At 43.8% G+C, this 72,089-nt stretch overlaps 7 protein-coding genes across 7 annotated transcripts; 1 reads left to right on the top strand and 6 right to left on the bottom strand.

Moving 5' to 3' along the window:
• Positions 1-15,392: 15,392 nt before the first annotated feature.
• On the bottom strand, positions 15,393-15,884 carry LOC306920012 (membrane-associated progesterone receptor component 2-like; the record flags this gene model as incomplete). Its single annotated transcript, XM_079496602.1, has 1 exon — positions 15,393-15,884. One exon carries the CDS (start codon positions 15,882-15,884, stop codon positions 15,393-15,395), a length of 492 nt encoding a protein of 163 aa, XP_079352728.1.
• Positions 15,885-26,539: 10,655 nt separating this feature from the next.
• Positions 26,540-26,872, bottom strand: LOC306921095 (NADH dehydrogenase [ubiquinone] 1 alpha subcomplex subunit 7-like; the record flags this gene model as incomplete). Its single annotated transcript, XM_079498208.1, has 1 exon — positions 26,540-26,872. The coding sequence occupies one exon, from the start codon at positions 26,870-26,872 to the stop codon at positions 26,540-26,542; it is 333 nt and encodes a 110-aa protein (XP_079354334.1).
• A 1,758-nt stretch (positions 26,873-28,630) lies between these two features.
• Positions 28,631-29,332, bottom strand: LOC306920002 (ubiquitin carboxyl-terminal hydrolase isozyme L3-like; the record flags this gene model as incomplete). Its single annotated transcript, XM_079496590.1, has 1 exon — positions 28,631-29,332. The coding sequence occupies one exon, from the start codon at positions 29,330-29,332 to the stop codon at positions 28,631-28,633; it is 702 nt and encodes a 233-aa protein (XP_079352716.1).
• Positions 29,333-41,876: 12,544 nt separating this feature from the next.
• Positions 41,877-42,782, bottom strand: LOC306919993 (deoxyribonuclease TATDN1-like; the record flags this gene model as incomplete). The annotated part of the gene is made up of 1 exon (XM_079496579.1): positions 41,877-42,782. One exon carries the CDS (start codon positions 42,780-42,782, stop codon positions 41,877-41,879), a length of 906 nt encoding a protein of 301 aa, XP_079352705.1.
• Positions 42,783-57,141: 14,359 nt separating this feature from the next.
• On the bottom strand, positions 57,142-57,567 carry LOC306924674 (profilin-2-like; the record flags this gene model as incomplete). The annotated part of the gene is made up of 1 exon (XM_079503261.1): positions 57,142-57,567. One exon carries the CDS (start codon positions 57,565-57,567, stop codon positions 57,142-57,144), a length of 426 nt encoding a protein of 141 aa, XP_079359387.1.
• A 4,836-nt stretch (positions 57,568-62,403) lies between these two features.
• Positions 62,404-65,190, bottom strand: LOC306919985 (neutral alpha-glucosidase AB-like; the record flags this gene model as incomplete). Its single annotated transcript, XM_079496567.1, has 1 exon — positions 62,404-65,190. One exon carries the CDS (start codon positions 65,188-65,190, stop codon positions 62,404-62,406), a length of 2,787 nt encoding a protein of 928 aa, XP_079352693.1.
• Positions 65,191-67,318: 2,128 nt separating this feature from the next.
• LOC306919973 (UBX domain-containing protein 6-like) lies at positions 67,319-68,587 on the top strand (the record flags this gene model as incomplete). Its single annotated transcript, XM_079496557.1, has 1 exon — positions 67,319-68,587. The coding sequence occupies one exon, from the start codon at positions 67,319-67,321 to the stop codon at positions 68,585-68,587; it is 1,269 nt and encodes a 422-aa protein (XP_079352683.1).
• Between the last annotated feature and the right edge of the window lie 3,502 nt (positions 68,588-72,089).

The following is a 72,089-nucleotide window of genomic DNA, read 5'->3' as shown; positions in this document are numbered from 1 at the left end:
ACGAGGGCATCCGACATATGTGGACCTATTCAAGAAAGATGCAGGAGCAAGTACATGCGAGCTGACTAGATATAGAAAACAATGAAAGTGACGATGTAGGGCTGGGCCGTGGCCTCAAGGGAATGTGTGTGTAGAGTTTCACGCACATTCCCTTTTTATAGGTAAAAATGAGAATCGGCCCGTTATAGATTTGGGGCATCCAGGGACTGTGTGCACAGTTTTCCTATGATCTCTGCTTGAGATTTAGCTGATCTCAGATGTACTGTATAGACACACGCACACACGTGTGCACGTGCATAAGGACAAACGCAAAACATAGTCTCAGCGACAAAGAAAATAGCAGATCTATATAAGGTCACAAACGTAGCACAAATACAATCTAAATCTGTCTTACACAACACATCGAAAACTCTTTTTTGCTGCATTCTTCTACGTGCCCAACATCGCTAACCCTTGGCAAATAGGTGCAAGAGGCCAACTCGCCTGGGAATCCCTTAACAATTAAGGGCAGCCCAGATACAATGAGCCACAGCATGTGTTCACCACTTTCAACCCCTCTATTCTTAGTGAAATGGACCTGAGTTACACCAGTGTTGATGAAAAATGTCTGTCAACCACCAGGCTGAACAGGCTAGCCAAAAAGTGCCGATCTACAAGCTCAGAACGTGTCGCAACGCTTGTAGATCTGCAACCTTTCAGCAAATGTTCCCCCAAGAATAGCCATGGCTGGGGTTCAAGTGGTGCAGACCAAATGAGCACAGACCTCGCACTGACTTTCACAGTACACACCAATTATCACACTGCCAGGGGGCATCTGCAAGTAGCAAAATCCTGTAGCAAGTTCAGCATTAAGTAGAATGGAGTGTCGCCAGTGTCGGGTGGAAACCTTGTATCACAAAAACCTAAGGCCAGATGCACCAACAAGGATTCAGCGTTAGCCATGGTTTAAATCGAGGTTTATCTATTAAAAACTAAGGTATGTGATTTTCTTTCCTTAAAATAAGTTTTAAGCTCTTGTCACACCCCTGTCTCAGGCGGGGTAATATGAACACCAGGAATGGCGAGGCAACGCAGTTGGGCAGAGTTTTAACAGTAGTTTATTTTTCCAAGTGCAGAATTAAGTGACAAAAATACAGAGACCAAAACATCTGTAATAGAAAATAAAAGGTATATTCAAAACCAAGTATTTCATCTTATGTAAATCAAAGCAATCATTTTAAATCATTATATAATATAAATATTTATAAATCAGGCCTTTTTAATGTAAAGCAAAACATAATATATATATATATATATATATATACATATATAGACATCATAATAAATTATCTAGATCCTTTCAACCATGCTAACAAATAATAAACAAAACATCACCTCCTCAGAGAGACAGTTCCCCAAACAGCTCCAGGCAGCATCAGACAGCAGGCCAGACTGACTGACACTGCCATCTCCCAGAGCTATATACCCCTCAGGCTCCTCCCACAACACAGGACCAAATTAAAAGGGGTTAACATGATCCACAACATGTTACAGTATAGGTCAAAAGGCAGTTATATACATTCATATTTCAATGAGCTTGTAGCTCTTCTATTTCACAAAGTCCTTAGTTCTCCCAAGTCCTCTTCCAACGTCACTTTAGACGCCAATGTCCCTCGGCGACAAGCAATCCTCCCTACCTCTAGACAGGAGTTGGTTTGGCTCAACTTGGCCCATTAGTGCTGTGCTGTCCCCTATTTAAAGTGACAGGACCCCTTAGTAACTGTTTGAGAAATTGTGGTGAAACTGTGGTGAGAGCTGTTTGTGATCTGTTTGCTTGTAGTTTTGTTTGTCCATACCCTACCTAAACAGTGCGTGCTACTGAAAGGCATGTAAAAGCAAACAGACAGTGACAGGGTGGGGTCACACTGTCACAGCTCTATATTATGATAGTTCATTGTGATACTTCAGCTCAGATTGTCATAAACCATTTATTGCAAAGCTATTGCATGTTAGTATGGCGGTGTGGCTCTGCTCATGTGATATCAGATAATCTGTGTACCGAGACACAGGTCTGATATCACATTTTATATCTCCGATATACCGAGACACAGCTCTGATATCAACGACTCCCCAGAGCAGAGCCAAAGATACAATAATTCCATGAACAACAATACACAGTAATGACACATCAACACATCATTCAACACAATGAATCAACACAATCGCGAACAATCCAATAATATCCCATAACCCCTGGACTAAGAACTACAGGGAGGAGGCCGGGGAGGTGGGGGAAGTTTTCACACAGACGCTGAACGAGCTGCTTTGACAGCTCAGCATGAAGAATCAGTAGTGAGCTGAGGCTGCTTAAGAAGGACGCCTGAATTGGGAATGAGGGCGTGGATGAAATAGCTCGTAGCGAATGAGTGTGAAGCGAGATGACCTGGAGAGGCAGCTGATTTAAAGAAGCAGAATGAATTACAAAGGGGAATGAATGAGGGGAACTATATCATATATAGTTCCCCTTATTCATTCCCCTTTCCCCCTATTATATTATAATAACCTTCTGCCTTCCGTGCCTCAATGAACTATCACTTACGCTGGATCAGTCATTGCTATAGATCGTCGCACGCAGTCCGGCCCCCGACGAGTGGCCCTGATGAGAATTTTTCATTCATTTTTCCCATAGACCTTTCAGAAAGTATATTTATTTAAAGGTCGTTAAGTCTCAGACAAAGCCAACTCGGCTGGCTGAAACCTCATGACAATAAACACAATTTATGGGGCCGAAAAAGGGCAGGTACAAGACTTTTTTTTCTCCAGTAACAGTCTCCCTGTCTCTCCAGCTCTTTATTAAATTCCCTGCCAATCACAGGTTTTGATCACAGGTTGTGTGTGTTCTTTTTGAGGGGCGCTAGCTCCTCCTATATACAGCTTTTGTCCCCACACGTCTCAATATTTTCCATTGACAATGAAATGAGAAATTAGGTCAAATGTCCGCCAAATATGACGTAAATCTTGTCCCCACACGTCTCATATTTACCATTGACAATGAAAGGAGAAATTAGGTTAAATGTCCGCCAAATATGACGTACATTTTTATGATGACAAGAGCGCCCCTCACACACGGGTGTGTTTTTTTTTTTTTACGCTCGCAGATGGCGCTCTTGACTAACCTATGAGTCACCATTTAACCCTCAGCCATATGGAGACCAGAGAATCATCCACTCCGCCGTTACAGGATCTTCTGAAATGCATTTATCTACGCACTGCGCTCCTGTAGCGTTCCACTTCCGTGCCCACCATGGCATTTTCAACAGACTTTTTTCCCCATTCAACATGAGTGAAAATGAAATACAATGTAGTACAAATACAATTTAACCATACTAAACCCCAACATAGCCCTAGGCTTAATCCATTTAGACCTGAGGCCGATTCTAAAAAAAAAGGCTTCTAAATCCTAACAGTTTTCTGAAAAACCTCTGTTTCTATGTCAGTGGTGCTCAACCTTTTTCATGTCAAGGGCCCCCAGAATGATCTGTATTTGGCCCCCATCTGAAAATATGTAGTTCCATACTGAAAGGTTTGGGAACCCATACACTAGTGACTACTTAAACAAAAAGTGCATTTTCAGGTATAGGGATACTAATTATATCCAATCAGGACACTTTAAAAATGAAGCTGATGAATCGGTATACTCTCCTGATTGGCTGAATTTTGCACCTACCTTATTTTTTCCCCCCAACAACAAATGCTGCCGCTTATTTATTTATGAATGGCCTCACCCTTGTGACTATAAGCATATGCTTTGTTCACCAAACATAAATAATGTATCCTGCTGTGTGTGTGTGTGTGTGTGTGTGTGTGTGTGTGTGTGTGTGTGTGTGTGTGTGTGTGTGTGTGTGTGCGTGCGTGCGTGCGTGCGTGCGTGCGTGCGTGCGTGCGTGTGTGTGCTCTCTGTGTGCATTGCTGCATCCACATGTCAGGTGTGTGTGTGTGTTACATATGTCCCCGGGGGGGGGGGGGGGGGGGGGGGGCATCTCTTTCATATGCCACTCATCACAGCTACACCTACCAATAATAATAATAATAATCCAGACCCATCCGACCAGTTAGTTAGTTAGTTAGTTAGACAATATATTATTCAGCAAAGAGATGCCATGAGAGACTCTAGCATCCTGGAGACTAAATTGATTTATCTGACGAGGTCCCGACTCCATTAAAATGTGAAGGAGAAAAGGCCTTTCAAATGAATCACAGGGCATGATGGATGAGACGATAATAACCGGATAATGAGTCTTCATGAATTGCCCTTTACAGGTGCCCAAATGTTGTACCTAACTGCTTGAACCACAGCGTCCATACTCTGGTGGGAACATTAGCCCACAGCGTCCATACTCTGGTGGGAACATTAGCCCACAGCGTCCATACTCTGGTGGGAACATTAGCCCACAGCGTCCATACTCTGGTGGGAACATTAGCCCACAGCGTCCATAGTCCATACTCTGGTGAACCACAGCGTCCATACTCTGGTGGGAACATTAGCCCACAGCGTCCATACTCTGGTGGGAACATTAGCCCACAGCGTCCATACTCTGGTGGGAACATTAGCCCACAGCGTCCATACTCTGGTGGGAACATTAGCCCACAGCGTCCATACTCTGGTGGGAACATTAGCCCACAGCGTCCATACTCTGGTGGGAACATTAGCCCACAGCGTCCATACTCTGGTGGGAACATTAGCCCACAGCGTCCATACTCTGGTGGGAACATTAGCCCAAAATAGTCAGTCTACATACAGTACAAGCTCACAATGCGTGAGAGCTTGTGAGCTTTTAGATCGTTATTTTGGCGAAGAGAGTGGTCAAAGTAGAGTTGTAACCATAGACTGTACATAATATCGACGAAGGGAGCCCTATTTGTTTCTACAGAACTGTTTTGAAGCCGCTCTGCAATTTCAAATCCGCCATCTTTGAACTTCCGGTCCCAAAAAAAAACAAGAAACAATTATTGCTATTGGCTTGTTGTTTTTGTTTAGTTTGTTCTTTAGGTGGTTATTAGAGAAAGTAAAAGATAAGTGTTTTTTAATTTGCTGCTTTCTTTCATTTTAGCGATTTTAGTTATTTTTGACATTCGAACAAGTGGCTGAATATGTATATATTTCAATGTATTATTTATTATTTACTATAGTCCTACTAGGCCCCAGTAAATTATATCTGGCCACAAAAGGTCACGGGAACTACACCGAATGTGAAGGGGGATACTAGGGGGATGCCATAGGCCTACTGTGTTGTAGGGTCAAGTTTGTCACCTCTCCCTTCACATTCTAACTTTCCAGGAATAGTTCTATTATAGCATGTATTTGCCATTGATGATGTCACTGATAGGCGGTTTCAGAACTCTCCACAGTTAGTCCTCTTCTTCTTCTGTGTATCATCCTCAAGTGTCCAACTCAGTATTGTGTAGCCACGCCCTTGTCTCTGGTCCCAATTGGAGGAAGCCGGCCTCCGAAGGTGGCAGGTGTTAATTATGTGTTTGGCAGAGTGCTCAGGCTCTCCCCACTCGCATGCTCCACTGGTCTGCCAAGCACCACTTCGTAGCTGGTTTGAAGCATCCGACTACAGTGTGCAGGTGGTTCAGTAGTCCATTGCCGGTGTGGTAGGTCCTCTCCTTCAACGCCATGTCCCGGGTCCCAAATGTAGCGCTGGATATGGGAGGGCCCACTCCTGCTTCTTGCCACCAGGCACTTGTGCTGCCTTGTTGTAAGGGTAGTGGGACTTGAGTCTGTTTCGAGGCTTTGTTTCCACTGTGGTGTTGTGCAGGATATGCCATGGGCTTTTCTTGCTAGCTTGTTAGCAGCCTCTCGTTGGAGGCCGGCCGGGGCAATTCCTGCAAGGACTGGCAGGTAGGAAGGACACAGGAGAGGGCTTCAGGCAGCCATGGTTTGGAGAGAGTTGTTGATTATGTCATTATACGGTATCTACCTTTTTAACATGTTGACTCCTACACCAGGCTGGGGCACAGTATCTAGTTGCAGAGAAGACTTGTGAAAGCTCCCCCTGTCGTATCAGCATAATGTCAGATAAGTGAGACCCTTGATGTCACGTTGGTCCTCACGTCTTAAAGTTGTTGATTCTATCGAAGCGTACCCGTTGTATTTTGGAACTCCAGGTGCTTATGGCAAGCAGCCGTTTTAACATTTAATCAAACCACCCTCCTATCTGTAATCTATGTTTTAGATATCCAAAACCATGTTTCTCCTAGTCAAAACTGCATTCTCACTAGCCATAAACGGCTTGCCTTATATGCTTGTTGTTAACAAACACATTTGCGCACGCACGCACGCACGCACGCACGCACGCACGCACGCACGCACGCACGCACGCACGCACGCACGCACGCACGCAGGCAGGCAGGCAGGCAGGCAGGCAGGCAGGCAGAGGTTTCAGTGCTATTTGGCATGACCCTCTACAATACTGAAAGGTTTCATAAACCTTTCAGTATGTATTGGGGGCAGAAGAAGAATTTTCATAAAACAGCAATTTTCATTGGCTCATAAAATCTTCATTTTATCCACAGAATGTACTTCCGATCTTTTGTCCGTATACTGTAGGTCCAAAGTTTCCGTGCATCCGGGAGGAGTATACATTTGAACTTTTTCATATCATTCAAAATGGTGGGTGATCTATGCCCTATGCCCGTTAAAAATGCCCGTTAAAAATGTGCATTTTCAAATAGCACCACCCTTCGCATCCATAGTTTCTTGCGAAACTCGCAAAAGTTTCGCGAGAACCGTCTGCACGGTTCAGCCAGAACTGCTATTTTTGGCGGAAGAAGGAGGAGAAAAAAACAGACAGAAACAATAATGGACCAAGATTCCCTTCGGGCTTGGTCCCTTAAGTATAAGTCAAAACATCCCATCATCAACCATCCTGCACAAACCTCAAATCCAGTCATACTGTTATGGTTGTTTATTTCATGTTTGTGATTTATTGTGAAAAATGTAAATTCATTCCCATGCCAGTTAGTGTATTTTAAGTAATACATGTCATGTGACTTAAATTACTTTATTACAAACATGTCATGGCACTTGAGCACAGCAAGGCTCCTGTTTTTCTTTATCTGCAAACATCTGCTCAAATGCTTTCTCAGTCTTAGCATTGTTGGTATGTATTGCCATCTTTTGTGCTAGTCTTTGATTGTAGTTCATTCTTTTTTGTATGGAAAGGCCTGCTATTTTGCCTACCTGCTGTAAAGTATTTATACCTGCGAATACTCAGTCAGTGCTGCAGATTTCTTTTGTTGTACAATTTACTGGCTTCCTTTCTTCCTTTCCCAGAATGGAACCGAAAAACGAATGATATTGGCTGGAAGGGCAGCGAGGGCAGGTATCAGTTGTGTATACTACTGTATATATTTTTAGGGAGCTTGATTTAGCTGGTTGCTTCTATACACTGCCCAGAGAAAAGGGGCCGTTGCTCTTTGGGTGTCAGTTTACAGAGTGTGACGAAAATACACTGCCTAACAATGATGTCACTGGTGGACGGGTTTCTGAACTGCCCACAGCCCTTCTATGAGACACAGACCGAGTAGAAAAAAGAATTGTGGTGAAGTAGTCATTTTATCAAAATTATTTTCCAAAGTTTTTATTTTCATATGCTGGCACGATACATACGCATCAAACGGGGCGCAAAGTAACCACAGCATACCGCTAATCAACTTACAAATTACATATACTGTACATTTCCTTTAATCCACCCGACACTGATCGACATATACGTCACCATCGAAAGCCGTCACTCATGCGTATGAGTAATGACTACTTGTGCTTGATATGGCAGTGGTGTCAGATTACATACATGTATACATGGGGGCATTACCTTTAATCCTCCCGACACTAAAACATATCGTCCTTACGTCACCATCGAAAACCAATTACACCCTGGCATTGGGTCCTTTAATCCACATCTTTATTACGTCATCATTGAGAGCTAGTTATACCAGTTATACCCTGACGTCATATGCTGGCACGATACATACGCATCAAAGTAACCACATCAACTTACAAATTACATATACATATACATAGAGGCATTTCCTTTATTCCACCCGACACTGATCGACATATAGTACAGGATAGTACTTGCGCGCTCAAGCAAGTAGGCACTCGACAGAGTGCAGTTCTAGTTATTATTATTATTTTTTTTTCATTAATGGGACTGAAAGCATAACGTTCACAAAAATATTTACTATGGTAATACACGGTTCAGCACCATGGACAGCTACTACAGTTCAGAATCATGGACAGCTACTACAGTTCAGAATCATGGACAGCTACTACAGTTCAGAAGCATGGATAGCTCCTACAGTTCAGCACCATAGACAGCCACTACAGTTCAGCACCATGGACAGCCACTACAGTTCAGCACCATGGACAGCTACTACAGTTCAACAGCAGCAGGCTGCAGAGGCTGAAGTGCTTTTTGTCATTTCAATAAAAGGAGAGATCACGCCAATTTTGATCAAGCCAAAATGTTTATTTAGAAAAGAAGATTATTTTGGTGATTAGACTCCATGAGCATTTAGCCTGCATAAATTATGTATAGGAGAGAGAAAAAATTAGAGAAGTCTAGACGTTGATGGTGGCAGAGCAGATGGCCCACTTTCCCTTCAGCTCCAGGATTTAGCAAGGTGGAGCTGGGGATGGAGGCGGGTTGCTTGGTCACTGGTTGAACTGAGGTTAGTGACAGAGGCATTTTAAAGAACAGAGCCCAATTGTTGATTGGCTGCTGCAGATCGTTAGTAGAATTAGTTTGGATAGCTTGCGTTTATGAATAAAAGTATTTTTGACAGTGGATAAACTGAAGTGACTCAGACTATGCCAGTGCTGTTAACCCAAATAAATGCATTACGATCTTCCTTATTGAACCTTCCATTAAAGCTACATTTGGCAGACTAAAGGCCTAATTCATATCACCAAAATCTGCAACATGAAGTCACTGAGCTGCGGTGAAGAGATAACTCCCCAGCCCTTCTTTGTTTTCAAAATGGTGGACTTGCTCCGGGCATTGTGATTGTTCTAGAAGTTAGTTGGTTTTGCAAGCTCCTGATGTAAAAACAAACAACAAACTCCTGAAACAGAGCAGCGGGAGAATGAGAGAACAAAGGGATGAAATAATAGAGACAGCGACAGAAAGAGAGAGAGAGACTGTACAGTATAGAATAGGGAAGGAACAGAGAAGGACCAGAAAGGAATAGAATAGAGGCAGATAGGCAGTAGAGCTAATGCAGAGGGGAAAAAAACAATGGACGAATTTGAGGAATTGTTAACAGGCCATGGAAGTTATAATATATGAGCACGGTCATGGACTATGAGCGCTTCGATCAAAATCACCGGACGGATGGAAGGACAATGCATAGGCGTGAGGTAACACAATCGAATGACCATTATGCTGTGTAACATCGTACTATGTCAGCGGCCACAAAAGTACACTGGCAGGACACTGTGCATAAGCATTCACTGCTGTGTTGACTACAAAGTGGACTGGAGAAGAACTATTTTCTGAATGAATCATGCCACACGATGAAAATGAACACCAACATCATCTGTTTGCCAGTGCACTCCAGCTACAGAAAAAAGTCATCACGGAACGCAAAGCACTGTAGAGAGTTGTGCGAACAGCGCAGTGCATCATGGGAGGGGAGCTTCCACCCTCCAGGAAATGTACGTACCAGCCTAAGCAACACTTCTCCTTTGCACCTATCGAACCCTGAAGTTTTTTTGCCTGGGAACAGATCAACTTGCCCCCTGTTTTGTTATTTCAGATTGGTTGATGTTGATGAAATAGATGTTGCCGCAGCTTCCAGGCCTGGCCCTCCTTATACAATTGCCCCCAGTATTTGCTATTGATTACACATTTGCCTAGTATTTGCACAGACCTAGTATTTTAAATTGAGATTGAATTGTATTGTAGTTTAGTTAATTAGCGTCGCCATAGGAAGTTTGGGTTTTTTGTAAAGTTATGGCACAGAAGCCTCTGTAAAGTGTAAAGGGAATTAAACAAGTGTACACTTTATAACCTTTTGTTAAAATGTTTCTGTGTCAGCTCTGTCTTTGGGTATAAGTGTTAAGTGTCTCCTTACCTGGTATTAAACTCAAACCTATGTAGGCTGTAAATTTAAGTACTTTTTTACAAAGGTGGCATACCGGTAGTCGACAAACTGTCTTTCTTTATTGTGTTTTACAACAGTTATTCACTTTGCACTTTAAACAGTATAATCCAAATTACTATTGTTGTGAATTCGGCAGTACCAAAGCCCATGATACACAGAGCACTTATTTCATCAACAGATAACATGAACATGAGACACAGGGCAACATGTATTTTGGTCAACAGGTATCTTTACATCTCCCATTAAGATGCATTGTTCTGGTAAAAACAAATATCCCATGCCATTTTAGAACGGTTCAAGATTCATCTTAATGCAATATCTGTGTCCATTTTTTGTCATTATAAAATTCAATAAAACTATAGCTTTCATTGCTCTAATATATTATCAAGTAAACAAGTTCATTTAAAATAATTTCAAATGATTTTAAAAGATTTGCACTGTTATGACGAAAAGAGAGTTGAGCCAGAAGGCAAAGCTCTCTGTCTACCGAGCAATCTTCGTTCCTACTCTCACCTATGGTCATGAAGTGTGGTTCATGACCGAAAGAATAAGGTTGCGAATACAAGCGGCCAAAATGAGTTTTCTTCGACAGGTGGCTGGCATCTCCCTTAGAGATATGGTGAGAAGTTCAGTCACGCGAGAGAGACTCGGAGTAGATTTGCTGCTTCTTCGCCTGGAAAGGAGCCAGCTTATGTGGTTCAGGCATATGGTTAGGATGCCTCTCAGGCGTCTCCCTAGGGAGGTCCTCGAGGCACGTTCCACTGGGAGGAGACCCTGGGGCAGACCAAGGCGCAGTTGGAGGAAACACATCGACTCACTGGCCCCAGTCACTAATGTTGCTCTGGAGAGGGAAGTCGGAGCTTTCTGGTCGAGCTGTTGCCCCCGTGATCCGACTACGCATAAGTGGTTGAAGATGGATGGATGGATGGATTTTCAAAGAGTAAGCCTAAAAAAATAGAGCTGGAGAGTGAGGGTCTTCATTTGAGGCTGGAGATATGGGAAATTATCGGAACTTCCATCTGGCTATACCGATACCACTCAAGAACAGTACATGTCTGTAAAACTTCCATTTGGAGACGTAGACATCATCTGCTCCAGCGCCTGATGTCTTGCTGCTGGTGACAGCCTTGTGTTCACGCTGAAACACTGTCCTCAGGTTCTTAACCCTAGAACACTAAACATCCGTGATTTGTTTTGTCAAACAAATCACTAAACACGGGTATATTAATATATATGTAAACTATTCAATCAAAAATACTTCTCATCGGCCCGGGCGGTTAGCTCAACCGTTAGGGCACCTAGGCTGCTGAGCCAGCCTGACGGCGTGCCGTGGGCTCGGCTCCCGATCCCGACGGCCTTTTGCCGTGTGTCTTCCCCCCCCATCTCTCTCCCCATTTCCTGTCAAAATCACCAGCAAGCTAAGAACCTAGTATCTGTCTAACAGTAGAATACTGTAAGTGCTATGTCTACATACAGTAAAATGCTCTCTAAGTTGAGCCAATTAGCATAAGCCTGTAAGGTCGTCGAGGCTAGTGCAAGTGCTACGGCAAGTGATCAGATGGAGTGCGAAGAGGTGAGTTTTCAGACTATGGCGGAAGATTTTGGAGTGAGTCTGCAGTTCTGATTGCAATGGGAAGTTCATTCCATGAGATTCTGCGACGTGTGGAGCATTGTCCCGGTTTTAACACACATACAAGGTTCAAGCTTGGTTCCATAATGACAGCGATGGAATAAAATAAATGAGGGGGAAAGGCTGTTTGTCTATCGAGGGGGGCTGATTATTTTCATGCAAATGCGTCGCAAAGGCTCATGATTGGAAATGGTTTTAAATTCCCATTTTGTGGGATGAATCTATTAAAGCAGTCTGCGATGTGGAATGAATTGAGAGGATTTCAAGGAGGAAAATCTACTCTTACATGGAAATACATGCCTTAGCCCCTAGTCCTTATTGTACTGCCCAGTTTCTACATTTACATCTTAACCACTTGAAAATATTAACAAAACATAGCTGATCTCCAAGGCAAGCTCAAAACGCTCACAACGCGTCACATTATTTGCAAAACATGCATACATGAATTCTAATTTTAAGTATTGGTACATTTGTGCACAAGGGTTTATTCTTTCATTTAAGGAGGAGAAATGTGTCGCGCCTGTCACAGATATGTGCACAGGAAACTCAGGAAACTCAATGCATGCATGCAGTTGCCGACAGCCGTTCATTGGGCTGCCTCAGCATCACGTTCTCATTCACATGATCCACTGATCCAATCACACACTCATTTCATCTTCATACCGACTATTTAAACTGGAAGTTTTGTACTGCTCATTGCTGCCTGCTGCTGCACACTGATACTGCTGTGCTGCTGTCTGCTTAAACTTTTGCTTTTCCTCCTCCAACCCAGCTACCATCAGTTGTCTTGGATCTGCTTTTAGGTAGGCCTACTCTGATAAAGCTAAACCATTGCCAAACCATAATAAATATATTGCAGATTTTACCATAATAAATATATTGCAGATTTTATATTCAATAAATATATATTCTATCCATTCATGAGTTATAGCCTACTCTGTATAAACCTTGTATGCCCAAAACCGTTACTTTTCATAGTCACAAGCTCTCGTTACTTATCACTGTTTCAATATCTATAAGATAAATACGCAGGCACGCACGCACGCATGCACGCACGCACACTAGAGGCCCGGGTCACTACGCGGCACTCACATTTTGCAACGTAGAGACTGCACATCCACGCTACGCGGTCCTCGTGTTTTTTCTCCCTCTATCTCTCTGTACCCCCTCTCTCCCACTCCCCCCCCCTTCCCTCTCTCACCCTACCTATCTCTGCCACTTATATTGGCCCATGTGGCACAAATGTTATACAAAGCCCAGCCTCCCTCTCACCGGCAATTTGGAGAAGAGCAAGAGCAAACTGATAATGATCAAGGTGTCCTCTGTGTTCGGAATGAAAGGAAGCAGTCATTGGTAACAGGCTGCACACCCTAACCACAGGTCTCACTATGTTGCTAGATGAGAGGATGGAGAGAAAGGGGAGAGGGATAGAGAGAGAGAGAGAGAGAGAGAGAGATTGTCTGAAAGTTGTGTTAGCTTGCGCTGTGATTGGCCGTGAGGGAGAGAAGGGGGAGAGAGAGGGGAGAAGGGGGGAAAGGGGAGAGAGAGAAGGGGGGAGAGAGGAGAGAGAGAAGGGGGAGGAATAAGGGAAGGTAAGAGAAAGGTTACCTCTACGCGGCCCAAACCGCTATTATACAATTGCAAAAATTGCAAAGTCTGCCAACTTGCAACATGATTGGCACTCAGAGATTGACAAAATTGCATCTGGCCTAAAAGCACCCTATATGGAACCATGCAGTCAGCTTCTGAAGACTTGCTTTATATTCAAAATGTTAATACAACTTTGACAGGGAGCCACATAAGAAACCGTGGGCAGAGTGCAGACTCATATTTTCTATTTCCTGAAACCCATCGTGTATGTGGGTCCCATGGGTTCTACACATAGATATATATAAGAAAGCTAGATGGCTCACCCGCGCTCTGGCCAATGGAGAGCGACGTTGCTACGTGGCGGCCATCTTACCTCGGGGCCACATAACATTGTGTCTCTGGGGCATGTACTTTTAAATAACCACAACTTGCTCAATTTTCAACTGATTTTCAAACGGTTTGAGTCAGAGACGTCCGCATACTTATATGCTTTTATACGACGTTCATATAAAAAAACTAAATTAAGCAGATAAGCGTCCTGAATCATAGCCATGTTGACAACGTTTGTAATAAACCAACCCGTTTGTAAATCCATAAAGATTTGAGCGAGCCATCTAGCCTTTATATATATCGTGGAACCCATGGGACCCACATACACGTGTTACCAGTTCCAACACAGACACCCACATAGTATATATCTTGTGGGACACAGAATGTGCCCAGTTCAAGCCCTCACCCATTTGGTACCCAAGCAGCCCACATTTACCACACTAAACTTTCATTATTTTCTGGCCAATTTGCGGTCTGTTTCCAGTATTCATTTAAGGGTATGTTACACCAATCAAATTCAGATGTTTGAAATGTCATGACACATTTTGGGACATTTCACACCTGTTAACTTTGAAACGCAATAGATAGATAAGCCAATTAATATTGGACATGCTTGGCTGGGAACAACAAAAACTAAATTGCAAAGGATAACAGATCCCTCTTAACATTTCCTAAAGTAACTTCAAACAAAAATAAAGGAAGAATCAACATAAACCATTGGGGTTTTAAAAATAATGGAAAAATCAACAGCCTTACACCCCATTGGCTTTGGTTAAGGCCACAGCAGTGCCTTTGTTTCTTTTTTACATCGAAGGAAGAAATAATAAAATGTTCAAAAATATCCAACAAAAATATATGACTGATAAGCTTCTCATAGCTTAAGCGGTTCATTTGTAAGATTACCCAAAAAAGGAAGAAAAAAATACAAGAAAAGAAAGTGCCTTAGCATGGCACAGACATCCTGAGGTTTCCATCTGTTAAGACCAACCTTCATTTCCAACACATTGAGTTGGCGATCATAATGCGTACTTCTCATGTACAGGGGCACATTCATCCCTGCGGCCTAGGTCGTGAAAATGTATGTCCGCTTTTTTTGTTTTTCTTTATTGTTCCCTGTTCTTACAGATCATTGTTAAATGACCCCATGATGTTTTCCAGTGTTGTTTCACTTCTCTGTTGGGGGGGGCGGGGTGCTGGGCAGATTAGAACCCCACTTTCCCTTTCAGCACACAAATCCTACACTAAGCCAGCCCATGCCTTGCTACTCAGAAACAGATAGAACACAATGGTCTTCCAAGTGGCCTTGGCCACCGCCCCTGCCCCCTCATATCCCAACACCTCACCTCACGACCCCATTCACTTCTCTCTGAAATTGGCGCTGTGCATATCTAATTCCCTTTTCAAGAAGGTGGCATACCCATTTCCTGTTCCAGGTCCATACCTCTGATTGGCTCAGTGGGAAAAATGAACCTTCATAATGTGTTTCCGGGGAGTTGGAGAGGTTTCTTGCAGCTGTTTGGGGTTTGTGCTTTCTCTCACATTTTGGTTGGGGGAACGGATTCGTCAGTCAGTCGTATTTTGAGTCTACACGAGAGTACTTTACAGCACTGATTAGTACCATTGGGGGTTCATGGCCTAATGCATATCAAACTGGGGGGGGTCTTTGGAATTCCAAAAAGATTGAGAATCTTTAACCACCTTCCTCGTCTTCAGTGTACTCTGACGGCTCTTCGCCGGGCTTCAGCAGCCTTCCGACAAAGTCATACTTTTCCTTGAACTGCATCTCCCACTCTCTCACGCTCTCCATCTGTGGACCGTTGAGGTCGGACAGGTCATCGTACTTGTCCCACAGAGCATCCTTTTCCAGGCAGAAAGTTGCCAGGCCTCTTGACGCGTCCCGGCCAGCAAAGATCCCATACGGGCCATCTCGTCCGTAGAACCGCTTGCCTGAGGTGACGTCGAAGACCTTCATGTTGACCGCCATTAGAATCCGGGGGTTTTGGACCCCGTCGTATTCACGGAGCTGCTCCAGGTTGAAATCACGTCTCCTCATCTTGGGAAGGTTGGAGTTCTCGCTCCCCTGCGTGGTGTCCCCACCACCCTGCAGACGTTTCCTTAGTTGCCGGTAGCCCACATAAAGTGCAGCCACTGCGACAACTACAATACTGATATTCAGCAACATCCTTGATTCATAATATAAGTCAATTGGGGGTTGGGATGGTATAAAAGTTTGCACAAATTTGGAGTCATACGTCACAGATAATGTAATCTAACTTGCTGCCCTCTTCAAGTACGAAAATCAATTATGTTGCTTGAAGGAAGAGCCTCAGAGAGTCTTGAAGGTCTCACAAGCAAGCCTTATGGCACCTGCATAGGCATTCAGAAACAAGTTAGTGAAGATCGAACTGAATATCATTCATAAATCGCCGTGCTTATATACGCAATGACTTGTCATCGCAATGAGGTCATCACAATGAGGTCATGATGAGTTATTCATGTCCAAATATGGACATCCACGATTTGGCGTGCGTGTGTGTATAGTGTGCGTGTGTGTGTGGGGGGGGGGATTTTATGTGAAAATCATGCTTTTCGACTGTCATGTGTGAAGTCTCGCTGTTGGACCTTATGCCGGGTAGGCACCTCACCAGAGAGAGAGACACACAGAGAGGCAGAGTAATGTGTCATTGCCTATAAGGTACAGTATAAGGTCCATTATGAATGTGTGCATATATATATATATATGTATATGTATATGTATATGTATATGTATACGTATACGTGTATATATATATATATATATATATATATATATATATATATACATATACATATGCACATATATAGGACCCTGCAGAGCTGATTGGTCCTATACGCAGACTACGCAGGCTGCATAGGGCCCCCGAATCCCAAAAAGACCCCCACACACCTTGCACAGGGCGCAACTACATTCTTTGCGCACGGTGCGCAAAGAACGGTGCGCGCAAGGCGGGCGGGGGCCTTTTACGTTCGTTGTGCAGTGAGTGTACCTGCTCAGAAGGGTGAAATCTTCCGTCAACAGCGTACCTTAGTGATCAGAATCAGAGACATGCCAACGCCAAGGTCGTTATTTCCACCACGTGGAAACACCCCCCTTTCAAAGTGTTTTTGCTTCGGTGTAATCGGTTCAAGTTCGGACGGGAGAGTTTCTTTTAAGACAACAACACACAGATCTATCAGTCATCATGAAGCGACTTTATACTTCAGGATATGAAAAAAAGAAAAGCGTCAGACTGATCTGCGGTAGCAGAAATCAGGTAAATAAACATGTCAACTTGCAGACTTTCAGTGTCCTGTGCTGTGAATGCCGGTTGTTGTGTGTTGTACAGGCTGAGTCACGCTGGTGGCTAGCGGCCAGGCTAGCAGTACTGCTGCTGCAGTTCATAATCAATAATCATCTCTCTTATCATGACATGGTGACTCACTGTAGTCTCACTCTATGTTACTGTCTGTGGCTGTGCAGTCTGATTTGTGGTCTGTTAGCTATTTCAAGATTCTACATTTTCATTGTTACATCTTGTAGGCTTCCAATACATAGTCAAATGCATAGTTTTTTGTTGGTGTTGCTCAGTATTGAAGTAGAAATAAATTAATTACAAAGGCTTATGCAAGGGCTTATTGCTGACGTTGTTGTTGTCACCAATACTTATTAAATGATAAAAGAAACGCTCTAAAACCGGACCAAATTGCTCTAGAACCGCGAAAAATCGTGGCCACACGCACGCTGGAGAATCGTCCCCTGTAGGTTGTAAGCCAGAGATACGTCACTGCAGTAGGGGTATCAAGCGATGCACCGCAGTGGGGCCTCCAGCATGGGGGGGCACACTGTTTCATTTCTGCAAGTTTCAACTTCCTGGACTGTCGGGCATGTGTTATATTGGCTGCAGCGGTGCAAATTGGTCCCGGCAATTGTGTTTTTACAGCATATTTACATTTTGGACGGATCATGAAACGTATTTGTATCCGATTTCATGTACACATTCTTATTGAAGCAAGCACTATTATTAACGTGATGTTATAGGCTATACTGTGGTGAAAGGGCCCCCACCCCCATCCTTGCAGGGGGGCTTCGGGATTTTCAGAGACGCTACTGGTTAAAGGTATTAACTAGAGCTGTGACTAAAATAGTAAATGGATGCATTGGAAAGCATGGTTATTTATGTTCTTCATGACGTTAAAAGTAGCGGTTTTGGACTTAGCAACAGCGAAGATGAGAGATATTCCGAATTAATCCAAATCTTTGTGTTTTTTAAATGAAGTGTGTGTTTGGTTTTTATTAATATTTGTATAGTAAAGCACTTTGGTACAACTTTGTTGTTATTATTTAAATGTGCTATCTATCTATAAAAGCGCCGAAAAATGTCTGTCTGTAGCCTACACTTCCTTATATTAACCTGACTCCGCCAGATGGGGCAGTACTGCTCATATTGCTGTTCATATATGCAGAACAGGTAAGGACTAGTATAAATAATAATAATAATAATAATAAACTTTATAATAAAGCACTTTTTAAAACAATGTTACAAAGTGCTTTCCAATACAGGATAAAATGCAGTGCAGTAGAATAAAACAACAAAAATAAACAAATATTAACACAAGTAAACAGGTGAACACAAAATAAAACAATTCATAATTCAAGTAAAAGCAATCGTGAACAAGTGGGTTTTTAGCTGTGATATAAAATAACTCAGTAGGGTGATGTGTCTTAGGGCCTCTGGTATGGCATTCCACAGCTTAGGTGGTATGACATGGCATGGCATGGCATATGGCGTGGCATGGCATGGTAAGGTATCATGACAGCTTTATTCACGTTATTTATTACATAAATAAACTTATTTTTTTGTTTTGTTGTGATAATCCTCCTTACTATAGAGTGTGCTGACCATATAAGGAGTTCCTCCCTGTCCCCAGTTAACCCCTGTGGTCCCTGTCCCCAGTTAACGTGTTTTACGCTGTGAGCTTATGTGGAATGGTTATTTCTAAGAGATTGGTGTGGAGGGAATAGGACGGGGTATAGGTTCATAGGAATAGACTATGTGACAACCAGGTATAGTCTGGTGACCACCGGAGAGATGGGTGACAGCCGGAATGTAGACGGAGCCACAGCACCATTGCCCTGCGGAACCATTGCCCACCACTAGACAACCCACAGAGCCTAGTCCTTCCGTGCGCCAGAAGTATACCTCCCAGCCCTGGCAGAGTAGTTCTGGAGTAGTTCCAACGGATTGTGTGGCCCTGGTTTTGCCCTAGTGGGACTGATTTAGGGTAGCTACTCGGACGTAAGTCGGGACATAGAACATGGCAAAATTCTTCCAGATTGTACATTCACGGTGAAGCTACTTGGAAAATGTAGTAAGCTACGCTACCAGTTACTCTCAATTAAATATAGCTCAACTACAACGGAAGCTATCCCCAGAGAAATGTAAGCTACTAGACTAAAAAACATTATGTCAAAGACTATAGCTAGATTGCTTGTTTTTCAGTACTCAAAAGGTTAAGAACTGAGAGGGAGGAGACCTCTCTCTCTCCTCATCTCCTCCCTTTGGTTGTGTGGGTTCATGTCCCATCAGTGCAATTGTAACTAGAACTGCACTCTGTGCCTACAGAGTGCCTACTTGCTTGTTGCATGCGCAAGCAGAGTGTGCAAGTGCTGTAGACCCCTACAAACTTTCAAATCTTAGCCTCACATATTGAATTATTAGATTTAGCTATTTGCTACATACCTTGCTTCTGGAGGAAAAAAAGTAGTATTGTTAAGTATGGTAAAATATTCTATCTCTAAAGAAAATATAGTTCCATCCTTTTAGAAGTGTCTAGGATCCACTTGTAGTTTCTAAAAGAAAATAGGTCATGGATATCACTCTATGAAATACTTTTAACATATGTTGAAGAATAATGATGGTAATTAATTATAAGTTTTTCGAGATCACACTGGAACACATCATCGTTACGTCATCATCAATTATACCCTGGCATTGGTACATATATTCATCACGTCATATGCTCATATGTCCATATATGTGTATATGTCTATATGTATGTATATGTAGTTTCTGAGTGGTTGGTGGTATAATGTGGTTACCTGGGTGGTTTGATGCGTATGTACGGGGCCAGCACATGTTATGACGTCATATGCTGGCCCCAAGCTGACCGTGCAGGTATGTTTTCCATCATGCTACGAAGCATATGTCCCATGACGTGATGAAGATATGTACCAATGTCCCTTAGAATGCACGTGATATGATGTCATACGGACATACGGAAGCTGACCGTGCAGGTATGCTTTCCGTGAATCGTCATGAAGATTATGTACCAACGCCAGGGTACAATTGGTTGACGATGGTGACGTAATGATGATATGTTTCAGTGTCAAGTACATACGCATCAAACCACCTGACTGATAACATTACTTGCACGCTCTGTTTGCGCACGTAATTAACACTTTGTAATATTAACACTGTACAGACTCACGATCCAGTAGCTTGCCACTAACTCAACATCCAGGGAGCCACTCCCCAGAGTTTATTTTTGTGTCTCCTACTGCAGTTCCATAGACTGCATGCCAATCAGAGGCAGGATAGGGCGGGCCATGTCGCTTCAACCAGGAAAGAAAATCAACACAAGGAAAATCAAAACAACAGACAACATTACATGACACGACGAGCGGATAGGGTGACCACCCGTCCCGCATCTCGCAGGACAGTCCTGAAATTGGACTATCCGTCCCACGTCCCACACAAACAGAACAATGTCCCGCAAATCAAGTCAGAAATTGCGACTGTATGAAAACCTGCATCTCCCGTCTGTCAGTTAGTCACCCTACGCCTCCATATATGGTCACGCCTCGTGACATCACACATCCATATATAGAGCACTGAAGTCCTGACATCACTCGCTCATCCCCTGGTTCTGCCTGGTTCACGGAAGTAATTTATCTATGGAGAATGACATGGGGTCATCTTAAAATCGTTTCATATAAGCATTGTGGTCCAAAAATAAACAAGGTGTTATTGTCAGGGAGGTGTCTCTGTATTGTTTGCGACAGTCAGTCAGTCATATATGATACAGTCTGTTTCTAGCAAAAAATTAACTAAGTCAGTAGCAGTAACACTAGTGTTTTCTCTCAGTTAAGTCAGTTGATTCTTCATATCCATATGAGTGAAAGGGCCGGGATGACATGTTTATTTTTCAAACACAGTTCTTATGTGAGGCGATCTAAAATCCCCCTATGGGGATTACAATGCAAATAAAAAGTACATGAACCCGTGGATTTGCATGCTCTACCGATATTGACATCAGACTTCGGTGCTCTATGGCCATCTCCATATGAAGATCACGACACTGACCTCATCTAACCCTGAATAACCATACATGGAGAGGACTGGATCATCACCTAGATCATGGAGCCGGCCATGGCAACTCTACATCTGACCTCAAACCCATATATGGAGCTGACCTGTTCCGACATTCCATAATGTTTATCCAACCCCACACGTTCTTCCTGTTCTGACATGCCATATGTTGATCTGACCTCATTTAACCCTGACACTCAAGACACGCTCCATATATGGCCAGTACAGAATTCATTCCATAATGATCTGACCCCCCATGCCAAAGCGCCAGCACTCGCCCAGCAGTCTGCCGTCACCCAGGTGGATGAATGCACTCGCCCTCAGGGCGTCTTACTGGTAATAATAATAAAAAGTATTATCAATAGCCGATACATTAAAATTCAACACTCTCTCTCTCTCTCTCTCTCTCTCTCTCTCTCTCTCTCTCTCTCTCTCTCTCGTCCCTCTGTTTTGCATAACAAACGAGGCTTCAGAATCAGAACTCTTAGATGTGATGTGCTAGTCCCCTCAGTGGGAATGGTAAATGGTCAGATTGCATGCATTCCTTCTTGCTCCGTCCTTAATTGGATTCCCCCTTCTTTTTAGGGTAGCATGTGTTTGATCTTTCTCTCTCGCTCTCTCCAACTCCTCTGTTCAGTGGAGGGAGGAAATAAGGCAGGAAGGAAAGTTTTGATCATAAAGCACAAGAACACGCACGCACGCACGCACGCACGCACGCACGCACGCACGCACGCACGCACACACACACACACACACATACACGGATGACCCGTGCTTGCAAGTAGACACATGTGTACAGAGTGCAAACGTGCGCGCAAATGTCACTCCGACATCAGTATGTGCACATGAAAACACATGCACTCTACTTGTTGTAGCACAGTATGACACGTATGTTACATCAATCAGACATTACATTGCTTCCTTTGATATGCAAATCATGAACCAATCACATTATTCGTTGAGGGTTCATTTAAAACAATGGTTCTAAATGTGATGTCCCACGGACCCCCGGTGGTCCGTCGAGAGGAGTTTGAGGGTCTATAACTCTGAGAGTGTACACTCGAGAGCTGGGATTGGGGCTGTCCGAACACGTCCCTATAGGCAGACAGCCTATAGGGACGGGTCGATACTAGCCTGGTTAATAAACCAGACCGAATCAGCCGTTGGCAAAAAAAAGTTGCCTACCAGCGGATTTCGGTCTGGCGAGGCTCAGTAGCACGCCTCTTTCCTACAATCGAGAACAGGTCGGACCAATCGGGACACGGTATGCAATATGGGCGGGCTTTGGTACAGTGACGTTCAATGCTTGAGACTTTTGACTGACAGTAGCTCTGACCAATTGCGTCAAAGAGAAAATGTTTGAACCCGCCCCCCGGGAAATGAAATCCAAGTGGAGCCAGCCCAGACTGATATACCGCGACAGTGTTGTGTGATATTAGTCTGGCTTATTAGCCAGGCTAGGTCGATACCAACTCAACCCTATTACTTTAACTGCCCAAAACGGAGATCTCCGACTTTTCAAACTCACCCGTTGTCTGGCCAGAATGGAGATCTCCGTCTTTTAATGCTTTTTTTTTTTTATATCGGCAAGCGACACACTACAGTCTATGAGCGCCTATTGCACAACTTTCAAAACCAGAAGTCGTTGGTCGATCTGCCAAATGCATCCCCAAAAATCTTCTCCTGCTGATTTCTCTGAATCTAAATCACAGATTACGATTCACTCTCTAGGTCGTCCTCAGACGAGCCTTCCATCGTCGCTTCCAGTCATCCCGGTTCTCCATACATCCGGCCAGCTCGTTGGTGCTTTGCGCTCCTGCATCTTTCTTGAGTACATCCACATAATATGTTAGTATGGGACGTCCTCGTGACGGTGCCCATGTGTTGGTTCCCACAGCACCAGTTTGCTGGCTGGGAGCTCTTGGTGCCTCTGGCAGTGTCCTGCGAGTCTCATTATCCTGGCTGCTATTTTGTCACTATATTCACAAGTAGGCCGTGCAAGGCGCAAGTTGGCACCTTGACAGAGTGCATTTCTAGTTCTCATTGTTTTCGTGAAAATTCCAACATTTTAGCAGTTTCGTGAGCAATATGGTAGAGGGCTGTGAGGACCCCTCAGGAATTGAGCTGAAGCTGGACTCTGGTTACGGGACTACAGTGTTGACAAACAACCCCTTCAGCCAATTTGAAAAAAAAAAACGTATTAACCACACAGAAATGACCAGGTTAGGGCCGGGGTATCCCATTAAACCCCACATGGGGAAGCCCATTTGTGATGACCATATTGTGATGACCATATTGTGAAGCCCATTTGTGATGACCATATTGTGATGGCCATATTGTGATGACCATATTGTGAAGCCCATTTGTGATGACCATATTGTGATGACCATATTGAAGCCCATTTGTGATGACCATATTGTGATGACCATATTGTGAAGCCCATTTGTGATGACCATATTGTGATGACCATATTGAAGCCCATTTGTGATGACCATATTGCCGAATTTCATGAAAAACGATAGCAGAACTGCCAAAACTGCTAACATTTCCACGGTAATAATCAAATAACAATAATAATAATAACTAGAAAGGTCGCAATTTTGAAAATTTGCAAAGTGTGGTTGCGGCAGTCACTTACATAGGCCCCTCCCACTAATATTGTCAGCCAATTACAATGTCACGTTTTGTTATGGACAAAAGGGCGATTAAAATTACATTTTGGACAGGTGTATTTAATACCTTTTCATACAAGGTTATTGATCCTAAGCCACTGATTGCATTGTATAGTGTAGTCCTATACAGGAGTCACCAATAACAACTCCAAATGTAGACTTTATTAATACCACAGGGTAAATTCTGTGCCATTCACAAGATATCTCGTGTTTAGAGCTTTACCACAGTGTGCCAAACACGAGAAACACGAGATTCTATTATAATTTTTTTCTTTTCATGTCTTTTTATGTCTTTATAAATGATTGTAAAACATAGATTGGTTACGTAACCAACAACAGCCAATTAGCTGCTACAAACATTATGCAAAGCTCGGCCAATCACAGCAGAAATTTGATTACTCCGGAAGAAAAATAACCCAGATTCTACACAGGTCAGCCCGAACCTGTTAATGTATGTGTGGTTGACATGACGTAGGTAGACTGGAGATGACGTCAGTTTTTAAAGCTTATTGGCTGAAGTGGTCAACGCTGTATAGTCCCGTAACCAGAGTCAGACTCCAATCGCATGTATGGAAATGCAATTTCTGTGACGTGGACAAAAAAAGGCTGAAAAATGGAATGAGCAAATCATTTAAAAAAATCACCTAGAGATCTAAAGGTCAGAGGTGTTTTGACGAATGAGTGTGAGCTTCAGTTCTGCTTCAGAATTGGCAAAACTGCTAAAACGGCGGAATTTTCACGATAGCAAAAGGGGTCTACGCCCTTTGGGCTAACTCACTCCTCACCATTGTCACGCTGTCCTAATATCCTGCACCATTCTGATACTTATCTGACACTCCCGACTTCCTCTTTGGGCACCCTATATCATAAGCTTTTTCTAGGTCCACAAAGACACAGTGTGTAACTCCTTCTGACCTTCCCTGTTCTTCGTCATCGACACCCATGGCGACCTGGATCTGTAGTGTTCTTCCTTGGCATCCCGCTGCTCACTAATTGTCACCTCTCCGCTTAGCCTATAGACAAATCGCAGACAAAAAGCAATGCCCTGTAGGCCAGGTGTAGCTAATCAGTGCTGAGGTGTAAAGCTGCGCTTAATGCTTCGCCCAGGGCACCCCTATGTGGATTTGTGTATACGTAGCTTCTACTGCTCTTTCCCCTCAGCTTCATCAATCAGCCATATACCTCTGTGTAGTTACTAGAGCTCTGTAACCCTTGCTCATTATAGCCTACCTCGCAACTGCTCGGGCATCCTCAGACTTTCCAATATTGTGTTGAACACTGCAGTCTCTAATAAACATTCCCACACCAACTCATATGTCACCTGCCTTACTATTTTCCATCCTTTTCGTAGCTGCCCTGGATCCTTCCTTCCAACCCCCCTTTCTGGTTCAGCACCCCCACACCACCCCCCTTCTCTCATTTTCTTCATTAATCAGTCCCCCAAAACCACTCCTTCCATATTCCCCGACACGCATGTCTTCACGTGTCAAAACACCCCGTCTCTATCCTTTATCACCCTAACGTGTTGCCACATTGGCATAATAGGTTGTGTCATTGATGTTAGATGGATGACAGTTGTGGTACAAAAAAATCTATACTGTAGAAAATGTATAAAAATGTATAAACCTATTTTGAAAATAGCAGATCTACAAGCTCACAATGTGTTGCGATGCAACACGCTGTGAGCTTGTAGATTGGCTATTCCCAAATAGCCAAAGTTTAAATAGGGCTGAAGTGGGTTTTGTAATTCAGTATTTAAGTCCGACGTCATTTTGTAGTGCTACGTAACGTCCGGGTCCAAGTGGCACCAGCTCCCGTCCGCATCTCATTGTAAATAGAATATCCAAACGCGTGAATCTTTTTACAATGACGTTATTTTTCAGAAAGGAAGCCATTGAGGGTTAAAATGGGTCTTAATGCTTCCAACTCGAGTAGAATTATTAATGTTTTGTACAAGTGCCTATGACAAAAAAAAATGATGTGGAGACAATAAAGACTATTATTATCATTATTATTGAAGGTGGTAACAGTCCATTTGCTCAGTAAAATATTTCGGGGGCATATTTAGAATGTTTGCAGGCTTGAGTATGTTGAATCTAGTTTGCATTAATTAGGATTTAGTTGACACAATGAAATAAAATGGCGATAGTATTCCGTGTGGGGCAGACGGCCTGTCACCGCCAGATTTGGGAGAGCAGCGCAGCTTTGTTGTTGCGAGGAAAGCAGTAAAATGAGACTTTCGTGGTTGTTTTCGTCTCAGATTTAGTCCGACGGAGCGTCACAGTATAACTCTATGGGGACACAAAAGCGACACAAAGTAGGACCCGGATGTATCTCAGGAGGGGGCGCTCACGTCACAGCTAAAATACTGAATAACAATCCAAATCTACAAAATAACTATTAACTAACGTCTAATAACTGTAGTGGAGTAAAATATCACACTTGTGTGAAGTGAGGAGAGCTGTTATCATCATACATCATCACATTCCGTGCTCAGCCAATCAAATCATCACATTCCGTGCTACAGACACACACAAAGCTGTGCATATATAGGAGGGGGCTAAGTGTTACCCCCAAAAATTGAAAAAGCTAAACAAAAAACCAACAAAAAAACAAGCACAATATTTCACTCTTGAGATGCAGTGGAGTAAAATTAAAAGTTGAACAAATTGAAAAAAAAAGGAAAGTAAAATGGTCAAAATGGTACAGTAAATGGTACTGTAAAAGTACAGCACTCAGTCACTTTCCACCACTGGACGGACGATAAGTATTGCCGTTCAGAGGTACGGCTGGTCAGCGGAGAGGGGTGGCTCCTTATACACGGGAGCGGGAGTCACTGGTAGCTTCGACGGACCACCTCCGGGAGCCTGGCGTCCAGCAGTGAGGGCCATCTGAGCAGACATGATGACTGTGGCTGGAACACACTCCCTGCGCCCATCTCGGCTGCAATAGTAGTTATCCGCGCCCTTGTGGCTTGGGCCCTCGGGCAGGGTGGCCGCCGGCTGGGTCCTCTTGGATATCTCTCCGTATCGCAGCTGAGGTTTCGCTTGAAGGTCGTGCCCGGACAGTGCATTTCGGAGCCTCCGAATGATCTTTGTAGCGGTCGCCATTATTGTTGTTGGAGTGAAGGGCAGTCTGGTTTAATGTAGAGACTTATTTTCGACAAAGGAACTTTACAGCAAAACAGTCTCTAATGCTCCCATTTATAAAGGTGTCATGTGATGTCACATAATGCATTGGTTCTCAACATCCGGTCAGGGGACAACCAGGGGTCCAAGGGGTCCAAATGGGCCCAGTTCAATCCTAATTATTTACAAAGCATATTTAAAACAGCGTTGCGTAAAAGTGCTGTATACTGAGTAAAACAATTCTAAAACAAAAATGCATACAAATAAATACAATGTAAACAGCCATAAATTAACAGCAAAAGCCCAGTAGACGCATTGCCTATCTGAAACATCAACTCTCAGTCTGGGTAAAATGCCAAGGAGTACAAGTGTGTTTTCAAACTTGATTTAAATAAACACAGGTTTGAGATGTTCTAACACGAGGTGGGAGATTGTTCCACCACAGTTTGTGCGCAGTGGAAAATTACTTTCAAACTTCCTGGGGTGTTGACTTGATAGAGTCCCTCAGCGCTGAACACGTGCATTTTGTGTTTTCTGCTATTTTCAGCAAAAGCTTTCCCCACATTACAAATGCTGGGGTTTAAGTGAGGGGTGCCCACTGTGGCTGCGACACGACATCACATGGTTTAAAGTCAATAGACCATTGCCATCTTAGCATTTCTCAAACTAGTCATCGCCCCTGATCATTCCCACTGTCATACTGTCTAGAAAGTATTTCCTTCTCGTGCTTTAATGTTGTGGCAAACAGTCTGACACTGTCATCGTCCTAGACGATTCATGAATGTGTTATTATTGTATAAAACGGAATTAGTCACAATATGTATTTATATTGGCCACAAGTGATCTCACGTCATCATTTAGTGCCCTATAACAAGCATTAAAGTCCATCGACTTGGCTGCGACATGACCACACAATCTTCAAAAGCCATGCATTGGAGGGCTAGCACCCCTCAAAAAGAACTGACATCAGTCTTCTAACATAATGACTCCATATTTGGCAATATTTTCAGACCACGTTCGACCACCTTCTAAAGACGTCCTCTTGGCTTCTGAAAGCGCTCTGATAATCATGGTAGATATGGTAGACTCCAGATTCAACTTTTTATGTTTTTTTTTTGTTTTTTTTGTTCCTTTCTTAAAATCAACACCCTACTTCATCATACAAGAGTTTTGCATTGAAATTGTGAAAGATACAAGCTTACAACATGTGTGAGCTTGTAGATTGTTTCACTGTTATATATATATAAATATATTCACCAAAGTTAAATATTTCAAAAAGTATAGAAAACGTTAACAATGGAAAAAATAAGCTCCTCTAGCAGTGGTTATTGTGGTCCAATGAACCCTAGGGTCCTTGAAGGGGTTCCAGGGGGTCCGTGGCCTAATGTATAATGGGATCATTGACACAAAAAAAATTGCTTGAGAATCACTGAAGAGATTTTTGGCTGACGAGATTTAGTGTGGAGGTAAAATAAAGCGGTACATAATATGTACATAATATGTACCGAGGGAGCACATATTATGTGCTCCCTCATCTCAACACCCATGATAATGAGTACACCGGCTACCCTGAAGAAGGCAATTTAGCTGCAGAAACGTTGGTTTTCATTACTCGGGTGGAATAAAATATTGCCACTTTGGCTACCAGTATGTGGCCACTTTATTCAGACTATCATTTGAATCCTTCTGCTGTGGCCCGGCACTACTAAGACCTTGGTGTGCGCAATGAGGAGAGCGGCTTCATGGCGATGCTTTGGAAAGCGCCACGACCGAGAAGCGCAGATCCTCCGGATCGCGCGCCATGAAGGTCTTACACACCCCTATGGCGTCCTCGAGGAATTTTTCGTCTGAGGTCTTCCCATGGACAATGGGGAAGGGCTTGCGGCCGTCCAGCTCATACAAATCCCCTCCGACGTTCACCAGTGCTATGAAGTGTTTGTCCTGTTTCTCATCTGCGCTTGGCGCCTCACTCTGTCCCTCCTGAGCGCAGGACTCGTGTGCACCGTGGATGCCCTCGGCCTTCTCCAGGAGGGCAGCCTTCTCCTCCGGGCTCATCTTCGATGACTCGTCCAGGAAGGTCTTCAGTGGAGAGTCAGGCTTAAACTCCAGCTGCTCCCGGTTGTTGGCCACAGCATGGAGCAGGCCGATTGTTCCGCAGGCGTTCCCGATGGTCTGCTTAATGAAGTAGACTTCGGCGGACACCACCTCTTGCCCCTGCGTGTCGATCTTCTCCTCCTCCTGGAGCTTGAAGGCCTCGTACGCCTCTGTGATGGGGAAGAGCAGGAGGACGGCGCACACCGGCCTCGGCACGTTGCTCAGGTCGTCTTCATCCAAGCCGTACACGTCCCCGAACTGCCAGCTCGGAAGCATGCCCAGCTGACCGATTAACTGGTTCATGATGTCTGGGTTAGCCTCCAGCGGTAGCCAGCGTTGTTCGGCCATTCTTAACGGACAGTTATCGATAGCCTGACTTCTTAACAGTTATAGAAACCTTGACTTCTTAACAAACAGGTCTTATGGAAACTTGAACTTCCTGACGGACAGTTCTTATATAAAATTGTATCCTGGTCTTGTGGTTATATCTCAACTCTAGTGGATCGATGTGTCCTCTTCGAACCTGCAAACTAATGGTCTTCAGTCCTGAATCAGGTCGACACTGGTTTGGTACTAGCTGAGCGGGCTGGTTTTAAGATGCACGCTTGCGTCGTCACTATTATATCAACCAGGCCCACATATGGGGTTTCCGGGTCAGTGCTGCCCAAATATGGAGGACATTCAGTGGTGGAAGAAGTACTCCCAGATTAACACTGTGTGTGGACAATACCACATGAAATACTTCCAAGTCAGGCCTGCAGTCCAACTTGTACTAAGTTAAGTAAAGTACCATACGTATTCATGCAATTATAACAGTACTATTACTGTTATAAACTATAATACTACTGTTATACCGAAATTGCATATAACGGTTCCAGCTTTTGGACAGGTTCTGTGTTCCGGGCTAGTGTCGTTCACTAATTGGGGATAGGAGATGACGTCAGTTTTTTACGCTGATTGGCTGAAGGGGTTGTCTGTCAACGCTGTACTCCCGCAACAAACCATGCATTAACAGACTCCACACATATGAATGGAAATGCGATTTCAAGGGGGAGTGGTTAACCAGGCTACAAAATGTAATGTTTCAACCTTGATTAACGTCGTCAAGAGTGGATTGAGCAAATCATATAATTGACTCATCAGAAATAATATGCAAACTTAAAGAAAAAAAGTACATAAACTACAAACAGCCAAATACTTAATAGGACAGGACACTCCACGTGCACGGATCTTCTATCTATTACCAAAAATACATAAGGATGCGAGCGCATGGACTGCACCATACGAGATTCCAGCAGGGAGACCCATTGTCTCTGACTGTGGTAGTGAAACGTACCAAACAGCTGAATATATTGAACACTTTCTGAACCCCCTGTCTATAAAACATGCCAGCTATATCAGGGACACTGACTTTGACTAATAAAATCAAAGCCATAACTGTACCACAAAATGCATTTTTATTTTCAATCGATATTGATAGTTTGTACACAAACATCGAAACAGAAGCGGGTTTACAGGCAGTGAAGGAAGTCTTTAATAAATATCCAGACAGGAAACGCCCTGATGCAGAACTACTGGAACTATTGAACATAAATCTGATAGTAAGACTAAACGTTAATTGCCCAGACTCTTCTTCAACAAAGATGGCGAAAGAAAACATTCTTTGTTCGGTACTCATACAATAGTATGGTACAAAACACTGAAGTCCTTAAACCAGAAACCTAACCGCACATGGAAGCCACACGTGAGTCTTAACCAGCCACGTATACAGTATATGCTTAATTATTTTTCTCTATTCTGGCTGGCTTAATTGTCAACGAGCGAGATACGCTCATAGAGAGAGAGAGAGAGAGAGAGTGTTTGGTGGAATGGCATTTTCTTGCGCAGCTCAAATATCATATAGTTCTTTGAAAGAGAGAGAGAGAGTCACTGTCTGGCACACACAGCAGCCTTGTGACTTTGTAGTGACGCACGCGCACGCACGTACGGCACGCACACATTCTTCGAAATAGCGGTTCGAAATAGCGGTGTGTTTAACCGTCGGAGTAACTTGTAAACTGAGAATAGTCACCTTATATTCAAAAATGTTTTCACCAAAACCAACCTACAGTAAGTTGATTTAAAATGTATTTGTGTCTGCTCGTGCTCCGGACAAGTGACTTTTGTGCCTGGACAAGTGAATGGGAAATGTACTGGCGCTAGTCTGTCCTATATTCAGCTTTTCACTAGTAAGAGACCACACCACTGCTCAAGTTTAGGGGTGTTTATTGCACAAGTGAGATGTAGGTGTATTGATGAGGAGCCCGGGGAGGGCGAGACTCAGGGTGGGGGGTGTAGTCTCTGGAGCATGGCGACATCCGTGCTCTGCTCGGGAGCGATCGGTCGCCTCGGCTCGGACGCTGCCCCCCTCGGAGCTCCTAGGAGAAGGAGAGGGAAAGAAGTGTTAGCGGGGCAAGGCTGAGGATGAAGGGGGTTAGTTGGGGAGGAGGGGGGGGGATTTGAAAGTGCGAGGCAGTATCAAGCAGGTAAGGGATGAGATGAGGTGTATTTATGCTGTGGGGAATGTTACGTGATTGGCTGTGAGACTGTAGGACGCAGGTGAACTCGATAAGGAGATAGGGAAGCTGAGTGATCAGGTTGAGCAGTGGGCGTTCTCCACTCCTGAATCTGCGTTGAACACAACTTCATTTAGTGAATATATAGGAAACTTCGTCCTACACAAAAAAAAAAATCCCATTGACAATGAATGTACAATTTCACGTCATAGTGTCTGACCAAATAGGCATAGTGTCTATTTTACGTCATGAATCCCACTTTACACGGGTGGGATTTTTTTTTAATATATTGTAACACACTGTCATCGTGACTTAATGGTAGGGAAGTTATAATTTTTCTCTTTAAGTTAAAATTAAAAAGTGTTTTGTTAGAGTAAAAGGTTAAAGCACTATATAGGCCTATTGATTGTAGTCATTGCATAGAGTGTTTGTTCAGTAACATGGATCTCCCCATCTCTCCAGCTCTTTAATAATCAGGAAATACCCTTTCATCTTAAAAACTTTGCCCAACATGTCAATAGCACAAATATGTAGCTGTTGCACTCCCTTGCACTGCAGTATTGTGCATGTGTGCATGTGTGCATGTGTGTGTGTGTGTGTGTGTGTGCGTGCGTGCGTGCGTGCGTGCGTGCGTGCGTGCGTGCGTGCGTGCGTGCGTGCGTGCGTGCGTGCGTGCGTGCGTGCGGAGAGAGAGAGAGAGAGAGAGAGATCCAAGTGATAAACGAGATAGTGTCTGGTTACATTAGAACTAATCACCATGCTGTCCTTCAACCCCCACTGACCCTCTCCTCTCGTTTCTTTCAATATCTTATCACTCTCATCCTGCTCTCATCGCTCTCTGACCCTGCATTCTTTCCAATTTCCTTATTCACTATCTCACTGTCAAGCCTCCGTCTTTGCCTGCCTGCCTGCCTGCCTGCCTGCCTGCCCGCCCGCCCGCCCTGCCTGCCTGCCTGCCTGCCTGCCTGGGGTGCAAACAGGTACAATACCGCTGGGTGACCTAAAGTGGAACTGTTTAGCAGCCTAAAAGGGCTTATTGCTTGGTCCCGCCTTATCGCTGCTTGCAGCTGTATTTTCATTGTCTTTCTTTCTTCTGCATCTTTGTCTTTTTAGGTTTTTGTCCCAAAGCTTTCTTTGTCCTTTTCAACATCCTGAAGCGTGAATCTGCCCTTTTCTTCTTGGAACAATGTGTCTGTTTTGATAGTTTGGAAAGAAACTGAGGCCTATAGTGTAAATTGCCCGTTTGAGTTGTTTCCGGCACCCTTGTGAAGACACAGAGACAGCGAGAGAGAGAGAGAGAGAGAGAGAGAGAGAGAGAGAGAGAGAGAGAGAGAGAGAGAGAGAGGACATGAGGAGAACAAAAGAGAGAGACAGTAACCAGAAGAGAAAGAACAAAGGGACTCCCATCCACTTGGCTTGTCATACAGGAGATGTCACAGACATGAAGGAGGACATTAAAACACTCAGATTAACAATGTGGAAATGATGAGATCCGTGCTGGAGGCCAAGAAGGAGTGTTTGAGATCTTGTGTTTTCTGCTGGCCTTTGCACAGGCTGCATCTCAGAATGTCTGCTTAGCTGTGATTTGAAGGTGAGCTGTTACGGGCCATGGTTCTTGCAAGTGGGCCCCCAAATAAAGCATAAACATAATAATGGGACATTAAAGCAAAGAATTATGTAAAAAAATCAAAAAATATGCTCTGACCCACCCATCTGTTTACTTAACATGGCAGGGCCCGCATAGTTTCAACGACCTTACAGGCGTATGCATAGGCTCAACTTATGTAACTTAGATAGCATGTTATGTACACATAGCACTCTATAGCGTATACGCATAGTTTCATTTTATAGACATTCCATTGTTCTTAGCTTACGTATGATTCATGGTGATTTTTTTATGCATTTGATGTATTACCATGTTTTTGTTCTTGCTAAATGCCTAAATTGAAAATTGTAAATTTTTCAAGACACACTTTTTCCTACAACTCCTTCATATGTTGTCCAAACATCACACAGATATCACACAATATCACTGGAGTCATGTGATGTATCAGTCAATCCATGGCGTTCTGTTCAAACACCTCAATCTGAGCCTCAATTCTGAGAAAAGGTGTTTAAAGTTCACACTTGTAATGGCGGCGGACGGCAGGGAGTTATTTAATTGATGGACCACATGCAGGCCAGTCGAGCGTTACCTAGCAACGGGGACGCTGCTTGGCGGCGAGACCATTCTGAATCAATACACATATAAAAAGACATCAAAAGACGATCTTAGCAGCGAGTGACAAAATAAAAAGATCTACAAGCTCACAACACATTGCGTTGGTGACACGTTGTGAACTTGGATAGATTGGCTATTTTCGACGCATTTTTTAATGGGGTAGGCCATTGTCTGTCAGTTTGTTCTCCGGTAGGTCTTGTGTGCAGGCTGTTTTAGTTTTTTCCTCCAGGGCGAGTGGTTTTCAACCAGTGGTCCGAGGACCACCAGTGGTGAGGGTTTCAGGTGGTCCCCAGCTGAATGATGGAGATTTAGTAACCACATTTTACTGAGGGACTGCCATTGGATTTTTTGAATTTTCGTTTTTCATGTCATATGAAAGTAAGGACTCATAGCTTCAAATTGACACATTGGTTGTTCAGTTTGACCCATCAGTTTTGGAGATACGGCTTATAGAGTAATGTCTTGCAGAAAACAGCGAGTTGAGAAAACAGGCTTGAAAGGTTCACTTCTGTGGTCTCTAACATTACGCCTAGCTACATGTTTAAGCATTTATTTCATATTTACATGTTGATTTCAGCTCTGACACTTATTTCAGACATGCTCTAGTATCTAGTATGTGAAGAGTCTGCCTGTGCTATTAACTCATTTTGGATAAAAATAAAATAAAACGTTTTTCTCCTCTGGTGAAAAGCTGGAGTTTGCGCGATGGCAGGCTCTCAATCAAATCTGGTCACAAATGGACCCTTATAGATCTTTAACTCTTGAGAGCGTAACATGAAACACTCTCAAGAGTTAAATTATTGTTAAATATCTGCATACCGGTAACTACATGTACCGGTAAAATAAGTCTTGTCTTAGAGAACGTATGAGAATTGTTATTTCGGTCAACAAATGCCAGATTATCGGGTAGTGTAAGGTCACCTGTTAGGTGTGCTGTCATGCTCGTTTGAAACAAGGGTAGATATCTATTTCAGCCAATCAGATTGCTTTGTGGGAATTACCTGTTGTATAATTTATGTTTTGTATTAATCTAAATCTGAAAATAAATTAGGGATGTCCAATATTGACTTTTTTGTCGATATCGGGTATCCCGATATTGTCCAACTCCTCCTAATTTCCGATACCGATTTCAACTACCGATCTATGCGGTTCTAATTAACACATTATGCCTAATTGTGATGCCCCGTTATATGCATTCAAAAATGTAAGGTTTTCCAAATAAAGAAATTTAAATTCATTAAAAAATTAAATAAATAAAACCGCTAACGATATTCTCCGATATACATTTTTGTATGCAAATATCGGACGATAATATAGGAAGGCCAATGTAGTTCAAGGTATTCTTTAGATGCAAATCTTCCACTATATGTAGGCCTATGTTTGCTGATGGGCAAATGCATTGCCCATAATATTCATGATTATCTCTCTTTTCATGCAGTGTATTTGCCTCTGAGATAGAGTAGAAGTAAAATAATTGAAAATTGTAAATATTCCAGTAAGGTAAAAATTGTGTAAATGCAGCCTATACTTAGTTACTTTCCATCTGTGTGCAGTGCGTGCGTGCGTGCGTGCATGTGCGTGCACACACTAATTGAATTGGAAGCAGTCCCTGCAGCAACATTTAGAATGCAGCTTGGGAAAAAATCAATACCTGGATTGAAGTTCATTGCTGCAATAAATCTGAAATTACATGGAACCCATCCATATGTTCTTTTTTTTGTTTTAAATGATGGATTTGCCTGCAACATTTGTACACTTTCAGAGTTAATCACCTAATCCCCACAGTCTTAGGAAAAACCAAACGGAACAAGAGTTACAACCCTGCGAGTAAATGTACAGTATATGTTACAGCAGTGGTTCCCAAACCTTTTCATGCCAAGGACCACCAATTGACACTTATTAGCCTGCGGACCCCCAAATGAAAATATACACCAGGGACCCCCATAAGAGGAGATTTGTACGGCTCTAGCAGTGATTCTCAACCATTTTAATTTCAAGGACCCCCCAGTTTGACATGAATTAGTCTACAGACCCCCATTTAATGGCATTTCTATCTCTGGGACAATTTATATTGTAAAATCAACGTTAATTTAACTCTGAGAGTGTACAAAAAACATTTGTTCCATTTGTACACTATCAGAGTTACGGACCCATAAGGGACCATTTGGTTCCAAACAATCATTTAGCTGGGGACTCCCTGGAACTCCCTCAAGGACCCCTGGGGGTCCCCGGACCCCACTTTGGGAACCACTGTGTTACAGTACATGTGGTAAACCAGTGGACGTTGGAAACCGGTAGCCTGGCCAATAAGCCAGACTCAAATCACACTGTCGTGTGGTATTTGAGTCTGGAGATGCTGTGTATGGATCTTGTTTCCCGGGGGTCGGGTTCAAACATTTTCTCTTTGACGCAATTGGTCAGAGCTACTGTCAGTCAAAGGTCTCAAGCATTGAACGTCACTGTACCAAAGCCCGCCCATATTGCATACCGTGTCCCGATTGGCCACACCAGTTCTCTGGTGTAGGAAATGGGCGTACAATTGAGCCTCTCCAGACCGCAATCCGCCGGCAGGCAATTTTTTTTTTGCCAACGGCTGATTCGGTCTGGCTTATTAGCCAGGCTAGGAAACCGGTACAGGAGAGGAGGAAAGAGGAGTGCCCATTTTCAGGCCTGCACGGGTTGTGTTGGGCAATATTACTTAGGAAAGTATTAAACTTAGTGCGTATTACTCTTTTAAAAATGAATATATTACTTATTACTTTGTATCAAGAGTAATATTACATTAAATATTATATGACTACATTCGTTTTATTAAAATTGTAGTTGTTCTATTGGAACAATACATAATACAATTCAAACGATGTATTGTCACAAGGATGTGAGCCCTTTCTAAAATAAGGTTAAAAACATCCCTGTCCTATACAGGAGGAGTCAAAAATCAACCAAACAGCAGAAATAAACACGTTTAAAACAGCCCAAACAAGCTCAAACGCTCAATGTGTTGTGAGCTTGTAGATTAGACTATTTTTGGTGCGCAACCCCGTCATATGACAATGATAAGTATACATTTGGTTTTAGATGTCAGTTAGACCGTGGTTGAAAGTGATTAGCCCATGCTCTCCGGCCTACTTCAAGGGTGAAATTATGCATGTGTGCATGGCTTAATTGTTGTGTGGAGGTATGGGGGAACAACTACAAAACAACTATCCAGCCAATCTTTCTACTTAAAAAAAAAGCCATAAGAATTGTCACCCAATCTGATTATTACGCACCAACCAACCCATTATTCAATCAACTAAACACCTTAAAACTCCAAGATATAGTAGATCTAAATACCGCAATAACAATGTACAAGGCACACAATCACCTGCTCCCGAGCTGTATCCAAGAGCTGTTCTGGCCTAGAGAGAGCCGCTACAACCTAAGGGGCACTGCCATATTCAAACAAACAAATGCTAGAATAAACACCAAAGAGAGGTGCATATCGGTCAGAGGGGTCAAGCTGTGGAATGGACTGGATGACGAACAAAAAAATTGTAGTACAATAAATAAATTTAAAAAATTGTATAGATCAAAAACAATAGATACATATACGTTGATATGATGTTTTGTTTTGTTTTGTTTTCTTGTTTTGTTTAGTTTTTTAGTTTTTTGTTGTTTTTGTTATTTTTTGTCTTGTTCCTGTTAACAGTTTTTTCCTGTCTGTCTTTGTTCTTGTTTTTGCTTTGTTTTTTGTTTTATGTTGTGTTTGTTTGTTTTTTGTTTTTGTTTTCTTGTTTTGTTTTTTGTTTTGTTTCTGTTGTTTGCTTTGTTGTATTATTTTACCTATGAAAGCCATTTATTTGTTAGAAGGGTAGGCACAATAAGCTTCGGCTTCAGCCTACACCTTTTTGGTCAAAATTTATTTTTGCAAAAAAAAAAACACAAAGCAGGCACTGTATTAATCTGTTTTTAATGACCAAAATAAATAAACTCTACTCTACTCTGTTTGAGCCACGTGTGGAGAAACACAGACCTGCAAGTACATCATAACTTTGCGCAATGGCCCATGCTTAAAAATAATAGATCTACAAGCTAACAAGTAGGCCTACTATGGCACAGTGCTGGCACATAGACAGTGAGGTACTATAGATACAAATGGTCCTTTATAGTGGTTTACAATGGTGGGCCATATCTCTGCTAGCCCTGCACTTGCCTGGCGGTTGTTGTTTTTTTAACCAATGAGATATTTTCCTTGTGTTGTCTCCGGGTAAAAATGTCCATTGTGAGGCATTCAGAGTCTCCATAGAATCCCTGATGAAGAAAAACAACAAGAAGAAAAACAACAGTGTTGTACCCTGCCCTTTTTTCTTCTAATTATTTGTTCGGCCCAAATAAATGTGTTTATTGTCATGATTTGTCATAATCCGAGTTGACTTTGTCTGAAGCTTTAAAGGTCTTTAAATAAATACTTTCTGAAACGTCTATGAAAATCACACCCGTGTGAACTGAGTGGTGTAAGGTATTATATAGCCTGATCAGCTCTGACGTAATGAAATCAGCTCTGACATAATGAAATCACACCCGGGTGAACAGGGTGAACATAGCAACCATGCTCATTTTTTCTGCACTAACAAAGCCAGTTGTTACACCACTCAAAAATCACCCCGGGTGAACAGGGTGAACATAGCAACCATGCTAATTTTTTCTGCACAACAAAGCCAGTTGTAGGAGTGGTTTACACCACTCAAAAATGAATTGGCCGGTGGACAACACCGACATACATACCTGTACATACTTGGTCCCTGATTGGCCGACGGACACCACCGACATACGCAGCCGATTACAGTACTTGCACACTCTGCTTGCGCAAGTAATAATAATAATAATGTGCCTATTCTCTCACCTTTTCCTTTTCCTCTCTCTCTCTCTCTCTCTCTCTCTCTCTTTTCTCTCTCTCTCTCTCTCTCTCTCTCTCTCTCTCTCTCTCTCTCTCTCTCTCTCTCTCTCTCCTCTCTCTCTCTCTCTCTCTCTTTCTCTGATAACTCCCCCACAGCTAATTTCCCATCAGCTTTGCTCTGAAGACAGAGGGGCGACACACTCAACTGCGTTCATTTACTTCACAAAAATTAAACACCACTAATGGGAGCATTTATCAGATTTAGGCAGCTAGGCTCTCGCTCTCTTTCTCACACACACACACACACACACACACACACACACACACACACACACACACACACACACACACACACACACACACACACACACACATACACACACACGCATCTTTTTGCAACCCATAGATAGTCTAGGGTGGCTCCGGGTAGAAAACAGAGTTAAACTAGAAAAAGTGCCCTTCTGGGCACAGGTCTCTACCAGGAGGATAGGAGTGTGAGTGTGATGTTTGGCAAAATGTTTAGGAGCAATATAAACGTGTGTGTGTGTGTGTGTGTGTGTGTGTGTGTGTGTGTGTGTGTGTGTGTGTGTGTGTGTGAGACACGTGGCGTGGCCTGTTGTAGCGCCACCATGAGGCTGATTTGAAAACTGTCAAGTGGCATTTCTTCCAAAGCCTAGTGGGAATACGCATGCACAGTTTCACCACAATCGGACGCTGCGTTGAGTAGTTGTGGCGATTTGTACCAAACGGGTACAAAGCGGGCTACTCCTGAAAGGTTTAGAAGCCAATCGTAGCCAATGAGGGTGGATTATGATAAATCAAACAAACCCGTCTTGATCACATGACTATGGAGAGCATGTGTACCGCTTTGCGTGAAATGTGGATAAAATCTGAAGGAGTAATATTAGAAAATGTGTTTTACATATGTCGGCCTCCTGGTGGCGCTATAAAGAGCAGATGTGAAAAATTCCAGGAAAAGGTTTTTCCTTGGCCTCTAGGGAGTTGGCATACAAAGTTATCCACAGATCCGTGCAGTTAGAGGTAAAAACACTTTTCGGCCAGTTATAGCGCCAATCTTGGAAGCCAATCTTAGCCAATCAGGATGGAGTCTGAGAAATCTGAAAGACCCGTTTCATTGAATGACTCTAGAGAGACTGCGTGTTGTTTGGACAAAATCTGTAGTTGTACTGTCCAAAAACCTTTGCACAAAGCGGCCTCCTGGTGGCGCTATAACAGGCCGTTTGGGGCAGAGGTTCATCGTTGGCATCCAGGGAGTGTGTGTGCAAAATTTGGCATCGACCGGGTTAACGGTGCCAGAGATTAGCTGGTCACAGACAGACGGACGGACGGACGGACACACGGACACACGGACGGACGGACGGAGTGCAAAACACACTCTCTCCCCATGCCTTCGGCCTGGTGGAGACAACAATTGAAAGTGGCACTGACATGTAAAATTGTAAATGCAGCTTTGCCCTCTATGCCCTCTGTGCCTGCATACCTGACCCTTGACTGTACCCTGTACTGATTACATTTCTGTTTGACTGTACCCTGTACTGATTACATTTCTGTTTGACTGTACCCTGTACTGATTACATTTCTGTTTGACTGTACCCTGTACTGATTACATTTCTGCCAATAAAGTATTCAATCAATCAATCAAACAGTTACCGGCAGTATACCGGCAGTGCCGAACGGACCGAGATGGAGCGGCAGCATCATTGCTGTTGCCGGAGAGGCAACAGCAATTAACAGCAGTTAGGCATGTAACAATTTAATCAACTCTATTAATTCTAATCACAACATAAGGTTCACAATAACATTTCAGAAACTATAGTAAAATACGCACATCCCTTTGTGGAGGTGCTGGGTTCGAAAAATGACATGTGAAAAAGAGAGGGAACCCGCAAACTCTGAGTTTGACCAGATGAAGAGCCTTGGCTCGAAACGTCGTCAATAAATGTATCTTTTGGAGCATATGAGTGTGCGGGTTCCCTCTCTTTTTCATATCACAATAACATTTCCACATTTTCAGCTTTTATGTCTGTCCACAAACTTTGTCCTACACAAACATTAAATTCCCATTGACAATGGAGAATTTTACGTCAAGTGTCTGAGCAAATAGACATAGTGTCTACTTTAAGAGCGCCCCTCACTTCACACGGGTGTGATTCTTTTTTTGTGATGTTAATTACCCCCCCAGCTATTAATCTCATGTACCACATTTTCACTACATGTGAAATCGAACTACATTCATTGCAGTATAGCATACTTTTAAAGAAAACATGCTTTCTTGTTTAGAACTAGCTATAGGTTAACATGAAAAAAAAATCACACCTGTGCTAAGTGAGGCACGCTCTTGAATGCCTGTTGCCACAAACTTACATCATATTTGGTGGACATTTGACCTAATTTATCCTTTAATTGTCGATGGCAAATATGTGTGGGGACAAGATGGCGTACATTTTCCCTTCATTGTCAATGGTATTTAATGTTTGTGTTGCAGACATTTTGTGGGGACAAAAGCTGTATATAGGAGGGGCTAGCGGCCCTCAAATAAACAAGCTTTGGCTTTGATGCTATCTTAGAAGAGACGTAAACCTATTTGACAGTGCCAAAACATAATTGCCTTCATTGATGCATTAACAAGCGTCAACGGGCATCAGCTGGTCACAGGGAGGGAAAGCTACTGTGACACATAAAGAATGGTAAATGGTAATTTGTACATTTATATAGCGCCTTTTTCCAAGGCGCTTCGCATTATATTCAGTTCACCCATTCACACACACACATCCACACACCGATGGCGGAGGAAACCATGCGGGGCACCAACCTGCACATCGGGAGCAATTAGGGGTTCAGAGTCATGCTCAAGGACACTTTGACAGTAACTCTGGGGGAGCCCAGGTTCAACATGTCCTTGTTAAAGAAAACATATCAAATAGTTTCTGCAATTAATTATGTATTTATTTCATTGATTTAGTCTGTATGAATTTGTGGGTGGTGGCCCACTTGCAATACCCACATGGTCGACCGGTGGGCACACAGGTTGGGAATCATTGATCTAAAGGTGCGTTCAGACTTGAATATGTATATTCGCCTCGGTTCGTCCCGTTTGTGTTGCGCCAGGTCGCGCCGGTCCCGTTCGCGCAACTATCGTCTTTGCATTGACTTTGTATGTAATCGCGCCGCTCTAACCATCCAAGTCTGAACGCAGCTTAACAGCGATTTCTTCAATCAGTCTTCAATCAGGTTTGAGCTGAAGAAGACCTTGACAGTGTTGTCATAGATAGTGCTGGCCATCTCCTGCAGATCCTCACCCCTGGCCGCCGCCATCACTTCCGCAACTTGAATTATGTGACAGGGCTCGTTCCTGCCTTTGAGACAATGGCCGGCCTCCCATTTCTTCTTCGTGGGAAACGTTGAGGTGACGTATTTGGAGCCCACGTGTGTGTCTTTAATGCCGCACCATGGAGCATCCGTTTCGAGCATCAGCCTCTCTGTGGGGATGGTCCTCATGGCTTGGATGTTTGCCTCAGTCCTCAGGGAGCAGCCATTTATGCCCACATAGAGATCCAGCTCTACGAGCGCGGCCGCCTCCTCCATGCTGCCGTCGAATGAGTGCACCACTCCTCCGACGCACCGGTCCCGGTTCCTCTTAACAATGTCGAGGAACTCCCGGTGAGCGTTCCTGCAGTGGAGGAACATGGGCAGCCGGGTCTCTTCGGCTAGCTCGAACTGCATCTCAAAGCAGCGGAGCTGGGTTTCCTTTGGGCAGAATTCCAACCGGTCAAAATCAAGGCCACATTCCCCTATGGCCACCACCTTCCCTTTGTTTGCCGCCACCAGTTCTCTCAGTCCGGAGAGGTAATGCTCGGGTCCGTTCCGTTCAAACTCACCGCAGCGTGTCGGATGGCAACCCACCGTGCTGTAGAAGCCGGCCCTGGTCTCCGCCAACTTTAGGGCCTCCCTGCTGTCTTCCAGGCTCCCTCCGGTGATCACCAACTGCCGGACGCCGACGCCGACCGCCCTTTCGCCGACCTGCTCGAAATCGTCCTGATGTTTCTGCTTCCCTCGGTGCAGTCCTCTGAACACGGGATCTGTGAGGTTCACACCGATGTCGATGAATTTGTGCCGAGCCATGTTTTTGGATTGAGCAAAGTTCTGTGGACTTTGTCTGTCCTCTACATCCAACTGAATGGTCCCGTTGCTTCTGGAGGGGATGCTTGTCCTAGTGCAATGACATCAGTACCAGTTGCTCGGAGAGAAGACCGTTTGTACAGACATACTTGCCATCCTTGATTGGTATTTAACAACTGTTCCTTTCATGTGATTCTTGTCATGTTCGTATATTATGTCCATATTTGGACAACAGGGGGAACCATATTCGGAACAGTACAAATTGCAGACGTGTGTGCAACAATGAATGTGGAGATTTTGAGATGTTGATCTTCATCTCAGATGTCCCACAAGCAGGATAGGTGAAAGGCGCAGCCCTGGCAGGGGCCAACCCCCCGGAAAATAATCCAATTTACTACCGAGCACACGGACACAGCTCTCACAGTGGCCCTACAGAGATTGGATGGCCCTCAACAAAGTCCCCATATTCCCATAGCACCTCCCATAGAGCTTCCCAGGGGACCCGGTCATATGGCTTCTCCAAATCCACAAAACACATGCCGACTAGACCGGATATGCATACTCCCAGGGCCTCTCCTAGATCCCTGCAAGAGTAAAGATCTGAAATGGAAGATAAAATTAAATTAAGATTATAAAGGTAATTGAAGAAACACGAAAGCCAGAGTAGACGTTAAAATGACCCCAAGCATCTTTTAAAGTGATTATTAAGTAATGTTTCCAATGCAGAAAAAAAGAAAAGAAAAAAAAGAAAAAGCATACAATCATTCCGTCATTATCATTCCGCGGTGCTTGTGTTGGAGGCCTTGTGGGTAAAGTCAAACAAATAACAAGGTGCAATGACCTCTTTCCCATGGTGGTCATTCTGAACCTTTGTTTAATTTCAAGGACCACCAGTTTAATATTGTTTGTGTCGTGTGGAGAGTTCATATGTCCAAAACTGGTATGTTACTTTCCAGAATTAAAATAAAAAAGTGACAAAAGTATCATGAGCCGCATTTCGAGCTTGTGGATCTGCTACTTTTGATGCTTTTGTCTGACGCTGTATTGTGAGGCGTTAATTTACACACAAAAAACACCAACATTTATAATACGGAGATAAGAGGTTTCTGCCCGACAACAGCGATATGCATCATACCATGGACCCGCATTTGATAAAAATCACTTTTTTTTTTACCTTTGAGACCAGACCACAATCTTCAGTGTTCTTTCATTCTTCAATTTTATTGTCTACGCAGGCTTTTGTGAACATCCCAAACTGTTTTTTAATTGAGCTAGATTGACAGACAGCCTGTCAAATAGATAGCCAGATGGTATACAATGACAGTTATAGATATCCAATTTATTTAAAATAAAATAACGCAAAAATAAAATGACTTTTAAACAACGTCCGAAGTTTTTTATCAAAATTCACACTTCTTCCGGCCCTTCAGATACGGTGGCCCCGAATTGGTATCACTATTACCCCACAGTAAATATCATCCCTGTGGCATCGCCATGATGACCGCTAATTGGCATCGCCATGACGACCTGCTAATTGGCATGGGGTTGGCAGAAACTTGAGGCACGGAGATGAAGGAACCTCGGCCCAGATCTACAGGCTCCCAGCGTTGCTAAGAAACAGCTGCTCCAACGCACGCGTGCATGTGCATGTGTGTGTGTGTGTGTGCATGTGTGTGTGTGTGTGTGCGTGTGCGTGTATGTGTGCGAGAGAGAGAGAGAGATAGAGAGAGAGAGAGATATTTTTACATTAACCACTTGAACCCTAGCATCCCTATTAGAACATTAGCCGGAAATAGCAGATCTACAAGCACTGCGAGGCATAGATATAATGGTGTAGGGGGGGGGGGGGGGGGGGGGGGCTAAGAGCAGGGTATAGAGGGTATGGCACATTGAGTGGAAGTGAGTTTATAATGTTGTTTCATTCAACCAATCAGTTGGACAGAATCAATCAGCCATTTTCTGTTTGGATGTAGGACAGAAAGTAGTTGTTTTGCCACTCAATAGGTGTTCCCACAAACAACTCTATGAACATATCTATGCAATCTATATGATAATGTTGAATCTGCAACACAATGTTATGCATCACAATATGTAGTGGGGGTCCCTGCTTCATCTCTCTCTCAGCTAGGGGGTCCTTGAGCTGAAACACGTTGAAGACCCCTGGCTTACACTGCGCAAAAAACAAGGATTACGGGCAGATATACTACATGTAGAGGCCATGTAAATCCAGTAAATTTACGGGTGATTACGGTTGTTTACCAGCCTGTACCCCCACTGGGGGTGGTGGTTCATAGCTACTGATCCCCCCCCCCCCCCCCCCCCCCCCCGCCATACACTGAATCCCCCCCCCCCCCCCCCATATACACTCATGTAGAAAATGGGCAGATGTCATGAAATTAAGTTTATTGAACTAAAGCAGAAAACACTGAATACAAAATAAACAATATAAATGAACAGCCCTTGGGTGAAAACTTATATATAACCTGAGCTTGTACAAGCACTTTAAAATGTTTTAAAAATACAAAAAAGCAACTTTATAAGTTGTACATAAATGGTAAAAAAAAAAAGCTGATCTACAAGAATGTAATGTGAATGTAATGCACAATCTCTGTAAAGGGCCTTGGATAAAGGCACTATATAAATGCACCATTTTGTGTGTGAGTATGTGTGTGAGTGTGTGTGTGTGTGTGTGTGTGTGTGTGTGTGTGTGTGTGTGTGTGTGTGTGTGTGGGGGTGGTCCAGGGTGGCCCCCAGACGGTCCAGACGATGGCTTCTTTTCAAAGACTCAGAAAGTCCTGCAAGCAGGCTAAAAAAAAAAAAAAAAAAAAAAAAAAGGAAACATATTAGGATTTATTTAGTTTATCTAAACAAACAAACACAATCCAATGTCTATTCAAAACCGCTCAATACTAAGTCTACGCTTATCACCGGAATGCCTTGATGAATTGAATACACAGCTAGAGCATTAATGGGGAAAAAACTAAAGTCTATATATATTTTCTTACCTGTTATAATGTTTATGTTGGCCGAAGCAATGCATGACGACCTGCTCCTATGCTGTTGAGCAGAAGATATAAGCATATTAGTTTGATTCCAGGAAAAGCATTTCCTGTGAAGGAATACACACAAACATTAGGATTTATTTAGTTGTTTAAACAAACACAATTCAAAAGTCTAATCTTATCACCGGAAATTCCCCTCCCCTCAATGCCTTTATGAATTAAATACACAGGAGTCAATATATTTTCTTACCTGTTATAATGACACCATCTATGTCGGGGAGAGAGTTGATACTGTTGAGGAGAAGTTAGAAGAGGAGTTAGAAGTAGCATTTCCTGGCATACCATTGTCTCTTAACTCACATGAAAACCTCCCCCACTGACCTCCAACAGGTTGGTGCTGTGTGTGTGTGTGTGTGTGTGTGTGTGTGTGTGTGTGTGTGTGTGTGTGTGTGTGTGTGTGTGTGTGTGTGTGTGTGTGTGTGTGTGTGTGTGTGTGTGTGTGTGTGTGTGTGTTCCTTGTCTGCTAACTTACCTGTTAAAACCTCTGGAACCCGTCATAAATGCAAAATGATGTGAAGAACAAACTGTTGAAGAGAAGAAGCATAGTTGATTTCTAGAAGGGCTTAAATAAACTTAATACATGTACAGAGCAATAATCAGACAACTCAGACATGTAATTGATAAATGCAAGTTATATAATCAGTTACTTTGGAAAAACAAACAAACAAAACAAGCACAATATTGTATCCTAACAATTTAGAAATACATGATCTAGGCTAGAAGCTTAGCTTACCTTCATTCAAGTCAGTCTGAGTCAACTGATTTTCATCCGGCTGGCTGGCAGTTAAGATTTCAAAGTCAAAAGCATGATAACCTGAATGGCCAAACGGAGAAGGAAATTCATTGGCTGTGCATGGCTGTGCATGGCTGGGTAGGGGGAGGGGGGGGGGGTGCTCCCCCTGCCCTTCTTTAAACAAAGGGTCAATGTGCAAGGATCAGACCCCATGCTGTGTCTTTGTTGAGCATGGGGAGTAGATTCCATGTAGATGTCCACAAATGTCCACAAATCTTCGGTAAATGTCCACAGATGTCCGTTAACATCCCGTAATCAGGGAATTAACCGGGAAAAAATAATTTGGCATTAATGCCCGTTTTTGCCTACTTTCACCCTGTGTTAGTTAAAACAGCGGCTCTGAAAGTGGATCCCAGTTCAAGAGGTTAAATAATATTTAAAAAATGAAGCTAATAAAAATAAAAACATAAATCAGCGAGGGGTAAAAAAACCCCCAAAAAGTAGGGGGAGAGAGAGAGAGAGAGAGAGAGAGATGCTAGGGGAAAAGCTCTAAACATCTGTTTGAAAGCATGTGGCTAATGGCAGCCATACATCAGGTAGAGTTATATATGGACTAAGTCACTTTCACTGGAAGTCAAACACTTATAAATAGGTGGGACATCCAGCTGCTGTTGTGAATTCTGTAACAGAGGTTCTCAAGCTTTGTTTTGTGTCAAGGACCCCATATTGAGACACATTTGGCCATGGAATCACCAACTGAAATGTGTTGTGCCAGGGACCCAGAAGAGAAATTTGGGTTTAAAATAAAAACAAATCTCAATATTTTTCAAGATTGTTCTAACCATTGTTTTACTTTAAATTTAGAGTAGCCAATTATTTTACCCCCCCCTGTCTCTTTGATGTATTTATGCCAATTAATTCCTCCCCAGTCCCCACACACATTTGTGTTGTCACTGCTGTTATATCCTACTGGCTCATCTGCCACAGGTATGCCGGGTGTGACATGGATCTCCAACTTCCATCGTTACTGACTTGGTTCTCTACAGCCGGGCACCGGTCTAGTATTAGAAATTACGACCAAATGACTTACCACATCAGACCAAAGCATGTCTTCTAAACTGGTTAACGTGTAACTGAGCTGAGTGATAATCATGACATTTAAAAGTTGAGAATCACTTTAGAAAGTAACAGTAAAACACAGTGTTGCCATAAATGTGTTGTTCGCTGCCACTCAAGTGACTACTGGCCAATCACAACACATCCCAAGGAGCTTGTGGTATAATATGGACCTTGTACATTAAGCTCTTTAGCCAGCTTGTTCATCTTCTAAAAGATAGCTAAGCAGGGGCATTTGTTATGTAAGCAGAAGGCCTATTTTGCATACAGAAGAAGGTTCAGAAAGTGCCATAGGCAGTGTGACCTCCTGCCTTGCCATTGCTTTTCTACTTCAAGGGCTCTCTGAAATTACTTTACAGTTTTTCACGATTGTTAACACACAAAAAACCAAAATTTGGCACAATTTGCACACAACTTTCACTTCATGTACCTAATCGCTCGACACAATTTGCAAAACATCACATTCCCTTATCTGCATTAGACTCTGACTTTCCTTCTTTACACTCTGATGTCAATTACACATCACCTTGTTGTTATACACAATGTTCAGTTGTTGCACATGTGACGGGTGTCAGGAGGCTGTTTTTCTTTATTTTTTGTTTCTTATAATGTTCCTTATTTCCATTGGAAAATGTATATATGATTATGATGTCCGGTGATGGAAATGTGTTGTGTGCTGTTTGTGCTCTTGAACATCCCCCTAACTAACTGATATGCACCGGCTACTCTGATGACTTTGGGGGACGTTTGAATGGACAGGTATCAGGCAAAAGGAGAGAGCTGTCAGAGAGAGAGGTGGTGTGGAAGCAGCGCTCAGTGGGAGAGTGCGGGAACGAGACGAGACGAGACGAGGAACGGGTGGCTGAGATGAGGTACAGAGACAACAGAAATACAAACCAGTTACACCCCTGATTGTCAAGTGTGAGTTGTGAACTTGACCGTGGCCATTTGGAGACGAGACGAGACGTAGAGACGGAGCCATACCAGCCACAGGGGAGGGCTGGCTTGAAGCGAGTACTGCACGCCGTTTACCACAGGACCCAGGCTCATACCCTGGGTTGTGTATAAGTACCTATCCACGCAGTACTCCGGTATCAGAGACGGCCCTCAAACCTTTTGGTTCGATTGTAAAACAGTGTCACTAGATTTCAACAGGATGTATTGTAATTCTTTACTAACTTATCATTTACCGGCCTGTGGCTAATGGCAGCCATACATCAGGTAGAGTTATATATGGACTAAGTCACTTTCACTGGAAGTCAAACACTTATAAATAGGTGGGACATCCAGCTGCTGTTGTGAATTCTGTAACAGAGGTTCTCAAGCTTTGTTTTGTGTCAAGGACCCCGAATTGAGACACATTTGGCCATGGAATCACCAACTGAAATGTGTTGTGCCAGGGACCCAGAAGAGAGAATTTGTGTTTAAAATAAAACAAATCTCAATATTTTTCAAGATTGTTCTAACCATTGTTTTACTTTAAATTTAGAGTAGCCAATTATTTTACCCCCCCCTGTCTCTTCGATGTATTTATGCCAATTAATTCCTCCCCAGTCCCCACACACATTTGTGTTGTCACTGCTGTTATATCCTATACTGGCTCATCTGCCAGTGAGGAGCCCCCACCAGGAGGATGTAAAACCTTCATCCTACTCCTTCCGACAATGCTCCCCGGTGACAGGTGTCACCCCCAGCCCATAAGAGTATGTGCAATCATAATTATCATCCTGCAAAAAAATAATAACTGATAGCGATCAGATTCTCATTATGAATAGCCAACGTATAAATTGATAAAGTGATTATGCTGTTGTAACAAATGTAGCTGGGTGGGACACTGGGCCTGGACCCTCTCTCAAACATTCTCACAAAAGACCCTCCAAATTGATATGGACAGACCCCATGCAGCACAAAAGCCTCATTTGGCATGCCTGACAAAGAACTCATAAAAAGGACACACACATAACTGGGTGGGGCATGCATTTGACACACACGTTTTCACACCACCACAATGATGCACAACCTCGCCCTTTATTGCCAATTGATCACACAGACAGATCGGTGGAACGGGTAGTCTGACACAGGTATGCCGGGTGTGACATGGATCTCCAACTTCCATCGTTACTGACTTGGTTCTCTACAGCCGGGCACCGGTCTAGTATTAGAAATTACGACCAAAAGACCAAAGCATGTCTTCTAAACTGGTTAACGTGTAACTGAGCTGAGTGATAATCATGACATTTAAAAGTTGAGAATCACTTTAGAAAGTAACAGTAAAACACAGTGTTGCCATAAATGTGTTGTTCGCTGCCACTCAAGTGACTACTGGCCAATCACAACACATCCCAAGGAGCTTGTGGTATAATATGGCCCTTGTACATTAAGCTATTTAGCCAGCTTGTTCATCTTCTAAAAGATAGCTAAGCAGGGGCATTTGTTATGTAAGCAGAAGGCCTATTTTGCATACAGAAGAAAGTTCAGAAAGTGCCATAGGCAGTGTGACCTCCTGCCTTGCCATTGCTTTTCTACTTCCATTTTGAGAACAGTTAACAATTTGAATGCTGGCCATTTTGAGCAGAGCTATTCCGCCTGTGCTAAAGGTGATGCATTGAACGAAGGACCTTGTCTGAGGCCCACAGTAAATGTTCTCTTATAGCGAGAATCACACAGCATACCTCAAAAGAAAGCGTAACTTGTCCACTCTAAAAAAAACAAAAATTGTGATTTTACCATCTTCCATTCTGGAGATATGCACCTTTATGTAACACCTTCTTTTGTAGTAGCGTACTCTTCGTGAACAGAAAGCCTAATTAGAAGCGGTTTTATGTCAGACGCTGTCTGACATAAAAACTCGGAAAGCCGTGCTCGCGCTGTGAGTTCCCTCCGAGGTGGAACGACTGTTTTGAGGCGGTTAGTATTACTGCCAAACAACACAAGCACAGGCGATACAATCCGTGCGTTTTTTGTTTGAATATGAAGAAAAAAGGAGAGAAATCTGACGGAGAGACACTGAAGTCACACTCGGATCAGATTACACACACAACCCCTCCGTTGAAAGTCACATGAGAGGAGAGAGCCCTCCCCTCCCTGAAACAAAGAGAAACAGAAGACTGCAGCGACACGATTGGCTTGGTTATGAAGCCATTCTTTTGCCCCGAGTTGCATGAGAGTCTCCGAGCGCGAGCAGCCTTTACGTGACAATACGGGGGCTGGGGCTGCCTCTCGTGCTGTTTTCAGGAAGGGAGGGGGAGAGGCATTTTTTTCTTTTTTTTTTGGATCACGTGATCGGAGTGTTGCACTATCATCCAATGCTAGTTGATAAAGTGCCCGGGTGTGTAGAAAGACGATTGAAAGTAATCAATAAAAACATGCGGTAAACGTAGAAATCCCTTTCCCGCACGTGATGTTTGAGATTTGAACCACGTAGAAATCCTTCTCCCGCACGCAACTTGTTAAGAGATTTGATGGCAAAGAGTCACCTTGCACAGGAGTCAGGGTTTAGCATTTTGTGTGTGTGCAGTTTTGAGAAAGCTGTTATTGTTTTGAAAAACGTGTTGACAATGGTGAAAAACTGTAATCTCCGGTATCAGAGACGGCCCTCAAACTTTTTGGTTCGATTGTAAAACAGTGTCACTAGATTTCAACAGGATGTATTGTAATTCTTTACTAACTTATCATTTACCGGCCTGGGCCATGGCTCAGTGGTCCAGGCACCTTGGCTGGTAATCCAGTCTGGCAGTGTGCCGCGGGTTCGACTCCCGATCCTGATGGCCTTTACTGCATGTCTTCCCCCCATCTCTCTCCCCATGTTCTGTCAGCCTACTGTCTGTCCCTCCATAAAATAAAGGCAAAAGCCTCCAAAGGCCCCTCTCTATCCTGATTGAATGAAGGCTGGGCCACCTAGTCAAAATTCTACGGTCCATGTGTAAACTGCAATAAAAGTCTTTGTCCAAAACAACACACCTTAACGACGTCTTTTTAAGGCATTTACCAATGCACTGGATTTTACTTAGTGTGATGTGCACACATAAAGCCTACATTATACAATGGCCATTGTAATTTGTTTGTAGGCCTATATCGGCACTGTGCCGCTGAGCCTACCACACACACTGTGCAGTCCAGTCCAGTGCGGTCCGATTATGTGCTGCTGGCTCTGTGGCGGCGGCTGTAATGCCGAGGTCCCGTCACTCCTGTGTAGTTCTGGGTTGTGGTCGGTCAGTGGAGGTGACCGGTCACCTCCAAAACGACAACTTGCAGACAATTGCTGCTCCTGTGTGTGCCGTATGATCCACTCCACACCAAACAAACACACCCTGTACATGCATGCCCACCATCTCCCTGACCCCCACTGGTTCGACTTGCTTTTTTATTTAGACCTGTCTGTACTGTAGCCTTTAAACAGAGTTGCGAGCGAATACACATTCTGTTATGGCTGTGTGTCTGCCAGGCTCCCACTATGCGATCGACTTTGATGAAAGCTTCGAGCTATGGTAGCTCGCAAACCCCTGGTTGGTTACCCCTGTGTTAGAGTGACCAACAAAACCACGTTGGCCGACTTGCAACAATATCCTGGTTGAGGATGCCCATCCCACAGCAACATGTGTGTGATATTGCTAGACGATGGCCAGAGGCTCCATGAAGCAGTACACAAATTCATCTTAAGCATTTTATTTTCCTTCAAAAGTGCCTTACACAACGCAAGCCGGCAACAAAGTACAAAAATACATAATGCTGGCCAAAAGTAAATGTTCCAAAAAAACGAAATTAACACTTGAAAACTATACTTAATAAACAAACAGGAACATGCTTTTTATCCTACAATGAGGCCCTAGTTGGCTTGCAGTTCTCCCCTGCATCAAGTCAGACTGATCCCTTCACCTGCAGCAATCCTGCTCTTAAACAGGTGGGGCAAACCATCCCCTAATCAGTACGTGGTAAATAATTAACTCAACCACACGGCTAACTAAGACCTACGAGTAATCTTCCACCTCACTACCTTAAAGGAATATTGAATATACATTTACAAATTTGCAGAGCCTAACAAAAATAAGACCAAACATAATAACATGAACAAACACCCCTCCTCTACAGTACTTGGCACCCTCCAATCTAGAAAGGAGTGTCAGCACTGCAGAAGAGAGACAGGTGACAAACATAATGCAACTTCAGTGTCAATACATTCAAATATAAACATTTAAAACTCTTTCAACCATTGTGTTAATTACTAAAAATGTCCAATATATATAAACTGTTACTTCCAGTGCAGCTGTCGGTCAATATTGATCAAGTTGACTGTGTGGTCTGTGTGCAAGATCCTTCTATAGGGCACGGGCTGCCCCGTGGCAATGTGGCTAGGTTGGTGACCAGCATTAGGAGGAGGTGCCAGATGTGGGCTGTGGCTGTGTATGGATCTTCCACACGCTACTGAGTTCACAGCTGAGTGTAAAATTTATAAAGTGTAAAAATGGCCAAATGTGTTTTTTTCCTTACTGTGGGAGAGTGTATTCGTCCAAACCACTGGTAGCCGGCCATCTGAAATTTGAGAGGACCTGTGATGTCATGACATACTTTTTATTTATATTTTTTCTATTCATATAAGGTCCACAGAATGAGAGGTCTGCTCTGCCGGAAATACAGCGAAAAAACGGTATGGCCATTTTTGTATACCCCAAAATGTAATCATACTTTAATAGCATGTGACATGTCAAAGGGGGTTTTCATGATTCTGAATCCATTCAAAGCATTAGTTTTGCACGAAAAACACTCACTGTTTTTAGGCCAAGGAGTGTTTTTCGTGCAAAACTAATGCATGGAATGGATTCAAAATCATGAAAGCCCCCTAGTTTGACATTTCACATGCTACTATGTTGAAATTTTGCCTTATATTGATTGTCTATGGTGTGGTATACAAAAATGCCCATAACCTTTTTTCGCGATGTTTCCAGCAGAGCAGACCTCTCATTATATGGACCTTAACAACCAAGTGAATAGAAAAAATCACACCTGTGTGAACTGAGTGGTGCAACTACACATTTATTGTTATAGTTACTGTACATTAGAACCTAACATCTGTTGAGGAATAACTATAAAGATTGATTATATAGAGATTGATTCACTCTGACGTGATATCTGTGATGTCAGTGATGTCACATACTAACCATAGCAACCATGCTCGTTTTTTTGGTTGCTAACCATAGCAACCATGCTCGTTTTTTTGGTACGAACAAACACGGGTACACGGGTACAAAGCCAGTTGTTGGAGTGGTTTGCACCACTCAAAAAACACAAATAAAAAGTATGTCATGACATCACAGGTTAATCCTTAACCGTTGAGCTTTTGGGCCTATGGCTCCTCGGCTAGGGAGCCATATATGCAGATCTAGGTTATGACCCAGTCTTCTCCATGTATGGCTATCCAGGGTTTGATGAGGTCAGTGTCGTAATCTTCATACTGTATGTATATGGTGGCGTGATGTGTCACGAGGCATGATGTCACAAGGCATGATATCACGAGGCATGGCATATATATATATATATGGAGGCATGGCATGCCTGCAGGTTTTCATAAACTGCAACCTATGGTTGCAACAATAGAGGTGAGCAGAGGTGAGCGGGCGGGGTCGACATATGCCCTTACTGGGCTGCATTCACAAATTCAAGACACCTGTCTTGCGTTTATCTTGTGTCTGTGTTTAATGGCCGCTCCAATGCATTTCCAATGGAAGCCCATATGGTTTGACCAAACATTTTGTTTGATGGTGCTGCAGCCATCTTGGAAACTAAACACAATATAAACAATGGGAGAAGGGTGGGTCCGAGAAAGGCCCTTAACATATTCTACAAATGTCTTCTAAATCATGACAGTTTTCTGAAAACCCTATGTTTCTATGTCAGTGGTTCTCAAACTATTTCATGTCAAGGACCCCCAGAATGATCTGTATTTGGCTGCAGACCCCCATCTGAAATTATGTTGTTTCGGGGACACCCCCAGAAGCTAATATTTGAGTAAAAAACGTCCACTGTGAAAGAATATACATTCAAAGATTTGCGCCACATTTTCAAATTTTTCAAAAATAGCTACAAGCTCATAGTGCGGCACCAAGTGCGACGCTATGAGCTTGTAGATCTATTATTTTTCAATAGCTAAAGTATAACATAATGTAAACACCAAAAGGGGTTCCCGTCCTGAATGGGTTAAGAACTGATCACGGTCACAAAATGTATTTTCCAGATGAAAAAAAAGAGATGATCGTCTGTCACAGCACATCGGTGGACTTCAAAATAAGGGTTTCAATGAAGAATAATTAATTAATTAATGTATACTTGGCAGTGAATGTGTTAATCCCCATTGAGGACTGATAATGATGCATCTTTTGCAAATAAAACACCAGTGGTGTGATTAAACTTGCTTCTATGGGAGAACAAAAATCTAACTGGACACATTGGTCCAGCTATGTAAAAATAAATAAATAAAACCAATTACAATCATAACAATTAAATAAAATCACAGCAATAGATGAAATATAAATACATAAGTACAATACTAGACCCAATAGACCCACCACCGCCGGGCCAAGGGATTCATTCATCACCGCGCCCATATGAACAAACACAGTTGCGTGAGTAGTAGAATCGTGAATAGAATAGTTACATAATACAATCTCACACCGTGTTGTGACACGTTATGAGCTTGCATATCGTGCATTTGCACTATATTGGGACCCAATAGTATAGTAGTTTGAGTAATGTCCTAGAATTGTAGGCCTACTGGATTCATAAGTGCTACATTTATTGGCTATTTGAAATGTGAGTCATGAGCTTGAAAAAAGAAGAGAGAATATAAGTACTGAAGTAAATGCACTTAGTCACATCCCTACCATTGGGTGTCACCAGTGACAAGACGTTCAGGAATTAGATATCGCAGTTTTATATGTGTGAGGAAAAAAACCTTGTAGATCTGTGTCCCCCAACCCAAAATAGGGATGCTAAACCGCACCATGAGTTGGCTCTGTGACTGGACCGCATTTTTTTCCTCTTCTGAACCAAATGTTTTCGCCAGAAGTAACAACAACATATTGTAGATCTGCTCTGGCTAATGTTCCCCCCGGAACTGTGGTTCAAGTGGTTCATGATGTTCAGCTCGACATTCAATGACCGGTGATCAATAACTGAACTGATCCCAGCACAGTCACACAGATGACACTGAATCCAAGCTGTGAGGCTGAAGGGAGAGCCAAGTCAAACCCCCTTATACCCCTCCCCACATATCCCTGGGGTTTCCCAGGGCTCCGTGATAGCTCTGCCCCTTCCCACACAAATGCAATTCTTAGTGGAATGCTTGCCACAGAACAGGGATGCCAGGGTTTCAAGGACTAGTGGTTACTGATTACTACTTACTACAGTGACTGAGTGCCACCTAGTGCGAACAAACGGGATGACAAGCGGTGAAGAAAGGGTGCAGACTGTTTTAGAAGGGACAACAGATATATTGTGGTCCCCCATCCCAGACACACTCTAGAATAGTGGTTCTCACAGTGGGGGGCCCCCAGTGGTCCTTGAGGTTCCTGTGGGGGCCACCAGCTAAATGATAGGAACAAAATGGACCATCAATGGTCCTGTAACTCGAAGAATGAGGAAAAAGGTAGAAGTTAAATGAACAATGAGGATTTCACAGTGTAAAGTAGATTGGGGTCCCTATATATATTGTGTGAATTGAGGGGCACTTATATATTATATATAGTGTGAATTTAGGGGCGCTCTTATCATCATACCTCATCACATTCCGACCAATCACAATTGGCGTCCTCGCTTTTCTGTCTTCACTTTTCACCTCAATTCCGTGCTCAGCCAATCAAATCATCGCTATGGGGTACACACAAACACAAAGCTGGGCATAGGGCACGCACGCATGCACGCACGCATGCACGCACGCACGCACGCACACACGCACACACACACACACACATATATATATTTCTAGAAACATCTCGGTTGTCTCAGTTATTAACCACCTAAGAAAAAAAATGTACCAGGGTCCCCTAGGGGTCTACACCCTCTCCTCATTGAAAATAGCTGATGGAATGCAGAGGTGTTGTGCTTCACTGCTCCCACATCGAGATAGCTTGACACGTCTGCTAAGAAACACTGAAACGAGTCATTGAGTGACTGCGCAGAGCAGTCAAAAGTCCACTTCTGCTGACTCAGCGCTGTTCACGTTACCTACCGCCGACAATCGTAAATTCATTGCCACCACATCAACGTTGCATTCAACATAGTAAAATCCTCTGGTTTGGACAGGCTTTCCGGCCTATAGTTCTTGAGAGTCAGAGCATCCTGGAGGTGCATGAGCTCTGAGAAAAAAGGTTTCCGAGAGCACCCGATCAGAGACTCGCCAATCCCAATCTGTGGTTATATCACCTCCCTTTCACCAAAGAAAATCGGAATAAGGAGCACTTCAGTATCCAGCCCTCCTCAGCTCGTCGATCATCTCAAACGTTTTCTTGTTGAGCGACCCGCCGTGGACCCCTTCACCCCCCATGACGACGACCAGCACCTTCTCGGCGCGGCCGATGGAGATGTTGTATGTGGGCTCTCCGTTCTCGTTCTTTGTCCGAATGTCCATGGTCCAGTCGTCGTCCACCTGCAGGCTGTCGCGGATGACAGAGCACTTCCTGTTGCACAGGACCAGCCCGTTGGTGAGGAACACCTCGCGGTCCCGCCCCACTAGCACGTCAATCTCCTCGCTCGTCATGTTGGCGAAGGTGCCGCCTGAATGCGACGCCCACACGTACTTGTGCGCAGGCTCACCATAGCCAACAATGGCAGCATCCTGGCAGCTGCCATCCGCCATGAGGCTGTCCACGAAGCTTTGCCAAGTCATGGTTTGTTTTTTGTTGTGTAATTATATTGCAAAAAAGGTTGGGAGGAAAGTACTTTGAAGTCAAACGAAAATTAAGGATGTTCAACAGGCAGTGCTTTAAAGAGATGTGAGCAAGCTGTTTGTATCGTAGTCAGGTTACAAAAGGTATGCAGGAGATCTCCCAGTTCTCTGTCGAGGTCAAAAGTTTATTTATTAAGAAGTGTAGGTTAGCAAATGTGAATGAAATGCCTTTTAAACGGGGGGGTGTGACATATATGTGCAAATGTCGCTGACATATGTGTGACATCATGCCGTGGTTCTCAAAGTGGGGTCTGCTAGCCGCTCCAATGCATGGCTTTTTGATGGCAGTCAAGTCTGTGGACTTTTTAAAGTTAGTTTAGAGCACTTTTTGATGTACATTGTTTGCCAGCCCAGTCTATGGACATTAACTTTTGTTTAGGGCACTAAGTGACGGCTAGGGAGTCATGTGGGCTGGCCAATATACACCTTGAGTGACTGATCTCGTTTTATTAGGCTACTTGTGCGAGCAGACCGTGCAATACTATAATCGGCTGCGTATGTCGGTAGCGTCGCACGGCCTATGGGATTGTGTATTTTTGGTGGTGTCGCTCAGCATGCATGCATGCATGCATGTTGGGGTAAGAACGGTAGTCCCTGACTGGCCGAGGGACAACACCGACATACGTGGCTGATTGAGATATATATGTATATATGTATGTTGACCGCTAACCGGCTAATAAAGTGCCATTATTGTTGGTGACGTAACTAATATAAATCATATATAGGAAACTTAAAACAAAAAAAGTTATAACGGAATCAGACAGTTATGTAGAGGTCTAGGCAGTTGTACCTCGGGAACAGAGACTGAGTTTTAAATTCCACACCCGAGTTTAGTCTAAGGGACCGAGACAGGGAAGGGAAGTATGCACAGAGGTCTGTGATTGTGAGCTAACTTCTATATAGACAGTATTATATTGAAGCCTGGTGTACATACTGTAGGCCTGCTTGATTTGCCTGACTGACATGCTTGCTCTTTTTGTAACACATCACATTTTGTGGAAAGTATATTAAGTGCAAGAACCTATTCATTTTGTTTTCTATTTAAAGCAGAAATAACATGCATTTTAAAACTGTTTTTAATATTTAATATCATATTGTCTATGTCCCTCAAACTTATTTCTAATGGTTTGAGCCTCAATCACCACTCTGATATAACCAGTCCTTGTCATTTCTTTCGGGACTTTGAAAGCAGTTTTAGCTGCAATACCACAATGTCCTAAGGTGGTGGGGGTGCTGATATGCAGATTTTTTTTAATATTTGAGTCATTATAATACTGATGCTAGATAAAACCAGGCTTGTTTCCATTCCATGCCAGCTTGGAAAATCAACAATGGTGGACATTGTAAACAAAGTGGAAATGCAAATTTGGAACTGAAGACTGAAGAAGAGGAGGAATTATACAAAGTGGGGTGACATTGATGACATTACGATGAGGACAAAATCAGTTGAGCTGTTCCTGAGAGCAACTTCCATTAAAGCACCCATATGATATGAAAGCCTGGTTGTTCAAAATTTGTAATTTGTGGGGATAGAAAACACATATGGAAGCCCCAAAAAAAAAAAAATTGAAAAAGTTAAATTTTATGTTATAGGTCCTTTAAGTTTTATTCTAAATGTCTATATTTGTTATATTTTAAAGAGGGGCAGACAGTAAGTTGACAGGAGTCAGCAGTAGGTTGCTCACACACAAGTTGGCAGCTTGACAGAGTGCATTTCTAGTTACTAGACCTGTACGTGCCTGTCGGGCCGGCCTACTTGAGAACGATGCAACTTTGGAACCTAATAATACCCGTTGTCATAGCACCCATTTTAACTGTCTGTCTGTGTCCCACATGGAGATCTCTGTATCTGTCTGTCTGCCTGTGTCTGAAGAGTGACTGTGAAAAGTGGACTGGTTAAGTAATCAATTGGTAGGTGTGGGGTTGCTATGGCAATCAATAGACTTTGCTGTAAGCCCAACCCGCTCGCGTACCTGCCTCAATACCGTTGTTAAGTAGGACAAACAACCCCTACTATCAGCGATCCTCCATTGATGTCTGTGTTATTTCCGAAGAGGAATAGAAGCTTTCATATCTATTCATACTATAATAACGCCATGGTGAAACGTTGCTGTTGGGCGTCCTGCAACAGTGCTCCATAAGTACCCAGAACGTTTGGGGCATTTTCTTTTTATTCCTTTTCCCGTGGGTGCGCACATGCACATGTCAATGTTTACATTCTGGAGGTGGAGGACGCTGCGGTCACTCATTCACCCTCCCTGCTACTAAATCATACTATTAACGTCAACTTTTACTAAACAATGGTTAAATTAATCGTCTAATAAACAACAAACAACTTACCTTGCAAATGGTGTGCTTTGTAACTTTCTCCTGCAGTTGCGACGGACGGCAGCCAGTAGCCTCCAGTCACGTCCCCTCCCACTGCGGTTCAGAAAAATAACGCTGCTTACCCTTTTCTGCACATTGTATCCAAAAAGTGAAGGTGCGTTAATGGTCTAAACTAATTTGAATTTTGGAACGGCAAAGAAAATCCAAGTTTAAACGGTTAAACGAGCGTTTACCTCATGGGGTTTACATAGCTTGTTTAGTCACGAGCCGCTTCCATTTTTTTTCAAGGAAGTTGTGTTGTGCTTGTGCGTGTGCATGTCGACTGACCTGGAGTCAGTTGGAGAATTCGACCAGGGGAGGCGCTAAAGCATTTCAACTTCCTTGAAAAAAATGGAAGCGGCTTCCAACCGTTTAAATGGTAAGCAGCGTTCTTCTTCTGAACCACAGTGGGAGGCTGGAGCCTGTGGGTGAAGTTTATGTGGCTGCCATCCGTCCAACACAAGCAACTGAGCATGGAGAAAGTTACAAAGCACACCATTTGCTCCAAGGTAAGTTGTTTGTTGTTTATTAGACGATTGATTTAACCATTGTTTAGTAAAAGTTGACGTTAATAGTGTGATTTAGTAGCAGGAGGGTGAATGAGTGACCGCAGCGTCCTCCACCTCCAGAATGTAAACATTGACATGTGCATGTGCGCACCCACGGGAAAAGGAATAAAAAGAAAATTCCCCTTTACGTTCTGGGTACTTATGAAGCACTGTTGCCGGACGCCCAATAGCAACGTTTCACCATGGCGTTATTATAGTATGAATGTTGGTGATATGAATGCTTCTATTCCTCTATGTCCTGCTGCGGTATCGAGGCAGGTGTGCGAGCGGGTGGGGCTTACCACAAGGTCTATTGGCTGAGGCAGAGGCTGGAAATTGCACAGGTGAGGGGATTTAGGCTGATTAGGCCCACTGGCAGAGCCTGACCAGAACCGTGGGTCCGACTGACTCGATACCGGGCACTGGACTCCCTGCGGGGGTGTGGAACGCCTGTGTCGAATTTGAGTCGGTGGGGAAAGCGGTTCTCGAGTTAAGTGCATTATAACCGTACACACACGCAGACAGACACACAGAGACTTGGCACATTTATAGTAGGACTAGATCTGTACGTGCCCGTCGGTCTACAGTACTTGGGAACGATGCAACTTGGGAACCTAATAATACCCATTGTCATAGCACCCGTTTGTCTGTGTCCCTTTTGTGCCCATACTGTATATGGAGATCTCTGTAGTATGCAATACCCATTGTCATAGCACCCCTGGTGGCGGTGAATGAGTTAAAATTATCTCATTCACCGCCACCAGGGGGCGCCAAAAGTCCCAGACCGCCACCATATATATATTATTTTATTTTTCAAGGTTGGTATAAGGTCAATAACAGGTCTAAAGGATTTAGAACAGCAGTTGTAATAGACATTAGTTAGTAGCAGTACTTTCATTCATTCATTCATTCACATTCCCGATGTGACATCATAAAAATATTAGCTAATTAGATAGCCTTTTTTGCATGTCACAGCCACATTATGATGCAAGTGGCCTATATCTCTAACATGACTCCAAATTTGGGCAAGGTTTAAGCCTGATCACCACTGACTTCTATTATGAAATTGCAGTGAAATAATTAAAAATGTATGCAAATATGAAAAAAAAGCATTTGTGGCCTACTGGTGAGTGAGTGAGTGAGTGACACATACACACACACACACACACACACACACACCATAGTCTCTTCAGCGGATTCGACCGTTATCTCTGCATTGGAACGGCGAAATCATCCGTTATCAGCACGTTTGAATGGTGCCAAAATGTCCATACTGGCATCCTCACCACATAGCCTGGTCAACGTTTCCCCCTGGTGGACGTGTCATTTCCAACTATTGTCGGTGCATGGAACTAGGAGCTACTAATATATACTATTCTCTGCCTATCAGGACGTAACTCGGACGGCACTGAGTCGGGTCTGGTGGCCTTCGCTTAGCTCAAGGCCACCAGACACGGCGCGCCTCCGCCAGGACATCAGTGATAATGACAATGCTACAATCGCAGATAATGACATACTGAACAGTGAGGATGCCAGTATGGACATTTTGGCACCATTCAAACGTGCTGATAACGGATGATTTCGCCGATTCAATACATGATACCAGTCGAATGGGGTGGTCTCTTGCAAAGTAGCCTTGGGAACTGAACCATGAGGTCCAAAGCTCAGGAGCCTATCTCCTGTTTCCTTAGTGTGAGACCACTTGGTGCACATGCATGGACATGACTTTAGCATGTCACATTTACATATAAGTACATATTTCCACCACCCAACCCTTGATGTTGCGTGCCAAGCAGTGAGGCATTGAACGCTGCCCTCCCAAGTACCAGGGTATGACAGTGCTACTCGTTTTGTCACCAGGTTAATCGAGCACCACAGTCCACTCTGACCCGGCGTTCATGCCAGGCTTGTGAATCGTCAACACTGACATGGAGGGGTCATAGTCGACCTCCAGTTGTCTCTCCTCCCGACCATCAGCAGTTATTAGGGTAACATTGCTGGGTTTTCTGGCTCCCAGTATGAGGATGCGTTCAATCCAGGACTTTGTAGAATACTGAGCATCTGGAGCGATATTACTGGAAGAGAGGGTATTGTTGGTGAAAGACAAGCTCCTGTGGATAAACTCATGTTTCTTGTCAAAGTTAAATGTGTGGCCATCATCTATATAGAGTTCACCCTGTGCAGTTCCCTGGGCACTGAGGGCTACATGTAAGGTGTAGGGATCGTCTTCCATACAAGAGGATGACCTACGAACCCTATTCTTCCTGGGAATAATAGAACCACCGCGCTGGAATACTGGGATAGAACTCATAGTGACCGGGATATAAAGGTTCTGGGCGCCATTGTGCTTTTGGAAAGTCTGGACATCAAACCAGATCTCCCCTTGACCTGGTAGGTAGACAGAGACGCCCCTTGCCCCCTCTTCAGTCACTGGATGAACCAGCAGGTCTCTCCCAAGCAAGAACTGGTCATCCATAATAAAGGTAGCAGAGTCCTGAGGATACTCCACCCACAGTGGTCTCATGACTGGTTGTCCTGTGCGGTGTGCGTGGTAGAACAGCTGATACCAGTGAGGCAGCAAGGCGTATCGCTGTCGAACTGCCTCACGGATTAGCGCAGTGTTCTCTGGACCAAAGAGCCAGGGCTCACGACGGGGGGTGTCATGGTGGGCATGAGCCCTGAACAACGGTTGGTAAGCACCTGTCTGGTACCAGCGCACCAGAAGCTCACTGCTGGGAGTCTTGGAGAAGCCGCCCACATCAGCACCACAGTGAGAGATTCCCACCAGGTTCAGACTCAGACACATGGGGATAGAGATTTTCAGGTGTTCCCAGTCAGCAGTGTTGTCACCTGTCCAGACAGCACCATAACGCTGTGACCCAGCATAGAAGGCCCGGGTCAATACAAATGGCCGTTCTACTCCCCCTGACCTCTGGATCAGACCCTCTGCTGTGGCCATTTGCACATAAAAACCATAGAGGTTGTGTACGTCCCGGTGCTCCCAGGAGCCATGCATGGCGTCCTTGTGCATGGTGACCTCTGGCCCACTGAAAACTGACGGCTCATTCATGTCATTCCATATATACAAGTTATCCATGGATCCCTTGTATTGATCATAAGCAAACATGCTGGCCCACCATGCCCTCATCTCTGGGTTGGTGAAGTCTGGGTAGCCTGAATTCCCTGGCCAGCAGTGGCCTTCATAGTCTTCACCATTTTTATTCTTGATGTAGAAGCCTAGGGAGCGGATCTCATTGTGGATCCTAAAGTTGCTGTCTACTTTGATATGAGGATCAACAATGGTGACCATCTTGCGTCTCTTGTCCATGATGCCCTGCAGCATCTCCCTGGGTGTGGGAAACGTGTTGGGGTCCCAGGTGAAGTAACGCTTCCCGTCCGTGTGCTCGATGTCCAGCCAAATGAAGTCGTAGGGGATGTCATGCTCATCAAAGCCAGCGTCTACCGACCGCACATCTTCCTGATCGTTGTAGTTCCAGCGGCACTGGTGGTAGGCCAGTGCAGCCATGGGAGGGAATGCCTGGGTTCCTGTGAGGGAGGCATACTGGGAAAAGACATCGTGTGGTGCTGGTCCCAGCATGATGAAGACGTCGATGATGCCGCTCTCAGAGATCCATCGCACATCTGTCTGCGCTGTCTTGCTGGAGCCCTGCAGGTAGTCCAGCATCTTCCCAACAGCTGTATTCCCAGCCGTGTTAGAATTGATGTCCACCCATGTCTCTGCAGCATTGAGCCAGAAGATGCCCATGGTGCGCTGGGTGTTGTGGGACAGCATGACTGGAACTGCACCATATAGAGCCATGGGGTTATACAGCTCATACTCAAACACATCTAGGTTATACAGTCTGTATGGGTCTCCGCTGTCTGTGGTTCTGAGTTTGAGATTGTCTGCATGCTCCGGAATGCCGTAGACGTGTTCAACACCTGGCAAGGAAAAGTCTAAACTGACAGATGAGGGTCCATTGGGTTTGCTGTCCGAGTGTGATTGAAATGTTTCCTCCCACTTGCCGGGTTCCGACTTCTCTTCTGTGCTCCTCACTGCCTCCTCGTCTCGGCTCGCTGAAACGGCCCGGTCCTCTTCCTTTGCCCGCACCCTCAAGTGCTCGAATGACAGCAGGCCACGGGAGTTTAGCGACATTAGCACCTCGCGGCCCTCCATTATGTCCAATCGGAAGGGCCGGACACTGACAAGGACCCTCTGCAAGTCTCCGAGGGATAGAAGCACTCCATTGTCATCCTTAGATATGAGAGACATGGGATGTGTTGGCGGCTCACGGACAAGAACATCCGGGACCTCATAGCGAGGCTTCAGTGGCTTCAGCTCATTGATCTTCACCCTCGTCATGTTGCCATGGAGGCAGAAGACCTCCAGCAACAGTCGGTGCGACTGTTTCTGAAGCTGACTATTGCCGGCCATGCCATGGAGCTCATCGTTGATGAGCTCCATGCGAAGTCCAGCACTGGTCAGCTCCATGGTGTCTAGCAGGGCTCGGTATGGAGACTGGCCGGGCGTCAAGGATCGCTGGCGCCGGCAAAAAGCACTCTGGTCACAGGTCTTGAAATTCCCCCTGTCCACGGCCCACACCCCGTTTAGGCACGCAGCTAGCAAGAGAACCAGGACAAGTGACATCCTCAATGGAGAAGTTGGAAGTTGGTGTGCTAACTGTGATGGATGTAGCATGCTTATAAGGTGCTAGTTCAACTAGGTGAGATTGGATGTATTCCAGCAGCAGCTAATTGTGTCTCTACGTTTACTACTTAGCAGCACATTGGCTTACTTTTGCAGCCGACAGCACTGTTTTATCTGAATACGTGAAGGCCAGTTTATGATGTCAATCACACATCTATGACATCAGACATGTCCATATTTGGACTAGGGATGAAAAGTATCAATTAAATCCTCCAAATCCTCCTCATTTGATAATTGATAACCTTACTGATCAATAAGCCGGTTAGTTGATAAGCAGTGTTTATTTGTTGGGGCGCTAGCCGCTCCTATGCACATCTTTGTGTATGTCCGTTTGAGCACGGAATGTGATGATTTGATTGTCTGAAACTACTATGTCCAGCTTTTGGTGTAAATCCACAAACTTTGTCCTACACAAACATTAAATTCCCATTGACAATGAATGGAGAATGTTACGTCATAGTGTCTGAGCAAATAGACTATTTTACGTCATGATGATGTACGATGATAAGAGCGCCTCTCACTTCACACAGGTGTGATTTTGATCTGATAATCTTAATTTCCCTCAACAGTGCACTCTCTTGTCTGCACTCTCTTGTCTGTTCCTACAAGGGAAAGTGGAAAGCGCCAAAGATTGACAACCCCGCCTACCGGGCGAGTGGAAGCCACGGATGGACATGCAAAAGCAGATCGTTTCTCTGACTACCAATATGGGGGGGATTTTATTAACCGGCCAAAATGTGTGTTCCTCGGCCGCACGAGCAGACAGCATTACATTCACAGGCAACTTCACCACTTTTCAACTTATCTTCATATAATTGGACGGGTTTCTGAACTGCCCACAGCCCTCCTATGAGACACAGACTGAGTAGGGAAAAATGGTGGCATTTGGAGGACCAATTATATGAAGGTAGGTTGAAAAGTAGTGAAGTGGTCCTTTAAGTTTAATTTAATAATTTCTTATATTAACGGGGATTAATCGATTATCAATTGTTAACATCCCTAATTTGGACCCCTTTGTTGAGAACCAGTGTTGTATATAAAATGTCATATTTTATAGTTATTTTATTTTATAGTTATAGTCTAGTTCTAGTACTCCCTGTATTCTGGGCTGCTAGATTGTTCAACTCCAAGGAGCACAATTACATTATGCCCATTCTGGCCTCTATCCAGTGTGTGCGTGCGTGCGCGTGTGCGTGCGCGCGTGCGTGCGCGCATTTACATAGATTGTGCATTACATTCACCCATTCATACACAGATGACATAGGAAACCATGCAAGGCACCAACTTGCACATCGGGAGCAATTAGGGGTTTAGTGTCTTGCTCAAGGACACTTTGACACTAACTCTGGGGGAGCCCGGGTTTGAACTGGCAACCTTGCAGTTACCATCCGGCCACTCTACCCCTGAGCCACCGCCGCCCCTACAGTACACAGGAGCGGCAACAACGATCTGGTAACACCCACCTATCAGTACCTGGAGTGTGAAATGCCCTTAACCTGTCCCTTACATTTTGGGGGTGTCACATCACAGAGGGCACCGAGTGTGGCTTATTTACGAATAAACAAACTGGTCGTTTTAACCAGTTAGAACGTGAGCCAATGCAAATGATGAACACTTGTATGGTGATGAATGTACTAATGCTTGCCTTCGCTAGCTTAGCTTTCCCCCCGGGGAGCGCTCGGAAATTTGCACTGTGAAAAACTCAGTAGCTGTTGTACCCACTCTCAGAATACCCAGACAGTGCTGTACCCACTGACACATGCCCCAATTGACTATATATGGAGTGATATGGATCACTAGTGAGAAACAGCTGATGTCATATAATTTAGGTAAACTGGAGTTCTACTGTACACGCTGCCATATATTGGGCCGACAGAAACCAGGGCTACAAAATACAAGGTGCTGTAAGGTGGACATTCATTCAGATTGTCTCGGAGAACTGGAAAGAGAGCCAGAGAGAGAGAGAGAGAGAGAGCTCCCTTTAGCCCTGTGGGCTTATAGCGTGTATGGACCAATGCTAGCTGGCTTCTGCGCATTGCAGGTTGGTTTTCTGTCAAGGTTTAAAAAAATGAAGGCGTTCCTTGACAACATTAAGAAAGACATCAAATTCAAATTTGCCGGATCCGGGAAGAAACTCACCAATGCGGCCACTGGCAGAGCACAGCGGGTAGGATGCACAGCAGCGGGAACGGCAGCAGGAGCGGCAGCTCTCTCCAGGATCAAACATCAGCAACGTCCAAAGGTCCACACCTCACAGAACGCCACCAGGAACCAGTTGAAAGTGGAACTGGGGGCAGAAACTTCTGCAGGGGATAAAAAGGACAAGGCAGCAGCAGCAGAGCTGGAATGTCCCTCAGTGTCAGGAGTATATTTTACCTGTCCTCTAACTGGAGCTACTTTAACCGGACGTGACAGAGAAGTACGACTCAAAGAGGCCATTCTCATGAAGTTTGAGCAGGATGCAGTGGAGGCTTCCATCATGATGATACACACCTTCAACAAGGACAGAGAAGCGAGGGCCGCCGTGGACGTCATTAGCAAGTATGTAAACAACGTGTGCAAGCACCCTGCGGAGGAGAAGTACAGGAAAATTAAAGTCAGCAACAAGGTGTTCCAGGAGAAGGTGCTCTGCGTTGAGGGGAGTAGAAAGTTTCTGCAGGCCTTGGGCTTTCAGAGCACTAGGATCCCTGTAGAGGGACAAGAGGAGGACGAGGAGTTCCTGGTCTTACCTGAGCAGGGCACAGCCGCCCTGCAGCTGATGGCGGAGAGGAGGGATCGCCTCCAGAGAGGGGAGCCTCTCAGAGCTCAGCTGGACAGACGGCCTCAGGCTTTCAGACCCTCCCCCAACGCCACCCACTTCGAGCTGCCTCCGGAGTTCTACGACCTGACGACGAAGGAGCTCAAGAGAGAGCAGCAGATGAGGAGCGAGCTGGTGGAGAGGAATGCCTTGCTGTGCACCAAGGATATGAGAGAGAAGCAGGAGGAGAAGGACAGAAGAAAATACCCTTACACTCTCCTGCGGATCAGACTGCCTGATGGAAATCTGCTACAAGGGACCTTTTATGGCTGGGACCTGATGCCGGTGCTGTTCAACTTCGTGCGCGACTCCCTGGTGGATGGCCGGCGACCCTTCAAGCTGGTTGCTCCTGGATCTCACCAGAGCTTACAAGAGTCTGAAGACATGGCCCTCTTTGAATGCAACTTGGTCCCTTCAGCTCTGCTGAAGTTTTCCTGGGATACAGACACGCAGTCAGACGTCACAGCTACCGGCAGCGAGAGGAAGAGCCCAGCTCTTCTCAAACCTGAGCTGCTGGAAAGCATGCAGACCCTTAACTGAACAGAAGTGTTCTGGATTTGTTTCCATACACTATGAATGAGTCTCAGATACGGTTCTCAGAACCTAATTCGGGATCTGCTCAGGAAGTGGTACTGTCCCTGAGTCCTGGGAACTCAGGACTGCACCATTGTGAGGTCAGTTTAAAAAAATAACGCATACAAGCACACCGGATAGTCGCTCAATGTAAACAAATCAGACAAGCCAACAAGTATGGCGGCCGCTACCACGTGACACATATGTTGACGCCCCCTCAAGGAGATTTTGGTACGCTCTATAAAGTGAGAATACCAAGATACTGAGCTTCCATGTTTACCTTTTGTACATGTTTACCTTTTGTACAAGTTTCTTTATGTACCTCCCCTTACAGGGCTGGTTCTGGTTATTATGGAAACAAAACAAAACAAATATCGATCACAGAGCTTCACATGTTGTGGAACATTTCATTTCATGGAAGGTTCTGGGTTAACCCTTTCAGGCGATGGGACAGCATCCCTCAGGGTTTCCTCCGGGTGCCGTCTCTATTGATATATATACTCTAAGATCAAGGGTGGAGTTGTCCCTCCATTCTGAAGTGAAAAGTGAGGATGCCAATTTTGTTTGGCTGGAATGACCAAAAAGTGAGCCTATGGTGATTGGCCGGAATGTGATGTATGATGATAAGAGCGCTCCTCACTTCACACGAGTGGTTTTTAAGGGGCGCTAGCCCCTTCTATAAACAACTTTTGTCCCCACACGTCTCAATATTTGCCATTGACAATGAACGGAGACGTGATGTCAGAATTCCGCTAAATATGACGTAAATTAAACATCAAAACATTAAACGCCATTGACATTGATGGGAAAATTTACGTCACATGTAAACAAGCAAATCAGTCAACCAATCACAGGCAACAGGCATTCTGATTGGCCAATATGAGATGATGCATGATGATGCATGATGATAATAGCTGATAATTCCTCTAAATATGACGCCATTGACATTGAAGGGAAAACTTATGTCATATGTAAACGAGCAAATCGGCTAACCGGGATCCACCTTATGTAGCGATGTCAAATGTCTGCTAACATAAATTGATGTACGATGACAAGAGCTCCCCTCATTTCACACAAGTGTGATTTTTGAGTGGTGTAAACCACTCCTACAACTGGCTTTGTTAGTCTGTGCAGAAAAAATGAGCATGGTTGCTATGTTCACCCTGTTCACCCGGGTGTGATTTCATTACGTCAGACATGATTTCATTATGTCAGACAGGCTATATAAGACCTTACACCACTCAGTTCACACGGGTGTGATTTTTTTTAATCACTTGGATTGCAAGTTTGAGAGCACTGAAATCCTCAGTGTCGATTTTTGTTCAGATCTATAGCTATCTACGATTTCTTTGCTAAGATGATAGCATCGTTGTCCATAGCTATAGATCTGAACAGTAAAAAACCATAGCGTGCGATTACTATCGTAATCGCGGTAAACTTTACTAAAACAAAAACTCCAAATGAGTAAAAAACCAGACGGTGCGATTATTGTCATAATCGCGGTTAACTTACTAAAACAAACGCTCAAAATGAGCAAGGTTTTTACTCCAAACGGAGTAAAAAACCATAGCGTGCGATTACTATCGTAATCGCGGTGAACTTTACTAAAACAAAAACTCCAAATGAGTAAAAAACCATACGGTGCGATTATTGTCATAATCGCGGTTAACTTACTAAAACAAACGCTCAAAATGAGCAAGGTTTTTACTCCAAACGGAGTAAAAAACCATAGCGTGCGATTACTATCGTAATCGCGGTAAACTTTACTAAAACAAACGCTCCAAATGAGCAAGGTTAGTGTGCAATTATCAACTTAATCGCGGTAACTTTACTAACAATTAAACCAGTAGCCTTGTAACTAAAATAGCCTGGTAACTAAATAGTTCAAAGCACGGTTAATAGATGCCACGGCTAGACTCAAAAGTCTCAAGCGTAGATGGTAAATAGCCTGATGTACTAACCACAGGCCTTGTAAAATGTACAATCAAAGTAACTCCAGCGTAAAACAGTACATGGCGAAAAATCCGGTTTAGCACAGAGCCCTAGGAAGAGGCCAGCAGACTTTAGGATAAAAAGCGTTACTGTAAAGCTAAAAGGTTGCTAACCTAAACACAGGCGACAATGTGATCCAAGTTCTGGGTTTTAATGGCTACTCCGGAGTCAATGTCTATTCCAGCCTCTGATTCCAAGCAAGCTGAAATGTCATTTGATTCAGGAGTGATTATTGTAACTAAGAGCTGGGCCATTATTGTTCCCAGTTTCCTCCTGGCTTTCAACCAGGGGAAAATGGCCGCCAGAGCAAAGCTAATTTGCTAAAACCATTAGCCTATTGTCTGGTGCCTTCTACCATAGATATATATAAACACTAGATGGCTCAAGGCGGAGTTTCTGACGTCGTTCACCCGGCAGCCATCTTACTTCGGGGATACAGTACAGTATGTTCAATGGCAGCTCAAACAGAAACAGTCATAACTCGCTCAAATCTTGACGGATTTACAAACGGGTTGGTTTATTACAAACGTTGTCAACGTGGCTATGATTCAGGACGCTTATCTGCTTCATTTATGTTTTTTATATGAACGTCGTATAAAATCATATAAGTATGCGGACGTCTCTGACGTTTATAACAAACCAAACCGTTTGAAAATCGGTTGAAAATTGAGCAAGTTATGGTCATTTAAGAGTACATGCCCCATAGACACAATGTTATGTGTCCCGAGGTAAGATGGCCGCCACGTAACGACGTCGCTCTCCATTGGCCAACAGCGCGGGTGAGCTATCTAGTGTTTATATATATCTATGCCTTCTACTCTGAGACACTTCTAAACCTAGCCATGAGCGGGGGAAGGGCAGAGTAACCAGGCAGAGCAACAAGGCTCAAATAATGGCAACTATTGCCTCCTCACTCTAAACACTTCGGGGGAAGGGTAGAGTTTGGTTAACAGGCAACAACTCCTGTTATCAGCAGGGGTGGGGGAAGGTCGTAAAGACAACCCAAATGCTAATTGCAGCACCAAAGGATGCATGCAGTCAGGGAATGACACAGACCACTAAGGCTAAAACTAATTGAGTAAAATAAGGGAGGCAGGTATTATTAGCAATGAAATGTGAAACCACTTTTAACTATAATTCCCAGCTTAAATTAGACCAGAACCGTAACAGAAGGAAAAATACTGTAAACGCTAAACTGGCTAAAATCCCCTGTGTCAATGCTATAAAACTATAAAACCGTGATAATATGGCACTTGCTGAAGCAAAGATGGCTAATATATTAATCAATGAGTTAAAAGTTAAAAGCGAAGTGGCACGATCAATATTCGGAAATTTAGCTACTGAGTGTAAAATAAGTCTGTCACAAAATACTCCAGTCATCAGAAAAGCAAATGCATTTGTTAATCTTAAAACAGCTTTCGAGAATGTAATGGACACATATACAGATTATTTTGAAGAATTGAAAGAAGCTAATTTA

Source organism: Electrona antarctica, assembly GCF_951216825.1.
Source record: "Electrona antarctica genome assembly, chromosome: 1".
Taxonomy (NCBI): Eukaryota; Metazoa; Chordata; class Actinopteri; order Myctophiformes; family Myctophidae; genus Electrona; species Electrona antarctica.
Note: the sequence above shows the minus strand (reverse complement) of the source record. Positions and strands in the feature narration are given on the sequence as shown.